The sequence below is a fragment of the Neoarius graeffei genome, chromosome 5 (genome assembly GCF_027579695.1).
Source record: "Neoarius graeffei isolate fNeoGra1 chromosome 5, fNeoGra1.pri, whole genome shotgun sequence".
Taxonomy (NCBI): Eukaryota; Metazoa; Chordata; class Actinopteri; order Siluriformes; family Ariidae; genus Neoarius; species Neoarius graeffei.
In genome coordinates, this window is record NC_083573.1 from 60,011,732 (window position 1) to 60,067,553 (window position 55,822).

At 39.9% G+C, this 55,822-nt stretch overlaps 2 protein-coding genes and 1 long non-coding RNA gene across 3 annotated transcripts; 1 reads left to right on the forward strand and 2 right to left on the reverse strand.

Annotated features, from left to right (window-relative positions):
* Positions 1 to 9,204: 9,204 nt before the first annotated feature.
* Positions 9,205 to 18,941, reverse strand: yrdc (yrdC N(6)-threonylcarbamoyltransferase domain containing). Its single transcript, XM_060922175.1, has 6 exons — positions 18,750 to 18,941; positions 13,657 to 13,852; positions 13,465 to 13,579; positions 13,209 to 13,328; positions 12,994 to 13,124; positions 9,205 to 9,990 (listed from the first exon to the last, which is right to left on the reverse strand). Exons 1-6 carry the CDS (start codon positions 18,892 to 18,894, stop codon positions 9,924 to 9,926), a joined length of 774 nt encoding a protein of 257 aa, XP_060778158.1. The 5' UTR covers positions 18,895 to 18,941; the 3' UTR covers positions 9,205 to 9,923.
* A 1,445-nt stretch (positions 18,942 to 20,386) lies between these two features.
* Positions 20,387 to 24,241, forward strand: LOC132886935 (uncharacterized). The gene is made up of 4 exons (XR_009654752.1): positions 20,387 to 20,456; positions 23,821 to 23,864; positions 23,935 to 24,045; positions 24,118 to 24,241. It is a non-coding gene; the product is annotated as an uncharacterized LOC132886935 (long non-coding RNA).
* A 31-nt stretch (positions 24,242 to 24,272) lies between these two features.
* mtf1 (metal-regulatory transcription factor 1) lies at positions 24,273 to 52,579 on the reverse strand. Its single transcript, XM_060922164.1, is given in 11 exon segments — positions 24,273 to 27,857; positions 28,421 to 28,478; positions 28,973 to 29,544; positions 29,625 to 29,727; positions 31,247 to 31,324; positions 33,347 to 33,480; positions 33,709 to 33,782; positions 34,744 to 34,875; positions 38,252 to 38,490; positions 52,111 to 52,558; positions 52,560 to 52,579. Coding segments are annotated over 11 exon segments (2,250 nt in total). The 5' UTR covers positions 52,577 to 52,579; the 3' UTR covers positions 24,273 to 27,462.
* Positions 52,580 to 55,822: the final 3,243 nt, after the last annotated feature.

The following is a 55,822-nucleotide window of genomic DNA, read 5'->3' on the forward strand; positions in this document are numbered from 1 at the left end:
GGGAGGGTTCCCTCAGGGAAATTAAAATTCCAGCAGCATCATTACAGAAAAAACAGAGAAAGAAAATAGAGAAAACTTCTAGATAAATTAATTAACTTATACATATAAAAAATAAAATGGGGGTAACGAGACTAACAGAAATGTATAGATTTAGGCACTGCCTAAAAGCGGAGCTCCCATCTGTTTCTGGGTTGTAGAATTTTCTTACATCATAGCCAGCCTCTTTAATTTAATTTAATTTAATTTAATTTAATTTAATTTAATTATTACCAGCTAACACTGGCCACTAGGCGGTGTGTATGACTGGTAATTACTAACACTGGCCACTAGGCGGTGTGTATGACTGGTAATTACTAACACTGGCCACTAGGCGGTGCGTATGACTGGCAATTACTAACACTGGCCACTAGGTGGTGTGTATGACTGGTAATTTCTAACACTAGCCACTAGGGTATGGAATCAATTTTGTGCCAAAATGTTCATACAATAGACCCCTTCGCATGTTTGTGAACAAACCGACTGTTGGTAGGATGCGCGCGCAGCCTGGACTCAGAAACAATGGCGCTGCCCATAGACCGGCATTATGAGCCGTCAGATTATGCAAAACAATTGTCGTTACAAGATCGAGAATGCTACATAAATAAGTTAACTCTAACAAGTGGACATCGCCTACCGGATCCGTATTTAATTAAAGAGTGGACGGACGATGTTACTAAGTTTTCCTCTGATACCTGAAGGCAGTCATACTATTTACAAAAAATGTCAAACTAATAAAAAAAAAAAAAAAACTATTTACAAAAGTAGCCTGCCATCAACATTCTGGTTACAGCGCGACTACAACTTGATTAACAATGAGACATTCATATTCATTTTGTTTTAATCAAATTATGCCAGTGATGTGATGGCAATGTGGCTTTAGCTACAACAGCAAATACCAACACTAAACAGCAATTTGCAGGAGGTAATGGCATGAAAGGAATGATAGTGTAAAGAGTGCAGAAGAGAAATCAGAGCTGCGTAAAAAGCGAGAGGCAGAGAGCAGAAATGAAACTGAACGGGGCGGGAGCTACAGTAGGTTAGAGCAGTCAACGTAAGTTGGCATTTAGAGTGAGGGCACACAATTTTACCTTTCCATCCTTGCTTTAAAATTGTGATTTTCGGCATACACAAATGATGAGCTAATCAGACAAACGTTACCAAAGTATTTTGCTACATCAATAAACGAAGACTAGAAAGAATAAAAAAGAAAGATTTAATAAATAGCCTGATCTTACCTGTGATGAAGTGGGCGCTGCAAACCCGCGCATTTTTGATGGTGCTTTCATCCCAGTCTACACGTTTGATGGCTTAGACGTCGGCGATTTTTTTGGAATGGGTGAGATCCTGCTGGAATTCTGTACATTTTAACCCCATCACTGCTACGATTCTGACACCCAACAACAAAACAACTAGGCATTTCTTCCAAATATTTCTTCTCATCTCTACCGTTGCCGAGTCTTTTTTGAGTCCAGGCTGCGTGCGCAATTTCCTCTTACGTATGAATGACGTGTACTGCGAAGGGGTCTCTACTTTTGAAATATCAAACAAAAACGATAAATCAAAATTTAAAATTTTTTTTTTAAAAAGTCAATTTTTTTTAGACTGGCAAACAAATTATTCGTGTAATTGTGCAAAATATCAGTCTATTACTCTTCAGAAACCTTTTATTTTTGTTCCGCGTCTTTCTCAGTTTTGTTTGACGTAATTTATTTTGGTTGCGATTCCAGCTTTCTCGTTTGCGCTCCCTGACTTTTTGCTTGCAGTTTTGGCACAAACTTCACGTGTGGGTGGGCTGTCCAGGAATGCATTGCCATTGGCTAACTTGTGTTTGACTGACAGCTACGCTCAGCCATTCCCCCGGAGGCTGTTGCGGCCATTTCCTACTCGGATTCTGGCGGACTGTTTGACGAGTGACCGATCCATTGACGGTAAACAAGGATGGAGTGGACTTCAGTGGCGACTATGATATTGAATTAATTCAACAAAGTGTAAGTACGGGACAAATGTGCTGTATGTGTTGCAGTAGTGCACATTATGCAGGTGTTTCGTGGCAAGTCAAATGTTAGCCTTAGCTCCACTACCCAATATAATAGCTGTATTGCTAACGTTAAACACGCCTGCATAATGTGCACTACTGCAACACATACAACACATTTGTCCCGCACTTACATGTGTTGCAGTAGTACACATTATGCAGGCGTGTTTAACGTTAGCAAGACAGCTATTATATTGGGTAGTGGAGCCAAGTCTAACATTTGACTTGCCACGAAACACCTGCATAATGTGCACTACTGCAACACATACAGCACATTTGTCCCGTACTTACACTTTGTTGAATTAATTCAATATCATAGTCGCCACTGAAGTCCACTCGATCCTTGTTTACCGTCAATGGATCGGTCACTCGTCAAACAGTCCGCCAGAATCCGAGTAGGAAATGGCTGAGCGTAGCTGTCAGTCAAACACAAGTTACCCAATGGGAATGCATTCCTGGACAGCCCACCCACACATGAAGTTTGTGCCAAAACTGCAAGCAAAAAGTCAGGGAGCGCAAACGAGAAAGCTGGAATCGCAACCAAAATAAATTGCGTCAAACAAAACTGAGAAAGACGCGGAACAAAAATAAAAGGTTTCTGAAGAGTAAGACTGATATTTTGCACGATTACACGAATTTGTTTGCCAGTCTAAAAAAATTTACTTTTATTTATTTATTGAATTTTGATTTATCGTTTTTGTTTGATATTTCAAAAGTATTGTATGAACATTTTGGCACAAAATTGATTCCATAACTAGGCGGTGTGTATGACTGGTAATTACTAACACTGGCCACTAAGCCAGTGTGTATGACTGGCAATTACTAACACTGGCCACTAGGCGGTATGTAGGACTGGCAATTACTAACACTGGCCACTAGGCGGTGTGTAGGACTGGCAGTTACTAGAACACTGGTGTGGTGGAGGCGCGCACAGGAGCGAAACCATCAGAAAACAACTCGATGGGTTTCTTTATGTATCTACACTCTATACCTATGGGGCTCCACTCGCGCGGGCTGAGCTCTGCTACAAAAACACACTCCAAAATGTTTGGCATACCAATAGACAGTGTGTGTGTGCTGTCTGCAATATGACAGAATGCAGCCACAGAGGTGAAGTGACCTCTGAAGTTGGCACCCCATAAGATGTGAATGTGAATAAAAGTATTTGTGTGTTTGTGAATGGTTTGTGCATGCAAAGTAAAAGTGTGCTCCAACAATTGTAGAGAAATTAACTGTTAAATGTTTCACTGATCCAGCACCCCTTCTTCTGGCTGCTCCCGTTGGGAGTTGCCACAGCGGATTATCCTTCCCAATTTATAGGATGCATATTTGATTTAGCATAGGTTTTTAGACCAGATGCCCTTCCTGACACAACCCTCCCCAATCTATCCAGACATAATCTGCATGCTTTTGAACTGTGGGAGGAAACCGGAGCACCCGAAGGAAAACCACACATTACATCACACAGAAAGGCCCCCATCGGCTGTGAGGTTCGAACCCTGAACCTTCTTGCTGTGAGGCAACAGTGCTAATCCCTACACTGCCTAAAGACCCAGCATCCCATTAATGCCGAAAAGACTCCAACAGAGGTGGACAAAGTACCCAACTTCATTACTTAAGTCAAAGTACAGATCCCACTGGTCAAATGTTACTCCGATACAAGTGAAAGTTGTACAGTCAAATTTTTACTGAAGTATTTGCTTTTAAAAATACTTAAGTATTAAAAGTACATTTTCTGTCAACACATCATTGCATTATTGCCACAACGCTTACAAAACCTAATGCCATTACCAAAGACAGAAATGTGAATTCAGAAAATGAACACATGCTGTGCCATCATAGTGGATTAACGTTAAGCTAGCTAGTCAGTGAAACTCTTTTCAAACTCAATCATATCGGGTAGCTAATGTTACTAGATTTCTACATTGTTTATTTGGCAAGATTATGCTAAAACATATTTCTGAAAGGACTTCAGATCAGTTAACATTATTCATGTTAGCGTAACTCTGTTTTTACATGCTAACTGTGTCCAAGTTAACTAGCTATGTGTTAACGTTAGCCGTGGACAAGGCTACGGCTACTTAGCAGGGAAATCCATAGGAAGTCATTTGACGAATCAGACTGCATAGCTATTGCAATGTTATCGCTAGTTCTAAAAGCACAGAGCAAGCTTTCTCTTGGAATAAAACATTTATATACCTCAAAATGCTTGTGCAAATTGGATAGCGAGTTTTTGTAGGCCATGATGTGGTTCATTTTCAGCAAACATTTAAAACGAAACAAATCTTTAATCCTTTCAGAAAACTGAAACATGGGTTCCAGGTATGGAACCAAAAAAAATAACTCAAGTAAAGTACAGATACTCAAAGTGTACCAAGTAAATGTACTTCGTTACTGTCCACCTCTGGACTCCAAACATGTCTGATTTGTTTGTTTAAGCAAAATAAATGTGCGCTTCTTTAACGTGGGGCTGAGAGTGATGTCACATCAAGAAAATAATTTTTAATAACTTAAGAAATAAATAATTGAAGACATTTATTTGGCACAAGAGATGCACAAACGAATCCGACATGTTTGGAGTCATTTGGGCATTAATAGGGTGTTGGGTCATTAAACTATTTAAAAGTTGATTTCTCAAATTATTTGAGCACATATCTTTATTTTGCATGCACAAATGAATCAAAATACTTTTATTCACATTCTCATCATATGGGGTACCAACTTCACAGAGGTGGTGAAGTGTTATAAATGTAGCACCGGAGCTGCAAGGACCCTATTGGACCCATAAGGATTTTTCCTTCAAGACTTGACCATTTTTAAGGTGGTTCTCATGGGTGAAAACTCATCAGTTTGGGTCTCTCCAAGACAAACACAGTTGTAATATACATTGCATTAGTCACACCCAACAGGAAGTGAGGTACTTTGGATTTTGTGCGTTTTGTCATATTACATTTTGAAATGTTCCATTGTAAAAACAGGTCCATCTGCTTATAAATCTACACGTAGTGCAGTAAGAGGAGACTATAATTTCACTAAGAAAAAGCAGTTTCGACCAATGTGCATTTTCAATTAGAGCGGCACAAGTGGAACACATTACTGACCCGCATTAGAGATACAAAAACATACATCACATTTAAATCCAATTTAAAGAACTGGCTAATCAGCAATCAGACCTGTCAACACTGAACATTAGCATAACACCACACTGCTAACTCCTCTGCTTGCCTGTTCTGGCTGCAGTCTGTCCTACTTATGCCACGCTTTCTCTTTTCCCCCCTTCTCAATTTATACTGATCATATTTTTATTGCATGTTTGTCCTTTTACAATGATGTGTACTTCTAACATCGGTCCATGGACAACAGATGCAAAATGGCCATTTTGGCTAATTCTGACACATTTACATTTTATGTTTATTAATGTGCATCATCCACATCAAATAAACCTTAAATAAATAATTATTAGATGGTTGTTGTATCGACCAGTCAAGCTTTGCTTTTCTTGCACTTTCTCTGTACCACTTACGTATCTGCATTCTCTCCATTCCTACCTACACATGGGAAGACTGGACTGAAGCAATTACAAGTAAGATCTCAGAGTGTTGACATCCTAGTGGTGACCTAGGATGTTAACATCCCTAGGATTATACATCCCTGACCAAAAAGGTGTTTTCTTGAACAGGATTATTATATCAAGATATCTCTGAACTGTTTCCACCATGCAAGAGTGAAAATACAATCTCTCTCATTCAAAAAAAACAAACAAACAACCCCCCCACACCTATTTACCACATTTATACATAGACACACACAGTCCAAGCATCATAGCTGTTCTCTTATAACTCAGTGGCAAACAAAAGCATTTGAGGAAACCAATTCTTCCATGTTTTGCCTGTTCTTCCTAAAGTAGCATTCAATCCAACCCCTTCTTACAATCACTCGGAGAGATCACTTGCTTAGCATAGTAAATTTAATGTGTTTTAGTAATGACTGATTTTATTCTTATAATTGTTTCTCAGTGGACGACATTGTGTGCACTGCCCAAGACCGAGCCAGTTAGATACATCTTGCAGTTGACTGTTCGAACACAGCCAGGGGCGCCGCTAGAAATTTTAGGCCCTCTGAAAGAATATATTATTTATCTCATTCTCATCTCATCTCAAGCCGCTTTATCCTGTTCTACAAGGTTGCAGGCAAGGCAGAGCCTATCCCAGCTGACTACGGGCGAAAGGCAGGGTACACCCTGGACAAGTCGCCAGGTCATCACAGGGCTGACACAGACACCCATTCACACTCACACCTACGATCAATTTAGCGTCACCAGTTAACCTAACCTGCATGTCTTTGGACTGTGGGGGAAACCGGAGCACCTGGAGGAAACCCATGCAGACACGGGGAGAACATGCAAACTCCACACAGCAGGGATCCCAGACGTCCGCTATTTAGCGGAATTCCGCTATTTTTCTAGCCAAAGTGGTGGTGTTTTTTTTTTTTTAAATCTCTTGTATATCCGTTAAAAATATGTTTAAGTAAAATGACCAGCAGAATACGTTCTGATTCGGTTTGCTTGTTTAGCGATGTTTTTGTCAGCTTCGTTTGTTCTCGTTGACATTCAGGAACACTCGGAAGTTAAATTGATGTAAATACCGTGAGACTGTACGCGATAGAACGAGAAAACAATATGGCTGCGCCCATTTGCCAAATGCGTTGAACTTAATTCAATATGCAGGGCTGTGAAATTTCCACGGATTCTGTCGCGAAAAATATCATCTTCACAAAACGTCTGTTTTTGCATTAAAAATCATTGGGGGGGGGGGGGGGGGGGTCTAGTCGGTTTTAATCGCCTTGCACGAGACCGGCGGCTCAATACAGCTGGACTCGCGGAGTTTTATGCCAGCTGACCGTGGAACACGTCTTGACTGCGACTCAGGAGCAGTGTTGCCAGATTGGGCGGTTTCAAGTGCATTTTGGTGGGCTTTGAACATATTTTGGGCGGGAAAACATGAGCAGTATCTGGCAACACTGCTCAGGAGTGCATGACAGAGCTAAAAATAGCTATTGCGTGACCTGGCACCGCGTACGTGCATTTTGTACTTACAGGGTGTAAGATCAGACATAGTTAAGATGCCATCAAAAAGGAAAGCTAAGGAGGTGTTTGAGAGAGATGCAAAGAGGGCTAGAAAATAACACACAGGCAGACTGAAGGAAAAGATGAAAAAGAACAAGTTTGCAAAACTGAAAGAGATGGTGTTAAAGAAAATTAAAAGACTTTCATTAGATGCTGTTTGACAGACTATGAACATTTTGTAAATAGCTTTAATAGAGGAATGCAAATACTATAGAACTAATAACTAATAGCCTTACTGAAAGATGAATTGAAAGAAATAGCTGGGAGTGATGCAAAGAGGAATAGAAGGAGCCAGAAGTAAAAGAAAAGACGTAAATAATATATTAGATAAGAAACATTAGTTTTTTTAAACTTTTGCGCTGTAGACAAGAGACATTGTGACAGATTCTTGGAAAAAGCCAGGACATAATACAAGAATTAAGTGTAATTTGGAAGACAACAGGTATCTCTCACTTAAATATTGAGCATGATTTTTCACAAAGTCATTTTGAAAGGCCTATCAAAGTTCTCTTTTATTAACATTTCTTTAAATTGTTATTTACACTTTTTTTACTTTTATTTTGATTAAGAGATAAAATACATAGACACATTAGATATTTCAAGGTATTTTACATGGATCTTTCATTTTAAAAGAGAAAACTGTTGATAGGTATTTCATATGGCAAAATGAAGACCAAGACGAGTCAAATATTTACTTGTTGAGATCAATTTTTTACTTGCAGGAAATGCTCAGAATACACCATATAACACCTAAAATGGCTTGGTGTCCGGCTTATGCTGGGGGGCTGTGCCCCCAGACCCCCCCTTTTCCTCGGATTTCTTATTTACAATTTCACAGCCCTGAATATGTCGTGGAAAAAAAAGATATCGTCCATAAAAGAGATAGCGGAACAGTGTCCGGGTTAGAAGTATATTCTTCAAAGCTACATTTTCATCTAATTTTTATAAATAACAATTTTTTTTTTTTTTGCCACTTATGTCATTGATTACAAAATATGGCATTAAATAGATACACATTATTGTTAAATTCTGTTGCTTTTCTATGTTAAATCTATGTAAAAAATGTGTTCTATAGCATCTTTAAATGTTAAAATCTCAACAGCTTCAGGGGGCTTGCAGCGCCCTTGACCCCTGCTAATAGTTTCTTACATTCCTCTATTTTTTTCAATTACTGCTGGGATCCCTGACACAGAAAGGCCCTCGCCGGCCACGGGGCTCGAACCCAGACCTTCTTGCTGTGAGGCGACAGCACTAACCACTACACCACCGTGCCGCCAATATTATTTATATATTATATATATAAAAAAAAAAAAAAAAAAACTACCATGTAAGGAACAGGGAGAGGGGTGAAATATAAAGACGATCTATTCTAATAATTTTGCAGAAAACGGAAAACGAAACCAAAAGGTTGTTGTATTTGCTCATTTTAAGAGAAAATTATTAAAAATATTTTTATTAAGTTAACTTAGACATGGTAATATTATTAATATCGTCCCCTTGTCAATGCTGGGCCCTTAGAATCGTCTTAACCCCCCCCAGGGCACCCCTGAACACAGCTGGCTGATTATGATTTTATTCCTGTGGCCTGGAACACTAGGGTTATCTCCTTCATAACTAGCAGTGAGTAGCCTATAAAAGCTGGAAATGGATTTCAAGCACACCAAGATACAGCATTCTAATCCTTCATGTGGTGTTTGGTGAACAATGGGTTTTAAAACACCCTTTTAAAATTTGCAACATCCAATCTGTGTGATTGCTCACATCTTGGGAGCTTTACAACTACTCCCATGAGATCATGGACATGAGCTGACTACTTTGTGTCTTCAGCAAAGGAATGCTCCACTCTCCAAGGAAACAGCCTTTGCAGTCCTCTACCAATGTTAGGTATATAACCCTTTCCACATCGCACAGCTTGGACCAAAATACAACAAATATAAAATCACTGGAATGGAATGAAACCATGGAGTCAGATGAAAGGAGAAAAAAAGAAAGTCTACACAGTACATTTGAATAAAATATTATTTAATTTGTATTCATTTTAATTTATATTCCTCTAGGTGAAATGGCACTGAAGATCATTTTCAATATTACTGAATCATCTTTGGTCCCCAATGCAACTCAGTACAATGTAAACTGCACCATCATTTTACTATAAACTTGCATTTGTCTCTCTAATATACAAAATCCATTGAGTAACTATTGAAAACAATAAATAAGTTACAAATATATCAAATGTAAAAGAACATCGTAAGTAAAAACCTTTTCCTGATTTCAAGTAAGCACTTTACACTGTACAGCTTTAACTGAGTGTTCAATAACCTACATTTGACATCTGAGAGAATATTCCCAATACTCTAAGCTAACAAATATTTTGAGACCCAAAATGCCTTCCTCAAACTGTTAGAAAGGGAAAAAAAAAAAAAAAAGCCTTACACATCATGCTCTGGTATGTCACCATTGCCGACCACTGAATTAAAGTTTGCATTGTGATGTGAAGGATGATTAGTAACAGTGGTATGAAAGAGTGTCTTATGATAACCCTAAAGTCAGACAATAGAAAGATCAAGGCAAATATTCACATGGATGAGACTATTCTAATTTCCAGACACATCCGTATATATTTTGTATTGGCTTCTCAGTCCAATAATTTAGAATACAGATGTCTGTCAAACAGTTCCTGGATTGTGCGCTTTAGCAGGATAATAATAAAGAGCTAAACCTTGATTAATTGGCAGAATCCTCCACCAACGCATATTTCTTCTCCAGTACAGCAACTGTGGCTGAACAGGCACTGCAAGAAAAGAAGAGATTTTGAGAGGTTTGTAAATAACTTTTGAATGCAAGTAATTTTTGTACTCAAAAGGAGTGCAAGAGAAGAAGTTACATCTGGAAAGGACAAAAAAAAAAAAAAACTATCCACAAGGCAAGTAAAAGTTCCATTGTGTTGCAGTTCCATGTTTTATTTTCCTGGAAATCTAATGGACTCCGCTAATATGGCCCATGAGCTTAACTGTGTTAATACAGACTGAGGGAAATGGAGTCCTTACCTGATAAATTCTAATGAGCAATGTTTGCATCATTAATAAAAAGGTCACCGAGTTGCTGTCAAACATTTCAGCTAGGAGATGAAGACACTGCCATTTTCTCTCAGTAGGTTTAATTGTGAAATTAGAGTACACTGTAACCCTGCTATAACGAACTCCTACTAAGAACTTTCACACATAATGAACGAAGTTTGTGTCCCACACCTTTTGACAATGAATCAGAGTCTTTTAAAAATAAACACACAAAACCACTGTCACATCCACATGCATTGGTGCTTGGAGCACACAACATGCACGTGTACAGTGCCAGTAGGACTTGTTACAGTACTATGCACCTGTTCTAGATTAGAGCGCAATCACAGCAAGCTTATAAGGACTCCAAAACACACAGACTTTGTGAAGTACATGCGCTGTACCTAGTGTCTCACATTCCCCAAGCCTTGTATCTGTGTATTGCCTTTCTGGTTTTGACTTTGTGTGTATTTGGACTCTGCCAATCTGTTTGTTTCTTGCTTGACCACTGCCCATTTCACAACCCTGCCTCTGTCTTATGTTTTTGAACTGTCTGCCTGCCTGTTTATTTACAAACACACTTCCTGCAATTACATCCACCATTCACCTGCTTACACAGCACACTGAAGCATGCGCTCCTCTTCCCACCAGAGATAAACGATAAGTAATCAAGTCCGCAGTAAGCTAACGATGTGTGTTAACTCCATAAAAAGCTTAACTAGCCTCGCTTAAGGCCAATTTATGCTGACAACCCAGTCCTCGCAGATAGCGTCGCAGTGTCTGCGTAGCCCCCCTGTAGCTACTGCTGGTACTAATAAACCCGGGTCCACGCTTCAAACTGATGTCATGACTGGTCTCTTTATTTTCCTTGCTCGTCATGAACACCGTGAAAACTGGCAACCAACAAAACAAACAACACATACCACACATTAATATTTAACCAAAACATACAGAAACATAAGTAAAGAAAAATACAATATAAAAGTAAGATAAATTACCGTGTACGCCTTGTACCAGCGGCAGAAGTTCATAAAGTGTCCATAAAGCGTGGCAAGTAGCCACCGCTATGCACGCCAACTCATTGAAGTCCTTTACCTGGCCTTAGCGCTTCCAGGTCATAAGTTCATGTTCAACTCACGTGACATACACGATTCAACCAATACAAAAGTTAAGCAAAAAGCAACCCAAAAGAAAAATATACTTAGTCAAAAACAAAACCAATTAATAATACAGACAACAAAAACAAACCCATAATCAAACAAAAGGTCCATGTTATTCACGATTGTCACATTGACAGGCCTACCAGCACCAGTTACACCCCCCCACTTTCGCAGACGCTCTGCGCGCACCTCCCAAAAATTGTGACCACCGCAGAAGCCTCGCAGACAGCGTCGCAGACAAGAGGGCTCTGATTGGTCCACTCTACATCCGCTGTACACGCACTTCCGCTTCCCTGCTTGGTTTGTTTTCATGACCGCCATTTTTAAAAACACGAGCGAAGATGGAGCAGCACGAAGAGTGGTTGATCGAGGAAGCGAGGAAGTACGTACATCTATACGACTCCAGTTCTAGTCATTATAAGTAACCGGAGGATAAACACTCCACTAACCACACCCAACTACTCCTAGTGATTTCGCGACTTTGCGCCCCCTTGCGTTGTGGCAGTGAATAACATCGTGCACGCCTATTACTCCCCGCTCAACGATAAATTACAACTGTCTGCGAAAAGCTATCTGCGAAAGCCTTGTCGCAAGAGCATGCAGAGGCCTTTAGGTGTTGATCACTAACAGTTATCAACAACTGTCATCAAAGGACCAATAGGAGGATAAAGTGACTGCCGACAGTGCCAAACTTAACATCAAGTTAAAGCACACCGACAGCGTTTTTATACCTCCCACCCAGCCCCGCAGCACGGCGCAACATAAATGACATCAGTGATTTGCAACACACGAATGAACTGAATGGTGAGGATTCAGAAAACACAGCAAGTCAGTGGATGGACATTGACAACAATACACCAGTAACCACCACCATTTCCATAACAGATGAAGAAATCACCACCTCCGTTCATGATCCTTTAACTCAGTCAGTGAACTGCAATAGTGACTTGGGAGGACAAAGTCCCTAGAATTTTGCATACGAGAGTTTGGTGTGACAAGTGGGTCCATTTCAGCATTACAAAATTTTCGGTATAACAAACTATTTGGACGTCCCCCAAGGAGTTCATCATAGCAGGGTTGCAGTGTACCAAGCAGAAGAGTTACAACTTTGTGCTGCATTGTTTTTGATCAGTTTTGTCAGAGTTTCCACATATCCATGTGTTCCTGATTCTGAAAAGACTGTCACCTGCGTATGTTATTTAATCTGCCGAGCAAAAATCAGTCTACTGTCAAGCAGATTTCACCTCAGCTGATGTGTATAGTGCAGCAGGTCGAATTCTGAATGAGCAGTGCATGACACTTCAGGTAACAATGTACTCTGCACCATCAATAACTGCATTGAGTTTAAACGTACACCAAATGAAAATGATCTTTACCAAAACAAAATTTAAGTAGCAGTGTTCATTTTCTGTCACTGGATATTGAATCTACACTGGGCAACGATGAATAAAAATATGATCAGCCCAGATCTTAAATCTGTTTGTCTCCGGCACCCGTACTGGTGACCTGTCCAACCCTGAACCTGTTTTTGGTAACAGCAATAAAGTTTCTCTAGATGTTTTACAGCAGGATGCTTACCAGCCAGGTCTGATAATGCGATAGCTGCCAGGGACTGAGAGGTCCACAACTGTTGAGCCCAGTCGACTTTGATCTGTTATTGGACCACCATCTACTACAATGGCTAGTCTTGGCCACAGCTCTTCAAACTCCTATGAAGCAAAATCATTAAAAGGCATAACTATGTGAGATTACTTTAGAGAGCAAAAACAAACATCTGACACAGCTGTACTCACATGAACTGCAAGAGTGCTGGACTGTGTACTGATATTAGCACTTGTTAGAGCAAGTGGCTCATCACACATCTGACACAAGCGTCTCATGAAGAGATGGTCCGGGATGCGGACACCAACAAGCTACAGGTCAGTCACAAAACACATGGAAGGGATAGATCAGAAGGATAGATAGATAATTAATTAAAATCAATCCATCCAAAACACCACACACATTTGCCATTATTCATAATGGGTATAACTGCATTCATAGACTCACCCTAGTGAATGGATTGAGATCTGCATTCAGTGTTTCAGACCGTTCAAGAACCAGAGTGACTGGTCCAGGAAGAAGATCTTTCAGAAGCTCTTCTTTTACAGTCACTTTACAATACCTGAGAACAAAACACACTTAGAATGTTGCAATAACTTAAACATAAGACATGGAACAATAAAGTCACAGAACACACACTTGTATATGTCTTGTACTTCTCCAACACAAATGGCTAAAGGTTTATTGCCATTTCTGCCCTTGATCTCATACACCCTCTTGATCGCTTCTGAATTCTGAGCCAAGCAAGCAAGGCCATAGATTGTATCCGTGGGAACAGCGATGACCTGGCCTTCTTTTAGAGCCTTTCGTGTAGAGTGGAGAATATGCAGGTCATCTGCGTTACAAAGGAGAGAGGGAGGGGGGAAAAAAATCCACAAAAAAAAAAATTCAGAACAAGGGAAACTTGTACAAAATACATACACTTACAGCATGTTCAAGAGGCAGCATTTTTATTTTACAAATATGAATAACATAACATGACAATTTATGAACATCAGAAAGCACACGCGCGCTCTCTCTCTCTCTCTCTCTCTCTCACACACACACACACACAACCAGTCAAAAGTTCGGACACAGCTACTCATTCATAGGTTCTGTATTTTGAACCATTTTCTACTTTGTAGAACAATACTGAAGACATAAAGACTCTCAAATAACATATGGAATGTGTATGGAATTGTGTGTTAAACAAAATGTTTCATATTTTAGATTCTTCAAAGTAGCTAGTGTTTACCTTAATGATGCTTTGCACACTATTGGCATTTTCTTAACCAGTTTCATGAGGTAGTCACCTGGAATGCTTTTCAATTAACAGCTGTGCCTCATCAAAAGTTAGTGATTTCTTGCCTTCTTAATGCGTTTGAGATTAAACAGTAAAGGATAAAAATACAGTAAATAGCCCTATTCCACAACTGTAGTAATCCATATGTTAAGAACCGCTCAACTAAGTAAACAGAAACGACAGCCATCATTACTTTAAAGACACAAAGTGCCTTAATTAATTTAAAAAACCATCCACACTGAATTAGAAGCTGGGTCCAAACGTTTGCCTGGTACCATACATATGACGGTACTAATGAAGTGTACAGCAGTCACCTGGTAACCTGAGCACACAGTGATGTTCAGTATAATACCAATACAATCCAAATCTTCTATAAATAAAATGTGTGACTTGTATATTAAGGAAAACCTCCACCTGGATGACCTGCATATAAAATACAAGCTCTACAAAAGATGCAAACGTGTTATTTTGTGGTTTAACGCAGAGTTAACTTTTTTGGGGGCTAAATCATCTTTCATCAACAAACTAATCTATTTTCACTTTGGCTAATGGTTTCCTACATTACTCACAATATTGCCTGACGATGGTAAAGCTAATCTTGCTTCTTTTCCCCCTAAAGAGCAATGCAGCACTGCTCAAGTCCTTTAGTCTGTTCCAGTCTCACCTCTTTAAGCAGATACAGTTCTAAAGCTTTAATGTCATTCCAATGCTACTGTCAACATAGTTGCTTATTACATTAAACGGTGTCCCAAAAGTCTCCATACATAGGAGAAATTAACACACTCAAAATATAACTACACATTATATGGATACGAGTGTTTTACTGGGAAATACGCCATTCATATTTTTCATACGAACTACATCCAGGACATGGAGAGCCAAAACTGTGACAAATCTCTACATGTCAATCGTGAGGAAATCGATGAATTTTGATAAATCTGGGTACGTTCTTTGTGAATGTGTCTATAAAATAACATCACACATTGGTTTGAAGATATGAAGTTTATCTTCTCCTGTTGAAAAACTTGCATTTTTCATACAAAATACATCACGGACCTGAGTGATGTTTTCCAATATTTCACTCAGATAATGTCACTCCCAGTGTTTTCCCGCTGACTAGACGTGCATTATCAAAATGACAAACTTGTTCAAAATTAAAATTCTTTCAAGTGGCACAGTGGTCAGCACTATTGCTGCACAGCAAGAATGTTCTGGGTTCAAGCCCAGCGGTCGACAGGGGTCTTTCTGTGTGGAGTTTGCACATTTTCCCCATGTCTGTGTGGGTTTCCTCTGGGTGCTCCGGTTTCCCCAACTGTCCAAAGACGTGCGGTTAGGTTAACATGGGGTGGCCTGGGGCTGAAGTACCTTTGAGCTACGCACCTAACCCCCAACTGCTCCCCGAGTGCTGTAGCATAGCTGCCCACTGCTCTGGGTGTGTGCGCACGCATGCGTGTTCACTGGTTCAGATGGGTTAAATGCAGAGAATGAATTTCACTGTGCTTAAGTGTACGTGTGATAAAGTAGTCGCTGTTCTTCGTAACTGCCATAGCAGCGTCTCCCTGTGACGTCACGCAGCACACACCTTCCAATTTCTCAGAGGAATAAGAGCACCAACCAACAAAATACCCACATTTTAAACGATGCTAAAAAGTATTAGGTAACAGAATTACATTCATAGCGAAATCCCATCTCATCATCTCTAGCCGCTTTATCCTGTTCTACAGGGTCGCAGGCAAGCTGGAGCCTATTCCAGCTGACTACGGGCGAAAGGCGGGGTACACCCTGGACAAGTCGCCAGGTCATCACAGGGCTGACACACAGACACAGACAACCATTCACACTCACATTCACACCTACGGTCAATTTAGAGTCACCAGTTAACCTAACCTGCATGTCTTTGGACTGTGGGGGAAACCGGAGCACCCGGAGGAAACCCACGCGGACACGGGGAGAACATGCAAACTCCACACAGAAAGGCCCTCGCCGGCCCCGGGGCTCGAACCCGGACCTTCTTGCTGTGAGGCGACAGTGCTAACCACTACACCACCATGCCGCCCTCATAGCGAAATGTGGTAACTTTTTTTTTTAAGTTGCAGTACTCAAGATAAATGGTATTAAATACAATTTTCACACTGTATGGGGTATCTTATGACCCTAAAAAAACAGCCATTTTTTCTGTTTAACTCTGAACGCAAAATCTTTTATGAGGAAAGAAAAGTCAGTAACAGACTTACGTCAGGGAAAAAAAGTGAACTTTCATTTTTTTAAATTCAAACCAAGATTTCTCTGAAGTGACATTGCTGGGGGGGATATGGTTTTCAGTACATTTTTTTGTCTTAGATTCCATACTTTAGCAAGATCACTGACCTGACAAGTTCAGACAATATTAATAATTTCATAATTTTGGCCTCTCTGCTGAAGACCACAAACATCTGTGAAACAGAAATCTTTACTTATGAATTTTTTTTGGTTTATTTGATAGGGACATTACATCTTAATGAACATACATAACGTAAAGACACCAGAGTTAGCATAACTGCTAATTTTCATCCGTTGTCCCTAGGCAGGTGACAAAAAATAGCCTATCTACAGACACACATTACAACTAAACATTTACTAAAAACAAGACCAAAAAAAAAATACCACAATGCACAACATAAAACAAAATAGGACAAAGACAACAATTAAAAAGAAAGAAGAAAAACTATCAGATATATGACATATTAAAAATGAGTGCAATTCCGGTTTATCATCAGCCAGAATTTGACATGGACTTTAAATTGGTGGTATGTAGGGTACTCCCTTAATGCTGTTCCAAAATTTGCAACCCTTTACAGATAGTACAGTTTGCCCAGAAGTAGTATATCTGAATGGTATTATACAGTCACCTTTTTTTGAAGCCCTTGTAATGCCACCATCAACTCTTTTTAAAAAAATTCATTTAATGGAGGTGGAGCAAGCCCATGTAAGGCTCTATATATAAAACATGTATACTTATAATTCTTAAAAATTCTCAAAATTCAAAAGATTGTGTTTTTTTTAAATAATCACAATAATGAAATGATAGTGCTTTCTTATGAAATATTTTTATAGCTTTTTAAAAAGCAATTCTATTGGATTAAAGTGCTGCTGTACTAGTTAATGACCAACTTATGAAGCAGTACTCAATATGTGAGAAAATCATAGAATGTAGAAACATCTTAGCAGCTTTCATGTTGAGAAATGGCCTAATTTGCCTGAAATTGTGAATGTTGAATTTTACTTTATTTGACACCCTTTTAACATGACTTTTGAAGGTTAACGTGGAGTTCAGGGTTACTCCCAAATACTTAAGGGTTGTTTCACAATCAGGGTACAAAAGCTAAAAATCACATTTAACACTTATCTTCAATATCAAAAGGCTTGACTAAATAAACTTGGTTGTTTATTGTAGCCCTGTGATAGCTCTATTTACCATGCAAAAAAAAAAAAACTGGTGATAACGTTATTTTTGGTGAATGTATGGCAATACGTGTCATATTTAGCAAAATTACTCGTGTCATTTAGAAAAAGTGCTTTTTTGACCACAGGTAGCTCCAAAAGGGATGCATTTAAATCATTCTTTATACCATAAAACAAATATTTGGTTCCATATCATTGGAAACATAATTAAGTTTTAATGTTGAATGCCAGTAAGTTTTCAGACTATTTTGATCAAATTAGTATGTAACTGTGTCAAAAAATGTCCTCTCCGAGACAGCTAATTTTTCAATATAAAATAACATATCTAAAATGATTATTTTCATCCTAAAATGTGGTCAAGATATTGGGGCATAAATATTAGAGACAACTAACACAAAGCTTACAGCCTTATATTTAAAAGCACTATGGAAGTAGTGGATTCTGAATTGTCAAAAAAAAAAGTCCTCTCCGAGAATCACTTCATTTGTTTTTCCCATCTTATAGCAGATTACACAAAACTACCATACACATGTCAAAAAAATTACCTGAAATCTGTTCTTTAACTTGTCTTTCACTTAAAAACTGGTACAAGAACCAGTTTGAATCAATTTGAATTCTGGACCCCTATGACACAAACTTTGTTCCCTGATTGTAAAACAACCCTTAAACTCATTAACAAGATCAAGCTCTTCTCCTCTAATACCCCTTTTCCACCAAATCAGTTCCAGGGCCGGTTCGGGGCCAGTGCTAGTGCTGGTGCTGGTTCACAACTCGTTCAACCTGCGCGCCAGCTGAGATAAGATTAGAATGTGTCAACTTAGTAGCCTGTTTAGAAAACATCATGCAGACTGTTTTTTTTGGTGTGTGTGTTCAGATATAGGCATAATTCAGTTAGCCAGTCCTGAATATGAGTCATTACAGATGTTTTTAGCATGCGTGAAGTTGTTAGTCAGCTGATTAAACAGCAGCACTGAGTTGCATCACGCTGCCGGTTTAGAGCTGAACTCACCCGGTGTGTCTCTGTCCTGAGCCGCCGGTAACAACCTCAGCACTGGTGTCTTCAGCTCTTTACACATGATTCTAATTCTCACTGGGTTACAAGCAGACCACTGGGAGGACAAGATCAAGGCCCGAGCAACTGAACACACATTCATAGACTCGCACTACAGGACACAGCGTGGACCCCATACACACATCAACGGGAAAGCGTCAACTTACACTTCCTGCAGTTTTCAAAACAAAAGTCCTTGTTTTATTAAAATTTAAATAAATAAATACAAGTTGTAAGCTTAACGAAATGTCATTAAATAACTAGCCTACATCGGTGTCATTTGACATTTAGAAATGTTAAATGCAAGTTATATAATTTCTGGGATACAAAATGTAACAAGACATAATTCAATGCGGAATCCCAGTCAACAAACGCCAAAGCAAAAGTATATATAAATAGATAAACGAGTTAAATTTAAATACATTTACAAGATCTCATTATCTGTAGCCGCTTTATCCTGTTCTGCAGGGTCGCAGGAGCCTATCCCAGCTGACTATGGGTGAAGGGCGGGGTACACCCTGGACAAGTCGCCAGGTCATCACAGGGCTGACACATAGACACAGACAACCATTCACACTCACGGTCAATTTAGAGTCACCAGTTAACCTAACCTGCATGTCTTTGGACTGTGGGGGAAACCGGAGCACCCGGAGGAAACCCACGCGGACACGGGGAGAACATGCAAACTCCACACGGAGGGGCCCTCGCCGGCCCCGGGGCTCGAACCCGGACCTTCTTGCTGTGAGGCGACAGCGCTAACCACTACACCACCGTGCCGCCCCACATTTACAAGATATATATATATATAATAAAAAAACATATTTTACCCTAAAGTTTCCGGCAACCGGTAATAATAAAAAAACCTAACTATATTACAAAACCATGTATAATTTGCTGTCATTTCTGGAAACTGATCAGAAATGTATAATCTCACTGCCATCTGGCGGCTAGATATGGTATTACTACTCAGCCTCATTGACGTCACAAGTGCGCGCGCACTGTTGAGATGAAGCACGATAAAACAGCGCTGTCAGTTTCCATTTTCTTTCCAATCACCATTTTATATCGTAAAGCTAAAATTGTATTTAAAAATTCTCTGCCATGAACCCAAGACAGTCCAAGTGAAAATGCAAAGCTGGAGGATTTCAGGCGTTAATTCAGCCACATCAGGGTTTATTCTTAGACATCCTCTTCCTTTGTCATTTTAAGGACTGTAAACTGTCATATTTGCACTGTTAATATCATAGCTATCTGTAAACCGTCTTATTGCACTATCATACCAAGTCAGATCATCTGTTTTTTAGTTGCCTACATACTGAAAATAGGCGTCTGTACATGTCAATGCTACCTCTATCACTTGATGCAGCTAGTCACTTTATTCTCAACCCTGTTACTGCTATGCACCGGTGTTCCTTCAGGGACTTGCACAAGTTTATGTATAGTTGTCAGTAGTTTTTTTTAGTAGTAGTTTTATTGTACATATTTTCCTATGTTTATTTTAGTATTTGTGTGTGCACTTTATGGTGAAGCTTTAAATCTCATTGTACTTGTATAATGACAATAAAGGCTTTCTATTCTATTCTGTTCTATTCCAGGAAGCAGGTTAATTGAGTTTGTTAACCCTGGGATGAAGGAACCTTTGGGTTTTCTGTTGCAGAAAGAGAGGTAACAAACTCTGTAACCCTCACTTGCTTACAGGAAGGTTTGCTTTATAAACCCGGAGTTTCTCACCATGTCCTCCATCCCGCTGAGCCTGAAGCAGATGTTCTCCATGGGGTGTCCTTTTCTCTTTAAAACTGATGTTGAAGCCGAATTAATTCACATAGTCTGTCGTCAAGAGAGACTTTTTCAGACCCTGATTAGATGAATCATTACCTGTGTGATCACTGGGGTCTAAAATATAACATTTCAATCTACTGTTGAATGATTGGTCTAACGCTTGGCCTACAATACATTAAAAGGTTATTTTAAAAAAAGGTCATACAGACTAAAAGGAAACTCAAGCAATTTCAGATTTAAAAAAAATTGTTTAATTTCTGCCATTGCACTTTTTTACACGTTGGATAACCGAGCAGTAGGATGACTTTTTATTCCCTCACCAGTTGCCATGGTGACGAAGCTGCTTGCAGTTCTCAGGACGGTCATAATTTTTCACTAGAACAGGAGAATAATCAGGGGCGTCAGAAGCATGTTTAATCTGGGGGGGGACACATTGGCTGGGGGTCCTCCCCCAGAACATTTTTAATTAATTAGATGCCATTTCCTGCATTCTGGTGTACACTACCGTTCAAAAGTTTGGGGTCACCCAGACAATTTTGTGTTTTCCATGAAAAGTCACACTTTTATTTACCACCATAAGTTGTAAAATGAATAGAAAATATAGTCAAGACATGTTTCTGGCCATTTTGAGCATTTAATCGACCCCACAAATGTGATGCTCCAGAAACTCAATCTGCTCAAAGGAAGGTCAGTTTTATATCTCTAAAGAGCTCAACTGTTTTCAGCTGTGCTAACATGATTGTACAAGGGTTTTCTAATCATCCATTAGCCTTCTGAGGCAATGAGCAAACACATTGTACCATTAGAACACTGGAGTGATAGTTGCTGGAAATGGGCCTCTTTACACCTATGGAGATATTGCACCAAAAACCAGACATTTACAGCTAGAATAGTCATTTACCACATTAGCAATGTATGGAGTGTATTTCTGATTAGTTTAAAGTGATCTTCATTGAAAAGAACAGTGCTTTTCTTTCAAAAATAAGGAAATTTCAAAGTGACCCCAAACTTTTGAATGGTAGTGTATTTTTAACAGGTTGTTAAACACCTAATTTTATCTTCAAAAGTCACTTAATTCAATGACTATTTTCGAGACTCAACAATAAAGTCCTCATTCAACTAGTCCATATCAGCCTGTTTTTAAACCCACTGCTCTGCCTAAGATGAGATAAATGTGACACAATTTATCATCAACAATGACTTGCCTGCGACCCTGTAGAACAGGATAAAGTGGCTAGAGAATGACTTTATGGGTGCATTTTACTTATTTTGTGTTTCCTTTTTTATTTAGTTTTAGATGTAACACAACATGCCACTGTGCCAAGCAATAGTGACACTCAACTGTATGTTTTAAAATAAGAATATTCATAATTTCACACAATGAACAGACATGACATGGCATCATGCAAACTTCATAACACACAATCACACGGTGTCAAGCAATGGTGACACACAAAAAATAACTTCACACAATGAACAGGTGCAATTTTGTTTACCACCAACAATGACTTTAGTGGGTGCATTTTACTTTTTTCACACAAAATCACACTATGTCAAGCAATGACACAAAAGAGAACTTCACACAATGAACAAGTGGTTTTGTCAACCTACACGCAATGGTGGTACTACAGTAACATTTACAAATTAGTATAACAAATAGATTTATAGATATAACTCCTTACATTGGTGCTACCACAATTTCTACCACTTCATAACTTTTATCCCCCTTTCCTTCACAATCCGCCTGGAATAACATCCATCTCTCTCCATTGCTTTCCTCTCTACTATTCCTTCCCCTTACACTGATTTCCCATGTTACTTTCCAGAAAACTGGCAAAGACCAGACAAAACAAGTTCTTCAAATCACAACAGGGAATCAATAAATATCATCAGAGCAGACTTGACCTCATTCTTGGCATTACAGTAAGGCAGGCCTACTGGGTTTGAATTAAATGATAGCTAACAATAAGCTAGCTGATACGTCTCCTAACATTGACTAACATTTCCATTGGGACAAAAAAACCCTGTCCTGTGGGGAAATTTTGACTGACTTTCCGCTTCTTTGTAAAGAATGTCCTTATGTCCATTGTGTCTGGGGAGGAGCAAATACTGCAAACAATTCATCATCAACCAAGAATACCCCATTAGGCTAAGCTTATGTCATTGTTTAGTTGAGCATTAATTTAACGTGGCCTAAGGTTAATTTTGAGGACATATAACAAAAGAATAAGGTTTTAGCAAAAGCTAGTCATTGTGAGGTGGCAATGGGGATGACGTCACCTCCTCCACTTTCGAGCAGCTGCACCAAAATGTCTCCGCTCGCGCTGAGATTCACTCGCGCGCGGTGAGCTGTTGTAGGGAACGGCCGGAAAACCCGGAGTGGATTTTCAGTGGTCTGTGTTTTCTCTTATCAATCAAGTGGAATGGATTCTTTCACGAAGCAATAGAAACGGCGCTGGGTGAACTAATATTTTATGTTAAATGTGGGGGGTCCAAATGAAGAATTATGAAATGTGAGGGGACATGTCCCCTTCACATTCAATGGTGGCGACGCCCGTGAGAATAACATTAACCTTTCAAAGCGCACAAAAATCCTCACTGCTGGTACATGCATCTTTAAGTTTATAGTTAATGAACTGCGAAATAATAATAATAATAATAATAATAATGGGGCGGCACGGTGGTGTAGTGGTTAGCGCTGTCGCCTCACAGCAAGAAGGTCCAGAGTTCGAGCCCCGTGGCCGGCGAGGGCCTTTCTGTGTGGAGTTTGCATGTTCTCCACGTGTCCGCGTGGGTTTCCTCCGGGTGCTCCGGTTTCCCTCACAGTCCAAAGACATGCAGGTTAGGTTAACCGGTGACTCTAAATTGACCGTAGGTGTGAATGTGAGTGTGAATGGTTGTGTCTATGTGTCAGCCCTGTGATGACCTGGCGACTTGTCCAGGGTGTACCCCGCCTTTCGCCCGTAGTCAGCTGGGATAGGCTCCAGCTTGCCTGCAACCCTGTAGAAGGATAAAGCGGCTAGAGATGATGAGATAATAATAATAATAATAGGGCAATCAGTGACAGGTAAGCTTTGACACGTGTAGCTGGTTAACTCCACCAGCTACTTAGAGTAGACTAATTAAGCCGACTCACTGGTTTAACTGATAATTCACAAGTGCTGATGGCGTCCGGTGCAGGTGAGGAACGTGATGCGTTACTTAGTATTTACAAAACGTGTTTGTTTATACTGTTAACAAATCATTACAGGTGATTCCGAAGACAGAGAGCTGACAGGTTCTCTTGAAGTGCAGGTGAGTTCCTCTGGCAAGAGCTCAGACTTGTTTCTTGAATATTTCTTGAAAGTCTAACCGTGTTTTTCAGTTCCCAGACAATGCTGACGCTTTAAGTGCAATGATCGCATCCATAGAAGAAAAGATTGCTCTATGTGATGCGGTTGTTGAAGATTTGTTAGCTGTTCAGAGAGTTGTAAAGGTAACTTTATGACCCGAACTATAATGGTTACTCGACCTAGCTGACTATTTTAATGTCTGTTTTTATTTGCAGGAAAAAGGCCTTTGTGATGCACCAGTGCAGGAACAAAAGAATCAAGCTGATTTTACAGTGTGATCAGCCCCCCAGTTGGTGTGTGTGTGTGTGTGTGTGTGTGTGTGTATAAAATCAAATAAAATGTGCAAATAATGGAGACAAGCCTGTGAAGATTTCACTGATGTATTGCTGAATTTTAGTTCAAAAAGTTAGTACTTTTGCCATCACTTTTATACAAAACAAGCATATGAGAGCATCTTCACATTATACATTCCTTAAAAATACAGATCCTTTATAGTTTATCTTCACACTTTGGGTGTTGGAAGCATTTTTGTCTCCCCATCTTATCACGCTTGCGCTCTCCCCACAACCCAGTGCATGCTACAATGTTCTGCTTTAGCCTGGAAAACAATGGTCATTTAATTTGAATGAATTGTGATTCGGGAGAAAATTAGCATCTGAAAAAAAGTTAAGGAAAAATGAACAGTTTAATATCTAAAATGTCCTCTAATTTAGGTTAAAGGGAGTACAAAGAGCAAGACGTGATTTGACTCAATGGAGTCCTGTGGGGGGGAAGGCATGTTCAAACTCTAACAAATTAAACTGGACAACTACAATTCTTACAACAGAATTGTATCACTTTTTTTTTTTTTTTTAAAGGATGTTTCCCCTTTGGATACCATGCATTAATGTTAAGGTATGTCAAACTTTCAGTGGACAGACAACTACTAAAGGATTACAATGCCCATATACACATCAAATAAAAGATTAAAACTAAATATAGCTGCTAACTACTGTAGGCCTCCTTTAAAAGATATTACAGTTCCCAGTAGCAAGGCTTGTGTAGTATATTTACATAACTGCAATTTGACAGCAGATTTGTACAAGTGGAAACTTGCATAATAATGACTAAATACTGATGCAAGGTGTTTTCACTCAGTATTTAACAAAGGGAGCTGAGGCTTGGTTGAGGGATCTGGGTTCATAAAATACACAAACTTTTTTTTTTTGCATAGATAATTCTACAATGGTTTGGCCAAAATTAGTGTTCAGTAAAGGAAAAGTATTTATAGTAAGTATAACAAACTTTCATAACTTCAATTTATTGGACTCTGCTTAATTAGTACCAGCAAGTAGTGGCAAAATGAGCCTTTTCATTGTACAATTTTAAATGAACAGTGTAAAGTTTTTTTTTTTCTTCTTTAGTTTTCATATTGTAGTTGGGGGGAAAAAAAAACCCCAGCAGATTGACATGCAAAGATCTGAAGTTGCATCAATAGGTGTAGGCTCTTCCTAAATTTATGAAAGGTCAGAAACTGTGCTAAACTGTGACAGTGTATTTTGACAAAACAACTGGCTGAAAAAAAATTTAAGTAACCTCTAGCCAAATCTCTCATCCTTCATGTCATGCAACAAGAAATGTCACAATTTGTGAGGATTGAAGTTGTGGCAAACAAGGCCTTTAAGATGTAGTAGCCTAAAAGCCACCGTCTATCAAAACTGTAGGGCAGCTTCCTGAATATGGGTAACAAATACAGTAGCCATTCCACGCCACAGTGCACAATATGTTTGTGTATTTCCTGTACTGACCCAGGTGCCCCCCCCCCAGAGAGAAACAAACAAAAAAATTCCAAAATCTACTGCATTGTGAATTGATGGTGGGTTGCAAAGGAAACCGGCAGTGCAGTGCCATGTTCTCCACGTCAAACCCAAAGTGTGATTACCCCACGTAGTTCTATACAAAAATACAAATACAATCTAAGGGCTTAAACATTTGTAATTTCAAATACACAACATTTACATTATAATAAACTCATTAAAACCTCTACAGCAGTGGTGTATAAACTGGTTTACTGGTGCAGGGATGTTAACTAGATGTTCTCTTGATTATCTAAACCTTGGCTTGGTAATGCACAACAAGCATGTATTACACAACAGTTTGAGTTATTACAGTTCTGCTGCAATTTCTATGTATTTTCAGGGACATGCTGTATACCTCTGCATTTCTATATCCCTGAGCAGGCCACAACAGTGAGACTTACATGGGTCTAAATAAAAGGAAGAAAGGTCAGAGGCTGAAATCAATTCAGTAACAACAAAGCAGCAACAAGGCTGGGCAACTCCAGCTGCATTACCCTGCCTGAACTGTAACCCAAAGGCAAGAAAAATAGGAGGGAAAAAAATATATATCTTTCGTTTAATTCAGTGGCTGACTCCACCAAAAATAAAGATGGAAAAAACTTGGTCCACCAAGTTAAAAAGTAGGCTATTTTATCGAAAATATGTACTGCATTGTTCTAAATCATATAAATTTTAATAAATTAACATCTAAAATTAAATAAATGTTACAGGCAGCCAACCACAAATAGCTATCATTTACACTTAAAAGCAAGTTATTTCTGTTGACAGAAACTGCTTCAAGATTACATTAGAATCACATTTCATGGGCTACTGTAGTCTTCCTAAATAAATTACACATAAAACACTTTTCATAGTACATGGCATGTTCTGGATTTGAATGAGCACGGTCTGAAAAAGAGCTTTACTATCCATTCAGAGGGCCCGGTATGCCAATTACACTGACATGCAGTACATTCTGGTGAATCACATGTGAACATTTCATTTTGTTAATTTCAGTGTGACTGGTAATTAACTCAAATTTGTCTTTGTCAAATTTGTTCTCAGTGCATCGAGTTCGTCAATCTACGACTGGCCTGTACCTTATAAAATGTCCTATTCTATTCCAAACTACACTAAATAACTCAATTTATACTACCAAAATGTTACCATCTGAATAATTAAGATTTATAATATTGCTTGGATTTTGTATAATCTGAGTTGGTACATAGCGATTATTTGATTCTTTGTATTTTTAACCCCATCCACTTGTCCCAATGGTTTTTTTTTTTGTCCTTTTATACTCTTTCTCTGATGTGCCACAGGGACTGTTACAGTAGTCTGAACAGACCACAGAACATCATGAGAATGTTTGGAAGGACCAATATACAGTGCAAAACGGTGAAGCAACTTCAGACAGACCTTTGCTACTTACAAACTTCTATTTTCAGTGGGGATGTTTCTATAATATGAAAGTGCACAAATAGCACAGGTCTGAATTAATCAGAGTGCACTGTGAGTAAAATACTAGCTAAAGATTCACATGTATTAAGCAGCCCATGTCCGGAAGATCATGTTTTGGAACAGGAAAGCTCAAAGCTGATCAGAGATCATAGACTTCTTACACATGACCCCTTATGAAGACAACCTTATGAAGCAGAGCAAAACGGCATAACAATTGAAATAATGGTGCCCATTAAAAGAAATGAACACAAATGACTGAGGGGGTTTGACCCTAAACTTCCTCTAGGTGGTGGTTCCTCTATTGCCCTCATCCATGACCATCAGCAGTGCCTCGATGTTGGCTGTGGTTTCAGGGCTGAGTAGGTCCACTACATCCACACTGGCCAGGCTGTCTGAGGGAGTGCTGGACACCACTGCCTCACTATGGAAGGTCTGAGTGGAGCCAGAGGAAAGAGCAGCGCTCACCTTGGTGGAACAACACTCTGGAACAGCATGTGTGGCTGAAGGAGTTGGAGGTGGTGGAGAAATGTCTTTAGGCTCCTGCTGTGAGGAGGCAGCACTCTGACCGGAGCTCCTTTCTTTAGCCGAATCTCTGCAGGCACATTGACACTGGCATGCCTCCTCCTGCTTAATGATGATGACGGGGAGACTAAGGCCAATCTGCTGCACAGGGTTCCCTGAGGTAGAACAAACAAGTGACTCATCATATACACACAGGGTGCCTACTGCTTTTTTTTGCAAGCATGCATTTTCATCCAAATAAAAAACCTATAAAAATAAAGCGTGGCGGGCGGCACGGTGGTGTAGTGGTTAGCGCTGTCGCCTCACAGCAAGAAGGTCCTGGGTTCGAGCCCCGGGGCCGGCGAGGACCTTTCTGTGTGGAGTTTGCATGTTCTCCCCGTGTCCGCGTGGGTTTCCTCCGGGTGCTCCGGTTTCCCCCACAGTCCAAAGACATGCAGGTTAGGTTAACTGGTGACTCTAAATTGACCGTAGGTGTGAATGTGAGTGTGAATGGTTGTCTGTGTCTATGTGTCAGCCCTGTGATGACCTGGCGACTTGTCCAGGGTGTACCCCGCCTTTCGCCCGTAGTCAGCTGGGATAGGCTCCAACTTGCCTGCGACCCTGTAGAAGGATAAAGCGGCTAGAGATAATGAGATGAGATGAGATGAATAAAGCGTGGCCTAACAACACTGCAGTTCACAAGTGAAACGTCAATATTGGATGCACATTTAAATTATACCTGAATGTCCTCCTACAGGTATGGCTGTTGTGAAGAAGACCTTTTCCACTTTTGGGCCCTAAGTAAGAGAAGGTAGAAGAATATTTGGAATAAGTAGAAAAAACACATTTTCAAAATGTCATTCTGGCAATGGGCAGAGATCAGTCAGATCACATTATTGCACATATCCCTCTACTACAGTGCAGAACTTTAAAGGATGCGAAACCTGCTAACTTTACTACATCATTGCACAATTTGGTGGATCGCACATGAAAACCACAAAGCTTGAAAAGTGTAAGTAAATTGAGGATGTTGTGGAAACTGGATGAAACTAGAAAAGAATTTTGATTAGACTCAAATTTTAAAATTTGTCTCACATTGTCATCATGTATTTTACTTGAACTGTCCTTCCAAGATAACGGTGTTTCATGTAACATTTTCCGTTCTTTCAGTAAAAGAAAATGTGAAAATTGTCTGTAATAAATGGCATAAACTATAAAAAGGCAGTGAAAAGGCATTTTGTCTCATGTGTAAAGGAATCCCAGTTAATTACAAACTCAACTTGGTTCTGACCTGCTGTTCAGGAGTGTGCTGTGCATTGGCAGCACTGCTGAGGATCCACTGCAGATTCTGGTCAGACATGACAAGGCTGGGCTGCAGGAGGCCCTGCGTGGGTGCAATGGTGATGGTGGGTGTGTGTGCCAGATTAGAATTGCCTGCTAAAGGCACTGTGTGTGTTACTGCTGCAGCTGCTTCTGTGCTGATGGCTGATGCAGGACTTGAGACGCTGGCCACTGTTGAGACAGAGACTGGTATGGAGCTGGCAGGTGTTGTGGGCACCACTGGGGTGTAGTGTTGGGTGGCAGCAGGCGGAGCTAGTGTGGGCACTTCTGGTGTTTGTAGTGAGGTATGGAGGAAGGAGGGGAAGGTGGCAGACTGCGGAGAGGTGTGTGTGGAGCTGTTGGTGGATGATGCCTGACAGCAGGAGGAGCCAGGCTGTGTGGAGTTCTCTAGGACAGGAGTGGTGAGAGAGCTAGAAGAAGAGGAGGATGAAGGCATCTGAGAGAAGGGTAGTAGAGTGGATGAATCAGTCATTGCTGCCGGTGGTGGTGGGGTCTCCAAGCCAAAAGCTTCCCCTAGGTTATCTAGAAAAGCAAAAAGTAAGACTGTGGTGCCATGCTTGTCTAATACACAAACCATGTGATTAACTTTGAGAGGTACTTGCCAGATGGATGCAGGTCATCTTGACTAAGATTGTTTTCAGGGCTCTGTAACATCAACTCGAATATCCTCACAGGAGTGATATTATTCAGATCCAAGTTCTGAGACTGTAACATTTACATAGTGGGGTGAGTGACAAATACAAAATGGAGGGGGATTCATGTCCATGATGGGTGTATGTAAACTTCTGACCACAACTGTACATTAGGGACAAAAGGTTCAGATATAACATTAATTTTTATAAACTTACATAATAACTATTCATCCTTTTCATATGCGATTTCAACTTACTTTCAGATATCGGCAGTTGTGAGTGTAGTAAATTGATACTTACAAAATATTAAGTCAGTGCTGACAGACATAAGAGAAATGGACTTAGAAGCTATGAATTTCCCATTAAAAAGATCAAGGGAACATAAATGAGGAAATTAAATGGGTAAATGTGGACTGGACAACCCAGCAGAAACCCACATGGCTATAGGAAGTGAAACTCCTTGTGACAGTGAATCAAGCTCAGGATTGAAACAGGGACTCTGGAGCTGTGAGGTGCCAATAACACCCACTGCTGAACATTTACATGGCAAAAATAACATCTTAAATGAAAATATCTTGAATATAGTAAAATTTATAATAGCATTTCCTACTATAACAATTAACTAGATCTGATCTCATCTCATTATCTCTAGCCACTTTATCCTGTTCTACAGGGTCGCAGGTAAGCTGGAGCCTATCCCAGCTGACTACGGGCGAAAGGCGGGGTACACCCTGGACAAGTCGCCAGGTCATCACAGGGCTGACACATAGACACAGACAACCATTCACACTCACATTCACACCTACGGTCAATTTAGAGTCACCAGTTAACCTAACCTGCATGTCTTTGGACTGTGGGGGAAACCGGAGCACCCGGAGGAAACCCACGCAGACATGGGGAGAACATGCAAACTCTGCACAGAAAGGCCCTCGCCGGCCACTGGGCTCGAACCCGGACCTTCTTGCTGTGAGGCGACAGCGCTAACCACTATGCTACCGTGCTGCCCTTAACTAGATATATGATTATTAAATCTATTTCTAGACATTTATTAATTTCAAGCTTGATAATGTGGACTGGACAACCCAGCAGAAACCCACATGGATACAGGAAGTGAAACTCCTTGTGACACAGTGAATTAAGCTTGTTCTCTTGTCTTGAATCAAGCTTGTCTTGTTCTCTTGGCACGCGTTTTCTAATTTTAAGTATTTATAGCTTGAAAGAATTTAAAAGTAAAGCTTAAAATAAAAGCATCTAAAAAACAGGCAGATTTATTAATTTAATAAAACAGTAAATTTTTACTGTTTTATTAAATTATATTTTATTTCTTATCTCATAAGAAATACTCGCATTTGCCATTATTCAATACATGTGTTTGCTAGGAAGTCATTCTTTGCAGTGTCTCATTTGTTAATGCTGTTATAATATTTAAAAAACAGATTTGCTGATTGATCTATTCACTAGAAACCAGTCAATAGATCAAATGATTTAAAAAAAAAAAAATAAATAAAATAAATAAATAACCCACTCCACAAGCATTAGTCACAGAATTAACCTTCAGTGATAGAAAACATTTACAGAACTGACACACTCACATTGTTGATATTTTCTCGAAGCTCAGAGTCTGTGGAAATGAGGCTCAAATCACTGAGGCACAGAGAATGATTTGCATCCTGTAAAAGAGCATTCATGAAGCTTGTTAACCAGTGAAAAACAGACAGCATCAATAGAATTCAAATGAGAAAACAGATAAAATGTTAACCAATTGTACTTTGTGTACCATGATTGTTAAAGAAACATCTTGCACATTGGGTGAGATTTCATAACAATCGAAAACATTCTTATAAAAGTGGCTTTGACCTTTACTTTTTGTTCCAGCACTGGCCAAAAGATAAACTGGTAGCAAATAATCAAATTATGGATTGGACCTCAGTTGCGTTAGTGTGAAAAATTCCAGCTATTCATATCCAGTTCTGCATTTTTGCAATATTTATTTTCTTGAATTATATCTCAATCCCAAATCAGAAAAAGTTGCGATAGTATGGAAAAAACAAACAAAAACAAACAAAAAAAAGTTATTTCTAAATTGACTGACTTGTACTTCATTGCAGACAGTATGAGCCCAAGATGTTTCATGTTTTGTCTGGTCAACTTCCATTTCATTTGTTAATATACATCCATTACCGCATTTCAGGCCTGTCAGACATTCCAAAAAAAGTTGGGACGGGGGCAATTTACGGCTAGTAATGAGGTAAAACAATTAAAATGGTGTAATTTGAAACAAGTGATTGTAATCATGATTCGGTACAAAATCAGTATCGAGGAAAGCCCTAATCTTTGAGGAGCACAGATGGGCCAAGCACCTCCAGTTTGTCAACAAATGGGTGAGAAAATAATTGACATGTTTAACAACAAAATGTGGGCGGCACGGTGGTGTAGTGGTTAGCGCTGTCGCCTCACAGCAAGAAGGTCCTGGGTTCGAACCCCGGGTCCGGCAAGGGCCTTTCTGTGTGGAGTTTGCATGTTGCACCCCGTGTCCGCGTGGGTTTCCTCCGGGTGCTCCGGTTTCCCCCACAGTCCAAAGGCATGCAGGTTAGGTTAACTGGTGACTCTAAATTGACCGTAGGTGTGAATGGTTGTCTGTGTCTATGTGTCAGCCCTGTGATGACCTGGCGACTTGTCCAGGGTGTACCCCGCCTTTCGTCCACAGTCAGCTGGGATAGGCTCCAGCTTGCCTGCGACCCTGTAGAAGGATAAAGCGGCTAGAGATAATGAGATGAGATGAACAACAAAATGTTCCTCAAAAAAAAAAAAAAAAAAAGAGATAGGAAGGGGTTTGGATATTTCACCCTCTATGGTGCATATCATGAAACAATTCAATGAATAAAGGGCAAGGGCACAAGCCTAAGCTGAACATCCCCGAGATGGCACAGCATCAAGAACTGTCGTCATTCATCTATAGCGGATATAACCACATGGGCTCAGGATTAGTTTTGCAAACTTTTGTGAAGCACTACAATAAAGAGTTACATCCACAAATGCCTTTACTGTGCAAAAAAAGAAGGCTTATGTTAACTGTGCCCCAAGTTGTGCTTCATCATCCCAACTTGTTTTTAAATGTGTTGAAAGAATCAAACTTGAATTAAGTGTTTATTTTAGAATAAATTAATGAATAAATAAGTAATTAAAAAAATCATTAGATAAAACATCAAATAATATATGGAGGAAGCTATGGCCTAATGGTTAGAGAAGCAGATTTGGGAGCAAAAGGTCGCTGGTTTGATTACCTGGACCAGCAGGAATGGCTGAAGTGCCTTTGAACACGGCACCCAACCCCTAACTGCTCCCCAGACTGCTCTGCTCCATGTTGTACAATGCTCTGGATAAGAGCATGCGCTAAATGCCAGTAAGATAATATGTTTTAAATGAATATGTAAATTTATGCAAGTTATTAATGTATTGTTTTGAGTGCAATACAAAGTCAAATATTTTCAAATCACTGTTTTCAATTTTAATTTAACTTTCAACATACCATCCTAACTTTTTCTGATTTGGGGTTGTACATGAAACAAACAATACCACTGTGTCAAGCGTACCTTTAGGGGTTAATCATTAAAACACTAAATACTATCAAAAGTTTGAATAAGAAGGAAACTGGAAATTTACTGAGATTGCAACAAAACCAAGTGACCTACCTCTGACAGAGGATGGCTGAGGCTAAATGGGTATGAAGGGCCCTTATCATGGCCCCGAATGTGACTCTTCAGGCTGTACTGTGAACTAAACGTCTTCTCACAGCCATCACTAGGGCAGAAAAAAGGCTTCTCTCCTGGTTGGGAATGAGGGATAGCGATTATAATACAGCATTTAACTATACCGAATGTACATTTTATCTTTAGTGTTATAAGGGGATTAATGCAGAAAATGTAGCCTTATATATAACGACTGTGACAGACTGATAGGTCAGGAGACCATGATAAGCATCATGAAGTGGGTGGTTTGATGAGTGGTAGCTCATTTCCCTTATTCAAAATTAAGTGATGAAACTATATCTTACCAGTGTGTGTCCGCACGTGTGTTTTCAGGTGGTGACTAGCAGCAAAAGCTTTACCACAGCCATCATGGTCACACCTGAAGTAAGGGTGAAATGTGTGCACAGATGACTAGACATGTAGATCCAAATCTCTTGCTTAAAGGTAGACTGCCTTTCAGATTTTTCAAGTTTAGGTCATAAAAAGAATTTTCCTCGACACCCAATTATTTTTGTTTAGTGGACCAAAAGCTACTGAATTCAAATCACAGATTTACAATTTTATTATTATTTTTTTAATAGAACAATTAATGAATTTAGGGCCATGTGGCCCCAAGTTCCCTGCTATTTTTTCCTGCTTCCACATGATCCAATTCAAGATACTATGTCATGCATGCATGGGCTTTCTCAGTTTGCGCAAGGCATTGTGGGATACAAATTTGAAACAGGAGAGAAAAATGGAGGACGTGAGTGTGCAAATGAAACGTGAAGAACCAACCACAGTAATGGAAAGCGAGAAGAAATGTTGCAACGGAAAGGACATGCAGGACCAAACTAATAAATATCAGCAGTCAGCGAGCACCTTGATGTGATCAGCTGTTCGTTTAGCGACAGAATGATGCAGTCAGTGAACAGTCAAGGTAAACCTTTGCATCTGCACACATGCTTCCTCTGTCTGCTTGACTGCATAAAGTGAGCGATTTCATGCACATTATTTGCTCAGGAATCCCTTCAAATTAAATAACTCCCCAGCCACAGAATGGCCTGATATTTTGTGAGATATTATAGAAATAAACATGTATCACAATGACCAAATTTCAGAGGGAACTAAATTTCACCAAATTTTATGAAATCGGAAGGCAGTCTCACTTTAAAACTATGCACCTTTGCAACTTGACCGATGAACAACTCTCATTTCCACATTCTTTTTAAATCAACATTACCATCAAACTGGTAATTAAAAGATACTGATTTGATAGATGGTTTCCAAAGAACAATAAAGAGGCAAAAGAAAGTTAGATCCTGCTAAGTCTGTAAACTCCAAGTGATGGTGTCACCCACCGAAACGGTTTCTCTCCTGTGTGTGTACGAATGTGCTTCCTCAGGTCACTGAGAGTGGTAAAGTACTTCGTGCATCCTTCTGATTCACAGTTAAATGTTTTTCCTGTGTGCAGCCGCTGATGTGCTTTCAGCCTGACATGAGACAGTGAGAAGTCACAAGATGTTAAAAAAATATAAACATGTAAATATAAAAAAAAAAAAAAAAAAAAAAAAAACACATGATAAAGGAGTTCAGAAGATTTCAAAAGATGAATACTTGATTCAGGCTACAGTTTTAGTCTAAAAAGTAATCAAATTAATGTGTGGTGAACATTTAAGTGGTCTCACAAATTATTATGCAAGTCTTTGGACTATTCTGGATTATTAAAATAAATTAAAAAAAACAAAAAAAAACAAAACACACACACCACACGATGAGCCAAATCAGTTTTGCATAGTGGACTCATCACGTGAACTTACACTGGCATATTTGCCCCGTCACTTGCTAATATAAGGCAGGATAACAGAACTCATTTGGCCACAGCTGTCAACAGCCTTCTTTATGTCCTGGGTAGGGTGCATCAGTTGCCCTCACTTTCATAAAATCTGATGCATTTTTGTTTGGGTGTTCCTTTTCACCAATAAAGACATCCTGTAAAATTTTTTGACCATATTAAAAAGTCTAATGGTGGCACCATGAGGTTCATTTTTTGCCAAAAAACGCTTATTTTATGTTTTTGCGTAAGGCTTGAATCACAATGTTGGACTCCATTTATTGATTTCTTGTGAGCCAGAGATCATGTTAAGAACCTTTGCAAGGGATTGAGAAGCATTAATGTGATTCATAATACATTTGTATTGTTTAAAAGTAGTTGAACAATGATTCAATGAACAGCTAAAACTCAAACTGTGCTTGATAATATAAATATAATAAAGAAGAATATGTACTAAAAATGTGTATCTAAGATATTTGGTATACTCTATAAGGTGCCATAATGTTTCATGAAAAGTGATCGAAATTTTGTCATAAAATAGCAGCTTTTTCCATAACTTTGAGCTCCTGGTGCCACCATTAAACTTTTGAATTTTGTCAAAATATTTCACCCAGTGTGTTTTCTTACCAAAAGGAACATAAAAACAAAAATGCATCATGATCGGAGGAACTTTTAATTTTTAGGGGGCAACTGATGCACCCTAGTCCTGGGGCTCAGTGTTACACAAGAAGTCTCTCTGACAGAGGCCAGAGTTATGTCACCTCCCCTGTCCAAGTGTACTACAATATGCAGTTATGACATGCAGCTGTCCCAATTTATTATTATGTCCCGTAGCACAAGTCCTATCTTTGGAATGGTGCAAGGACACATGAACTAATGCTCAGGGAACAATAATTATTAATGCGACTGGGATTTAATTTAAGTGGGCTACAAGGTGATTATAAATGGACTTTTTAATGCAGCTTAATTTTTGATTGATATATAATGCATTTTGATTTTATTTCCTAGTAACTTTAGAGCTCTTAACAATATTAATCTTCTGCTTCTTTTAAAACACAATACTATTTTTCATACATCATGAAATGACCTTCTGAAGGTCTGAACTCTAGAGAAATACGAACCATTGTGATGTACAGTGGTGCTTGAAAGTTTGTGAACCCTTTAGAATTTTCTATATTCCTGTATAAATATGACCTAAAACTACATCAGATTTTCACACAAGTCCTAAAAGTAGATAAAGAGAACCCAGTTAAACAAATGAGACAAAAATATCATACTTGGTCATTTATTTGTTGAGGGAAAATAATCCAATATTACATATTTGTGAGTGGCAAAAGTATGTGAACCTTTGCTTTCAGTATCTGGTGGGACCCCTTGTGCAGCAATAACTGCAACTAAACATTTCCGGTAACTGTTGATCAGTCCTGCACACCGGCTTGGAAGAATTTTAGGCGATTCCACCGTACAGAACAGCGTCAACTCTGGGATGTTGGTGGGTTTCCTCACATGAACTGCTCGCTTCAGGTCCTTCCACAACATTTCGATTGGATTAAGGTCAGGACTTTGACTTGCCCATTCCAAAACATTAACTTTATTCTTCTTTAACCATTCTTTGGTGGAATGACTTGTGTGCTTAGGGTCGTTGTCTTGCTGCATGACCCACCTTCTCTTGAGATTCAGTTCATGGACAGATGTCCTGATATTTCCCTTTAGAATTCACTGGTATAATTCAGAATTCATTGTTCCATCAATGATGGCAAGCCGTCCTGGCCCAGATGCAGCAAAATAAGCCCAAATCATGATACTACCACCACCATGTTTCACATGGGATAAGGTTCTTATGCTGGAATGCAGTGTTTTCCTTTCTCCAAACATAACGCTTCTCATTTAAACCAAAAAGTTATTTTTTGGTCTCATCCGTCCACAAAACATTTTTCCAATAGCCTTCTGGCTTGTCCATGTGATCTTTAGCAAACTGCAGACGAGCAGCAATGTTCTTTTTGGAGAGCAGTGGCTTTCTCCTTGCAACTCTGCCATGCACACCATTGTTGTTCAGTGTTCTTCTGATGGTGGACTCATGAACATTAGCCAATGTGAGCGAAGTCTTCAGTTGCTTAGAAGTTACCCTGGGGTCCTTTGTGACCTCGCCGACTATTACACGCCTTGCTCTTGGAGTGCTCTTTGTTGGTCGACCACTCCTGGGGAGGGTAACAATGGTCTTGAATTTCTTCCATTTGTACACAATCTGTCTGACTGTGGATTGGTGGAGTCCAAACTCTTTCGAGATGGTTTTGTAACCTTTTCCAGCCTGATGAGCATCAACAACGCTTTTTCCGAGGTCCTCAGAAATCTCCTTTGTTCGTGCCATGATACACTTCCACAAACATGTGTTGTGAAGATCAGACTTTGATAGATCCCTGTTCTTTAAATAAAACAGGGTGCCCGCTCACACCTGATTATCATCCCATTGATTGAAAACACCTGCCTCTAATTTCACCTTCAAATGAACTGCTAATCCTAGAGGTTCACATACTTTTGCCACTCACAGATATGTAATATTGGATCATTTTCCTCAATAAATAAATGACCAAGTATACTATTTTTGTCTCATTTATTTAACTGGGTTCTCTTTATCTGCTTTTAGGACTTGTGTGAAAATCTGATGTTTTAGATCATATTTATGCAGAAATACAGAAAATTCTAAAGGGTTCACAAACTTTCAAGCACCACTGTACTTACTTTTCTACATTTTATAGTATATATCAAATTGTTAAATATAAAAAGAGGCATTATCCAAATCACACTTCTCTGTAGCTGAATCCGTAGTGGCATATAGTGTGTTAAGCAAGTTCTACATTACAATAAGACAGCAGCTACACAATATAATAAGCATACATGCTGAATAGGAAACTAATAATGAAACCTATGTTTGGCTATACATGGGTCAACATCTCCATTTTAAATCAAACCCCCCCCCACACACAAAACACATCCCACTCAAAAGCCTGGAGTCTTTCTCCTGACATGATCCTTACCTGTACAGTGTGTTGAAGGCTTTTTCACAACCCTGTACATCACACTCAAATGGTTTTTCTTTAGTATGCACTCGAACATGGATCTTTAGGCTGTAGGAGGTCAGGAAGGCTTTACCACAGCCCTGCTGGTTGCAAACAAAGGTGTATTCTCCACGGTGTGTTTTCTGATGTGTACGCAGGTTTCCCGCCGTGCTGTAGGTGCGAGTGCAGCCCTCAAAAGTGCACTGGTACCTCTTTACCTGCGCAGACACCAATAAGAAGACTGAGTGATAAAACTCTGGCATTCTTGTTTAAGAGTTTTTAAAAGAAGTGCCTGAGAATAGAACTTGCTGCCACCATGTGCGTAACACAGTTTACTCTATGGAATAAGTGCATAAAATATTTAGTAAACAAAACTATATGTACAATAATTTCAACATCTCTGTGAAGCACATCTGATTTTTTGGTCTATTCAATTGAAGCTAGAAAGAAAAAAAAAAAACATGGTTTCTTTTTCATTGCGCAGAACTTCCTGAACTTGGACATACGGTAAACAAGAACAACAATGCTGATGTAGCTCAGCATGAAAGCATGCCAAGCCTTAGCACCCACAGTAACAGCAGCAACACAACATACACCAACCTCTTTCGTCACCATCTTAATACATTATGAATGACAACACATTACCTTGATGCCATAATCCACGGTAAGGCTCTGAGGATGTTTCAATGTTCAAATATGATTAAAATTTTCATTATATTTAAAACATTCAAACACAAAAAAACAAAACTAAAAACTATGGGCACATGTGGCTACTGCTTACAGTGTATGTGTTTTCTGATACCATGTCCATACAGTAAATATAGCATATATATATATATATATATATATATATATATATATATATATATATATATATATATATATATATTTTTTTTTTTTTACTCTATGAGGCAGTAGCCACAAAAATGAAGTGTAATCCAAAAATGAACAATTTAAAAAAAAAAAGTTAAATATACCAAGTGTCTGTACTTTATATTATTCTACTCTTATCTCTTACAGTTTTCAAAACCGAAACCTCTGAACCGAGGCTGACATACACACGCTGTCACCATGACCGAAACTCTTATTTCCCGGAAAACGCCTGGCGCTAAAGCCAGTGGTCTCAATACTCTTTTCAACAACTTCTCATAACAACTTGGAAGTGCGTCACATTTACATCACATATGAGACCACTGGCCGAAGGTGAGGAAAGGGGGACAACCTGGAGTATAGTTTAAAATAGGAACGCACTTTCTCTCTGTAATAAGCATAAACATATCTGAAAGCAATTTCTTTAGTCTAGTTCATTTATTTCAAATGGTGAACCGAATTGTATACACTTACCAGCCATTTTAATAGGAACACCTGTATGCACAGTGCACTATTGTTACACTCATTCTTACAACACTATGACAGTGGCTACAGCAGCCACAAAAAAAAAAAAAAAAAAAAAAAAAAAGGGGTGATTGTCTAAGGCTGGGGTTCCCAAACTTTTCCATACCAAGGCCCCCCAAACAGCATTAGCTTCTGGCCGGGGACCCCCTTTGCAAACCCACAGACAATGCTACAAAATATGTAAAGAAACATCAACTTTTAGAATGTTTTCTCTTACTTTTATTCAATATTCAATAATTGTTACATTTGTTTAGCATAAGAATATTATTAACTAACATGTTTTCAACACAAATATTTTTGCACTGAACAATAAACTGTATAACCTCCTGTAGTACCTAATTCAACTTGTTATCCATCCTTTTTGCGACCAGTGCCTCGCAATGGAGCATGCAGTGTGTGGCCACTACATGCGGGGCCTTCTGCTTAATGAGCGCGGTCACTCCACTGATCTTCCCGGTCATTGCCGCGGCTCCGTCCGAACACACCCCCACACAACGGGTCCAGCCCAATCCGTCAGACTCGATGTAATCGTCCAAAACTTGAAAAATGTCTTTCCCAGTAGTTCTTCTTTCAAGTGCTTTACAAAATAGTATTTCCTCCACAAATCTTTCCTGTGAAATAAATCTGATGTACACAAGCAGTTGGGCCTCATTGGATAAATCTGTGCTCTCATCCAGCTGAAGTGCGAAGTATTCGCTGGCTCTCACCTGCTCCAACAGCTGAGCAGATACGTCTTGAGCCATGTCACCAATCCGTCGGCTCACGGTGTTATCAGAGAGTGGGACAGCATCGATTTTTTTGGCAGCATCCTCACCAAGCAATTCTCAGACAATGTCTTTGGTGGCTGGTAAAATCAAATCTTCTCCAATTGAGTGAGGTTTTTTAGCACGAGCAATGTGGTACGAGGCTAAAAATGATGCCTTCAGGGCCCACTCGGGGACAGTAGCTTGCTGGGTGAATGCAGCAGATTGCCTGACCAAATGCTCTTCTTTGCGTCTGAAGAAATCTACTGTTTTTTCGGCATCTGTCGGATGTTTTTGTACCAAGTGACGCTGAAGTTTCGAAGGTTTTAAGCACTCGTTTGACAGGGTCTCCAGACAGAGGACGCATTTCGGGCAATCATGGCCATTTTTCTGTATGGCTGTAAAGCCATACTTAACGTATCCTGCCTCATATTTTCGGATTTTAGTTGGCCAGGACTTCTTAGTTTTTTTCGCAGCAGTGTCCTCCACAGCAGGGCTGTTGGTTTGTTCCTTCGGTCTCTTCTTCAAAAACCTGTCCATTTTGCGCTAGCAATACGCTAGCTTGAGGAGCAAAGCAGCTTGATAAATGGCGCAAACCGCAACATCACAGGCAATCAGAGAGATGAGCATGGCAAACAACGTTTCGATATGATGTATTATTAATTATATTTTATAATAATGATTAAAAAGCTAATTACAATATATTTAATAATTATTTTAAAAAAAGTATTTTTTTCGCAATTTTTTATCATCGTCCCTCCAACTTTCTGAGGCCCCCCTAGCGGCCCCCCAGGGGGCCATGGCCCCCACTTTGAAAACCACCGGTCTAAGGTCTATTTTTAGATTCAAAGGCTTACTTCGAGTCACCTACCACAAGTCTATGACAAGTTTTAAAGTAGTAATGTACATACAACACTTGTTATATCCTATTATAGTGAACATAAACAGTGCATGGTTTTCACTTTAACTGGATCACATCCGTCATGGGTAGCCCAAGCAATGTAAAATCTAGCTAGATAGGTTTATTGATAAATTATATAAAACATTGCTTCCTTGTAATTTACTTTACTCAAGAAAAACAGTTTGCGTAATACAAGTGTATAGTGTAGCACTACTCTGAAAGTTCACAACGTCTGTTGTAGTATGGAATTTTGGCAGCTCTATCCCCAGCAGAATCTCCATGTTGGTAACTACTGAGCTGCCCCATAGTCATAAGTGTACACTGGTAGTTGTGGTAACAATAGAAGCGTCCATTGTTACCACAACTACTAATATGGATATGCGAGCAAATGCAACAATGGTCTGAAGAAAAGAAAAAAAAACGAGTTTGGTCACTTGTTATTTGTAACGTGTAACCAAACCTAAAAGTAATTACGCTCACATGCATTCCACCTTAACTGTGGTTTCCAGCTTGCATGGCTTTGCTGTGATGGTGTTCACCCAATATTTAGCCAAGGTAGCAAAATGGCAAACACTTCAATGAAACTTCTTTTCCTCCTCCCCCAAGTGGATCAACTCAGCTGCGTAGGAGCATTCTGAATGCAATTTAAAAGTGGTAGGGGATTACATCTTTGTTCTTTAGCATATGATCAATAAGCAAAGAAAAGAGGCTTCACAATGTAAGATTTTGTATCGCTAGCGACAAAAAAAAAAAAAACCTGTTGAATACAACAGTCAAGCCCATTGTTCAAGTAGAACATTAATATGTTAAGTTAAATGTGTTTTTAAATGGTTGCTTCTTCATCTTTTTGACGACGTTATTACATTGTCAAAACACCCCTAGTCCGCTCCTTATAAGCTCAGGATTTAGGCTGATTATTATTCAGTGTATCATAGAACTAAACTACTTATCTGGTAGGCTCAGTGAGGTGCTTTCTCTCTCAAAGTACAATAACTCCGTGGCCCTCCAACAACGAGAAGTGATGCTATCATTAAAAAAAAAAAAAAAAAAACACCCCCCTAAATCAACAGTCTTAGAACGACCTAAATATTAGACTGTCTTAGATTTTATTTCTGTATTAATCAATCTGACAAATCTTGTCAGTACAAGGGAACAGCATGCACACAAAAACTCCACCAAGTACATGGTGAACAGTCTGGCCTCACTTCACTGCCAAACTGTCCATCCTGCTATACTCAGCATACAACTGCACAATAGTGCTATTAAAAAAAATGCTTCAGGCTGGCACCTATGGACCCTTTTCACGTGACGTCACGACAAACGCGGCCGCCATTTTGGACATGTACTACCAGTAGTTTACCACAGCCAACATTGAGGAACGGCAGCAAAGAAAGTTTTTACTTTCAGCAAGACTTCCATCATGCCACTATATTGTTGTGCACCTGGATGTAGTAACCATCAACAAACAAGGCAAGGTTTATCATTTTATCAGATCCCGACGGAGAAGATGGATAGCGGCCATTAACAGATTGGCAGCCCTCGGCATACCAACGCTTGTGTAGTGACCACTTTGTTGGAGGTAAGACGAATAAAATTAGCCAGAAAAGGCATTACATTGCTGTTAACATTCTGTGGCGGCGAGTGTGTAACCAAATAGGTTAAAATAACCCAATTGTAACCTCTTTGTTCTTCTGTAGTAGCTATTGTTGACTAGCTAATGTCAACAAGTAGCTGGTATGTTACTGTAGCAATGTTTACGTTCAGTCATTTGGATGACTGTTAAAACCTTTCAGTCTCAAGTTTTTCCTTTACTGTATTTACTAGTTTACTGTAATTATGATCCGGCAGCTATTTACACCGGATCCAGTGTAAATAGCTGCCGGAGCCAACGTCCGAGGTTCCGGAGCGCGCTCCGGCTTGCTCCCCCTCAAATTAAGCAGCGCGCTCCGGCTTGCTCCCGGAGTGCTCCGGAACCTCAGCCGGAGCACTCTGGGAGCAGGCCGGAGCGCGCTCCGGAACCTCGGACGTTGGCGTGTATGTGTACGGCGATGGGTTTTTAACGACATAGGTATACAGATCATGTGGGCCGAAGTCAGGTAAAGACGAGGGCTTCGTGTACTTCCGTACGTCAGTGAACAATCCTGGTGGAAGCAGGTAAACGTCGTTCTCTAAGCCTGCTAACCTCAATTTTTGCAAATACCTCTCCCTCTGCTCGCCCTGTAAATGCCCTACGTCGCTGGATAGTGAAGGTGTTTTCTGCATCTCGCTCCTTTTTCTTTTATGTTTTTCGTTTGTCGCCTTCCTCGCATTCAAACTGATTCGAGCCGAAGTCCATTACATGTCCAAAATGGCAGTCGCGTTTACGAAAGTCACGTGACTGAAAAGGGTCTATACAGCCATCTCCTCTCATCTCATTATCTCTAGCCGCTTTATCCTTCTACAGGGTCGCAGGCAAGCTGGAGCCTATCCCAGCTGACTACGGGCGAAAGGCGGGGTACACCCTGGACAAGTCGCCAGGTCATCACAGGGCTGACACATAGACACAGACAACCATTCACACTCACATTCACACCTACGGTCAATTTAGAGTCACCAGTTAACCTAACCTGCATGTCTTTGGACTGTGGGGGAAACCGGAGCGCCCGGAAGAAACCCACGCGGACACGGGGAGAACATGCAAACTCCACACAGAAAGGCCCTCGCCGGCCACAGGGCTCGAACCCAGGACCTTCTTGCTGTGAGGCGACAGCGCTAACCACTACACCACCGTGCTGCCGCCATCTCCTCTTTCTCACTTAAAATAATGCCATGTTACACTGTCATTACCTACTCAGACTCAAATTAAAAACAGTTCTATCAAAGGCAAACTTTGTTAAGCCAAATTTATTTTCTCTGATCCCCTGCTTGCCTAAAAGAGAAAAAAATCCTCTAGTTGATGAAGTAATATTATATGCAAGTTGTACACAATTTGTAATCTTGAATAAAAACGAGAGAGCAAGACATGTGGGGGCTTTAAGAGACACTTTTTCTTAAATCTGACAAATACTTCTGATGCAGTGCATCAAAACAGCTGAAGTGACTTAAGTTGTCTAATCTTGTTCAATTCCAGCAATAAAATGTATAGTTAATAATAATAATAATAATAATAATTAAAAAATGCTGGCTCCTTGTGATAAGAACAAAACAAATGATGAAAGACGATCTCAAACTTAAAAGGATGATACAATTATGCTAGGGAAATTAAAAATGCAATACTTGTAGGACGATATGCAAAATTTCCTTCCAAATTCACACCAAGACTTCAGGAGGCTGTTATTTACACCGAACATAAACCATTCTGGGTTTAAAGCACACTTAATTTCATCAGTGATCATTGGTTATTTTAACCAGAGATTTCATACACAACTGGGCAGAAAACTTATATTGTAATCCTTATTAGACTGTATTTTACTACTTCTTTTCCTTGGGAAATCTGATCCTGGTACCAGATCTAAAGTTCAGAACGCAGCCTCTGGTTTTGTCTAGCCTGGATCAGGCTTTGTATCATTTGTAAATGGATGGTGAGGTGCAACCCACAACCGCCTACACAGTGGCAGACTGAGCAAAGCGGCCTGTGTGTTACACAAATCCCATGGGCTGGGAACACAATGTAGCAGTCCATTTGCATGTCCCTGTGATGCAAATACAGGTAGGTGCTGACGACATCCACAGCATCAGAGATGCTAAAAATACTCAAATACGGTAGTTATTGTCAACAACTTCAACAGCCAAGGTAAAAAAGAAAAGAAAGAAAAGTACTGTATATGCCACAAGTCTAAGAGTGAGTGTTAAAGTTCTCTAAAGTGAAAGAATTTCCACATCACACACTACCATCAAAATCCATTTGAACATTATTCCTTAGTGCCTACCTGAAAATCTGAATATACCTCTAACCAGGTTGACCCTGATGATCCCTTTTTTTTTTTTTTAATTCTAAGGTCCAGGGAACACTACACAGCATGCAGACTGGAAACTTTTATATAATTTGATATGTCTTTTTAATTACAAGTGTTTCCTTAGAAGAAATTTTTTCTCCAGATCTGATCTTGTTTTACTGGGGGAAAAAAAAAATCCTTTTTTTGTCAAGACATTCTGCCATGGTTTTGTTTACAAAAAAAAAGTGACTTAAACGCGAACAAGATAATAGCTCAGACCTGAAATGCCCTTATCAAAGATATGGCAAGAGTAGAGAAGAGGGGGAGGGGAAAAAATTGGTTGCCGGTTTACGCCGAGTAAATAATTTTATCGCTGTCAGTCAGAAAGAAAAAGAGGGCAGAATGGAGTGGAGAAAAGCTACGTTGCATAGAAATAATTTGAATGAGAGATTTATGTCTGATTTTAGGAAAGACTTCAAGACTAACAACAAAAGCAAGGGAAACGGCTCAGAGCGAACATTTCTAAACAGTTCCAATATAAATTTCTAAATTTATCTCTTTGGATTATTTTAAGGTCTTTATCACAAAGCACTGCACTTGACTTTTATAATTTTTTTCCATGGCTTTGTCCAATTTTTGGCTACTGGATGCTTTGCAATTCACTGAATTGATTAAAAAAAGGTAAAGTTTGTAGTGAATTAAAAAAAAAAAAACCTCCAAGTTTGGTAACACAGAGCTAAAACCTAAATGATAGAGATACAACTGTGTATTCTCTGAGAACTAGTCTTGAAATAGAGCTACTGCCAAGTGCAGTGGCACTTAAAGTGGGGTCTATGAACCTCCTGGGATCCGTGAAGTACAACTAAGGGGTCTGTGATGTTCTCTTACAGCGGAGGAAATCATAACCCACCCCAAGTTATTATATTATTTATTTAATTATCATATTTATTAGCCTGTTTGGACTGAATATATTGAAACCAAAACTAAATAACTTAAAAAAAAAAAAAAAAGTGAATAGGTCAAATTTGACATTTTGATAATGCGTTATGTTTGAGGAAAGTTCAAGGAATAAAAAGCTCTGTGACTGACAATGTATAAATAATAAGCGTAATATGTGAATAGCTGGATTATCTCATCTCATCATCTCTAGCCAGTTTATCCTGTTCTACAGGGTTGCAGGCAAGCTGGAGCCTATCCCAGCTGACTACGGGCGAAAGGCGGGGTACACCCTGGACAAGTCGCCAGGTCATCACAGGGCTGACACATAGACACAGACAACCATTCACACTCACATTCACACCTACGGTCAATTTAGAGTCACCAGTTAACCTAACCTGCATGTCTTTGGACTGTGGGGGAAACCGGAGCGCCCGGAGGAAACCCACGCGGACACAGGGAGAACATGCAAACTCCGCACAGAAAGGCCCTCGCCGGCCACGGGGCTCGAACCCGGACCTTCTTGCTGTGAGGCGACAGCGCTAACTACTATACCACCATGCCACCCTAGTTGGATTATGTTCATAAAATAAATCTGTACTGATGGGTTCTGTAGAATTTATTTTAAAAAAGGTGTTCTACGTAAGAACTTTAATTAAAAAAAAAAATTTAACAAGTTTTGACATTATGTCAGATGTCTATGTATTGCATTGTAGAGGTATCTACTGAAGTTAGCATGCTGACCAGTTCGCCCTGAGACAGGACAGTCCATCCGTCTTGTATCTCAAGAGGCGAGGAGTCATTGCAGTGTCCATTCTGCCCTCAGTCTAAAATGAGAGTAGGTAGAAAAAAAAGTCACTGAGCTTACTCTCACTGAGTGGCAGAAAGATTAACTATTACTGAGTGGAAACGTTTCAGCACAAATGTGGTGAAAACACACAAAAAAACCCCACATCTAAAATAGGAAAGAGCTGTAGTTTGATGGACTGTACAAATAGATTCAACATGAAATCAGAGCTCAATTTTTACATACTGCCAACAGCTAAAGAAAAGCAAAGCCAACTGACTGCTGCAATTCACAAAAACAACTGGAATCCAGGCACCAAAACAATGATTTAAAATTGCCATTTAGACTACGTTCAGACTGCACCCTGAAACGACCCATATCCGATTTTTTTGCCCATATGCGACCTGTATCCGATTTGTTATTGACAATGTGAACGACACAGATCCGATTTTTTCACATGCGACCCAGGCCGCTTGGATATGTGGTCCTAATTCCGATGCATATCTGATATTTTCACATGCGACTGCAGTCTGACCGGACAGGTTGCATTCATGCGACCTACATGTCATCAACAAGAGACAAACGTCACTATTCTGCGTTGGCTAATCCCGCCTCTTTGGTGGAAAACAACAACATTTGTACAGTTTTCAGAATTTAAATAGACTTTTATAGAATTGATCAAGCTAATGGTGGATTTGGTAGGGACCTGGATGTTGATCTGTTAGCCTGATTAAATAAAACAGTTTCTATAACTGATTTATAACTTAAACCATACTGTATTACAAGATAAGATTGTTCTGGAAATTTCCAGTAATTTGACACCTTCGGTCTCATTAGTCTGCTGCCCACATTAATCAGATTATTGTGTGAGTTCCACCATCACCACAAAAACCACATCGCCAGGTCTCGCCTCATCTCCATAGCAAACTGCACTGGTGTTTATGCACCTTGAGCCAGCGCTGAGAGAAGTTGCAGAATTCAGCTGGCTATAAACAATCTAAATAAATATTTATAAAAATGTAGAAAAAAAGTTTATTAATATGACGAAATAAATATGTGCAAATTATTAAGCCTGAATTAAGAGTTTGGTAATACAGCGGCCGTATCCCAAATGACTGCCTACTGAAGCTCGAGTGCACTATATAGAGTTTAAAAATCCATTACTTCCTAGTAACATGTAGTGCACTTATATAGAAATTAGAGACACATTTAGGAGTCAACCCTCGTTACCAGGCTACACGTTTTCATTTCAGTTCAGAAACAAAAACACACACGAGACCTCACACTTTAACACTAACCAGATAAATAAACAACAACAACAAAAAAATCATTAAACTTGAAGAGGGCGCTTTTTTTTTTGTTTACGTATTATGTAGATGTGCTTATTACGTGCCAATTTGCGCATGCGGGACACTTTTGGGTCGTTTTCCGTTCATACTGGAGATCGCATACAAGTCTCATATAATTGGTAATGTGAACGGCCTAACAAAAAAATCGGATTTCACAACAAATCGGATATGGGTCGTTTCAGGTTGCAGTCTGAACGTAGTGTTAGTTTGTCGGGCGTGTTGTATTTTTGGAGGCGGGGAAATAGAAAGAAAAAGGGATCCTACTGGGAGAAATTGAATTGCTACGCCAAGCAACTCTATTTGGACAAACTAAAAACACAATAAACAAAAGCCAAAGACTGGACTACAGACCCTGATACACTGCCGCCACTCACAAACCCAGATACTGCAAACTCTTTCATTTTTGCATTGACTGCATACATTTTACACAAGTTTAAAGTTACAAATCCTGAGAAGCTCATGAACAGTTTTGCAGTGCCTGGGTGCAGGCTCTGCTAATTCACAAGCCAGCAAACCGCACGAGTACAGTCTTACTTGCACAGGTAACTAGGACGCCTCTTTTTTTTGGCTGAATTATTAAGCAAAGCAAAATACAAAACTTGCAAAAACATTCAGCTGTGTGATCATTTCACTGAGTCATAAGTAGTGGGTTTGATCAGCCTCATTATTAAGAATAATTAAAAAAAAAAAGTTGACATATCTGCTGTGTTGCAAGCCGTAGCGGTCTCATGCACTACTGAGGTGCGAGTTACTGCGGCTGATGCCACATGTGAAGATAAAAAGATGACACTGCCACCTTATAATCTCCACGAGTTTCAGAGGGTTTGGTTGAATTGTGTGTGCTGTTGCCCTGCTGGTATTTAGTAGCTGGGTTTTTTAATAATTGATGACTGTAAAGTTAGACTGCATGAACCCAGTAGTGGACCTCCCTTTTTATAAAAAACAAAAAAAACAACACCCCTTTACGCTATATTCAGCGAGTGAGAATAAGAATGGTGGTCGTGCAATTGGGGAGAAGAGGTGACAAGGGACCATGCATGTCCTTGTTTCATAGGCTAAGAGTGGACATCCCAACTTTCTAGTGATGTACTGCCCTTTATATTGTTTGGAGTATGAATTTGACAGGTCGCCACTTTTGACAGATAGCACCTTTAAAAGGAGTGCCTGGGCACGCAAAAAAATCAACCAACAAACAAAAAAACCCCACACAACTTTGAGAATCCCTTAAGCATATAGCAAAGAGCACTACGGTATTAATTACAGCACGTCACGAACGCCCCTGAGCTGATGCTTCTCAAATGAATAAATGAGACCTAACCTTAAGGGAAATGTAGTGTCTACTGAAAGACAGTTGGTTGTACAGCGCTGCATTCTTGCACTTTTAGATTTTAGCTGACTCTGAATGACAAGAGGCTTTGTATTGCAGCACCAGCTGTAAGAGCAAGAGATGTTAGGAAAACAATCTATCACATGCAGCCCCAGGGGGAGTGAGGCCATGTGTGAAACGAAACAGCTCTCATTCCTAACTGTCTCTGCACGTTATGCAACAGGCCAATTAATAACAACAGGGTAATGAATAGCGGTTAAAGCAGAACTCTGTTGCAAAACCCAAGACAACTGAGGACACTTGCCTTAAACCCCTGCGAGATTCATTTAACAAAGAATTCACACCAGTCTACATTAGGTATTAAGAACAAATAACAGATGTGCAGATTACATGCAGACTTATTTCCTAACCATGTTTCAGAATAGTTGATAAAGCAGTAGTTAAACACCTAAAAATACTAAATACCTTATCCACTTCCTGTTCTCGTACAGTTATGGCTCCCAACACTGAAATTGTCTGTCAGAAGCCTTGGTATAACTCAGTGGTTGCGTTAGACTTTTTCATTGTCCGTCATTTTGACGGACAGGGTCGTAAAAATTCCGTCATTGTCCATTATTATCTGTCATTTTATTTTAACTTTTAAATGACAATGTATATAGGCTATATATTTAATAACTTGTGTTTTCATGGACTCATTTTCATTTAAAAATTAATTCACAGAACAAGCTTGTATTATTTAATCATTTATTTATGTATTTATGATGCAAAAAGATGAACAGAGATTCTGACGTTCAGTCACTTGTGAACTGATTTTCCCTCCGCTAAAAACATTGCGGCTGTTGTGCCTTAACGGGCATATGGACAATGTTATTTTACAACGTAGCAAGACAATTGCAGTTAAAATATGAATAGTCCACTACAACGATTTAAGTGACAATCTAATTTGACCTGTTTGCGTGAGCTCAAACCTTCCTTCTGGCCCGCATGGATTTAAATTGGGAGCTCGCTTGTGCATAATCAAAGTCGTCAATGGAGACTGCTGCCGAGGCAATTGTCATTAAATTTTGCATCTTTGCCTCGGACAGACGACTTCTCATTGACGTTTTAATTTTATTCTGAAGGCTGAACCCACGCTCTGCTGCGACACTGGAGACTGGAATAACCAGCGCCACTTCAGCCAAAGTTCTGAAGTCGGGAAACATTTCTCCCAGGGAAGTGATCAGAAGCTGGCAAGAGCCTCTGAAAGTTGGATTTCCCGACCCTGCTAGTACTTTCTTCATAGGGAGGAAATCCTGCAGCATGCGGTCTTTCTGCACCAGTGGTGCAGCTGCACCCTGCGGTGACCCGTAGTGGGCTGACACGGAAGGTCTTAAATAAAACAAATTTATGTTTAAATGTTAGTTTGTCTACCCGTGCTCTCATTAAAATGATAGTTTAGCAGATATTCGAGCAGTGATGTTCCTAAGCTTCCTAAGCTTGCTGGGGAAGAATACAATAAATCGATATTTGTTTCATTTTAAAAACAAGAAAACAACTAGCCTAAATGAGCGCTATTGCATTAAGACATACAGGCAGGGAAACGACACAAACAACCCAATGCATCTCTTTTTTTTAATAGCAAAAATGACGTGTCTTCTGCAGAGAAGGGAAACATTAATCCATCTCACTGTGCTAGTGGTTAGAAAAGTCAGAGCGCGGTCAGGAGCGCGATGGGGGGAACAGCCTTGCACAGTGGCTACAGTGTATACATGAGTAGCCTATGCACTGAACATCAAGACTCGCCGCAACGTCGGCTCAGATTGAAAGTGACGGCAGTGAAGACTATGTATACCGTATGTAAGAAAACTCTGCCACAACTTGCCAATCATTTCAATTGTGTGTTTCATTACGTTTTATTATTGTTATTATTAGGCTGTTATTGGTAATGGTAACGGTAAACATCCGTCAAAATGACCGACGGCCTTCAGATTTTTCCGTCATAGCTAAAAAAAAATCCGTCAATGATGGACAATTGTCGGTTAACGCGACCTACGGTATAACTCGAGTACATTTTCTATAGTGCTGTTATCACTGATATAATAAAGGGGTGTAGGCAGAACTTTTACAATGGGGTGGCCAGGCTAAACCCAATGACTTTATTGGGGTGGCAAAAAACTTGTGTTAGCTAGCTAAACTTGCTTGTTCTGCTCTGTTGGACGACGAAGGAAAAAAAAAAAACTTGTAGTTGCAGTGGGAGTTTTATTAATGAAGTTATCACAGTGAGATTTATGCATAGGTCAGTTTCACATCATAAGACATTGTTAACCACACTGAATACTACTATTACTATCACTACTAATGATAATGTCTTATTGGGGGTGACCAGGCAAGTGGCCATGTTTCACACAACTTAGCTATGCTCATGGCTATAATACAACAAATCTGGGAAAATAATGTGAAAGCAAAGCACACTGTTCTGCCACTCTAGTTTGTTAAAAGGTCCGTACCTCTCTCTGCTTAGTCTCCGGGCACTCAGAGTGCAGCGTAAGAGTGGCTCCTTCAATGTTGCGGGGCATGGGGGTGGACCCGGGATTGATGATGAACTGGATCTGGTCGGGTGAGATCGTGTGATGCACATAGCCCTGTGCCATGCTATCTGGGTCCGACATGAAAGCCAGTGTCCCCTCCTCGTCTCCATCACCATTAGCCAAAAACGCCACACCATCGTCATCTGGCCCACAGTGGCCATCCTCTTCTCCTTCCTCATCCAGATGAATAGGGTCCTGTTCAATGAGTACTGTGGTGCGGTCATACACCCGTGCTGAGGACGATGAGGGTTTGGGAATCAGCATGTCCTCTTTGTCAGAATCAGCCATTTTGCACTCATCATAGTCCTCTCTGCCCAGTTTGTCGACATCGTCCTCATCCTCTTCAAAGAACATGGCTGTCTCAGTTTGGGCCATTCTCACCCATGATCCTGACAAGACTGCTTGGTCTTATACACCCGTCCAAGTGCTTATGTTGCCTATAAACATAAAAGGATGATGAGGGATAAATAGAATAGGGTTGATTGTTATATTAGAACTAACTTAGTATATGGTATATATTTATTTATGGGGATAGTTTATATATTCATATTTATAGGGATAGGTATCTCATCTCATTATCTCTAGCCGCTTTATCCTTCTACAGGGTCGCAGGCAAGCTGGAGCCTATCCCAGCTGACTACGGGCGAAAGGCGGGGTACACCCTGGACAAGTCGCCAGGTCATCACAGGGCTGACACATAGACACAGACAACCATTCACACTCACACCTACGGTCAATTTAGAGTCACCAGTTAACCTAACCTGCATGTCTTTGGACTGTGGGGGAAACCGGAGCACCCAGAGGAAACCTACGCGGACACGGGGAGAACATGCAAACTCCACACAGAAAGGCCCTTGCCGGCCCCGGGGCTCGAACCCAGGACCTTCTTGCTGTGAGGCGACAGCGCTAACCACTACACCACCGTGCCGCCAGGGATAGGTATGTAGTAGATATTTATTTTTGTAATGATATATTTATATAGATATTTATGAAGTGTATATATATATATATATATGGTATGTAGTATATATTTTTGTAATTATATACTTATATAGATATTCATGAAGTGTATATATGGTATATATTTTTATAGGTGTATTAATGTAGTTTGGATTTCGGGGTAGTTAAAAATGGGTGGGAAATTAAAAAAAAAAAGTATTGTACTTCTTCCCACTCCTTTTTCGAACAATGTGCAGTGTTTTGTAATGTCTTAGCTCTTTATGTTCATCTCATCTCATTATCTCTAGCTGCTTTATCCTTCTACAGGGTCGCAGGCAAGCTGGAGCCTATCCCAGCTGACTATGGGCGAAAGGCGGGGTACACCCTGGACAAGTCGCCAGGTCATCACAGGGCTGACACATAGACACAGACAACCATTCACACTCACATTCACACCTACGGTCAATTTAGAGTCACCAATTAACCTAACCTGCATGTCTTTGGACTGTGGGGGAAACTGGAGCACCTGGAGGAAACCCACGCGGACACGGGGAGACCATGCAAACTCCACACAGAAAGGCCCTCGCCGGCCCCGGGGCTCGAACCCAGGACCTTCTTGCTGTGAGGCGACAGCGCTAACCACTACGCTCTTTATGTTATTTTATTTATTTTTTTTATTTCTCGTTTTCTTTCTTTTGTATGTACAAATAGTTACATTTTTTTATACAGTGGGGCAAAAAAGTATTTAGTCAGCCACCAATTGTGCAAGTTCTCCCACTTAAAAAGATGAGAGAGGCCTGTAATTTTCATCATAGGTACACTTCACCTATGAGAGACAGAATGGGGGAAAGAATCCAGGAAGTCACATTGTAGGATTTTTAATGAATTAATTGGTAAATTCCTCGGTAAAATAAGTATTTGGTCACCTACAAACAAGCAAGATTTCTGGCTCTCACAGACCTGTAACTTCATCTTTAAGAGGCTCCTCCGTCCTCCACTCGCTACCTGTATTAATGGCACCTGTTTGAATTCGTTATCAGTATAAAAGACACCTGTCCACAACCTCAAACAGTCACACTCCAAATTCCACTATGGCCAAGACCAAAGAGCTGTCAAAGGACACCAGAAACAAAATTGTAGACCTGCACCAGGCTGGGAAGACTGAATCTGCAATAGGTAAGCAGCTTGGTGTGAAGAAATCAACTGTGGGAGCAATTATTAGAAAATGGAAGACATACAAGACCACTGATAATCTCCCTCGATCTGGGGCTCCACGCAAGATCTCACCCCGTGGGGTCAAAATGATCATAAGAATGGTGAGCAAAAATCCCAGAACCACACGGGGGGACCTAGTGAATGACCTGCAGAGAGCTGGGACCAAAGTAACAAAGGCTACCATCAGTAACACACTACGCCGCCAGGGACTCAAATCCTGCAGTGCCAGACGTGTCCCCCTGCTTAAGCCAGTACATGTCCAGGCCCGTCTGAAGATTGCTAGAGAGCATTTGGATGATCCAGAAGAGGATTGGGAGAATGTCATATGGTCAGATGAAACCAAAATAGAACTTTTGGGTAAAAACTCAACTTGTCGTGTTTGGAGGAGAAAGAATGCTGAGTTGCATCCAAAGAACACCATACCTACTGTGAAGCATGGGGGTGGAAACATCATGCTTTGGGGCTGTTTTTCTGCAAAGGGACCAGGACGACTGATCCGTGTAAAGGAAAGAATGAATGGGGCCATGTATCGTGAGATTTTGAGTGAAAACCTCCTTCCATCAGCAAGGGCATTGAAGATGAAACGTGGCTGGGTCTTTCACCATGACAATGATCCCAAACACACCACCCGGGCAACGAAGGAGCGGCTTCGTAAGAAGCATTTCAAGGTCCTGGAGTGGCCTAGCCAGTCTCCAGATCTCAACCCCATAGAAAATCTTTGGAGGGAGTTGAAAGTCCGTGTTGCCCAGCGACAGCCCCAAAACATCACTGCTCTAGAGGAGATCTGCATGGAGGAATGGGCCAAAATACCAGCAACAGCGTGTGAAAACCTTGTGAAGACTTACAGAAAATGTTTGACCTGTCATTGCCAACAAAGGGTATATAACAAAGTATTGAGATGAACTTTTGTTATTGACCAAATACTTATTTTCCACCATAATTTGCAAATAAATTCTTTAAAAATCAGACAGACAATGTGATTTTTTTTCTCATTCTGTCTCTCATAGTTGAAGTGTACCTATGATGAAAATTACAGGCCTCTCTCATCTTTTTAAGTGGGAGAACTTGCACAATTGGTGACTGACTAAATACTTTTTTGCCCCACTGTACGTTCGAAATAAAAATAAATTCATTCATTCATAAACCATCCAGAAGTTCACTGATTAGTGACAATTCAATGAAAACTGGCTCAGGGTTACTTCATATACTTAACACCCTTTAATGCAGACCTTACAGGTGAAGCCAGAAATGTAAAACATGATCTACTGATCTAAGAAATCTGCCCCATTTTAGAAGATACAGCCACACTACAATTCTCACCGTTATATGAAATTTGACCAACCCGAAATTATATATAGATTTTTAAAATGTACGCAGTTGTAATTCAGGAGCTACAAACTGTTCCGAAAACAAAGAAGGAGAATAAGTGCGCAAATTCAGAACCCAGTTCAGGGACACCCCGGACATGTTACAGGTG

Bases quoted from the DNA above. Each gene is read 5' to 3' on its own strand.
- yrdc (XM_060922175.1), bottom strand. From the start codon at position 18,894: ATGAATGTGTGTTCAGTTGCTCGGGCCTTGATCTTGTCCTCCCAGTGG. The intron at 13,580-13,656 runs GTGTGTGTTCTG...TTTTGTTCTCAG, and splicing joins GAAGTACAAGACATATACAA to GTATTGTAAAGTGACTGTAA. The intron at 13,329-13,464 runs GTGAGTCTATGA...ACTGACCTGTAG, and splicing joins ATCTCAATCCATTCACTAGG to CTTGTTGGTGTCCGCATCCC.